At 32.9% G+C, this 72,089-nt stretch overlaps 1 pseudogene; it reads left to right on the top strand.

Annotated features, from left to right (window-relative positions):
- Nucleotides 1-18,369: 18,369 nt before the first annotated feature.
- LOC149542166 (3-ketoacyl-CoA thiolase 2, peroxisomal-like) lies at nucleotides 18,370-69,017 on the top strand (annotated as a pseudogene).
- Nucleotides 69,018-72,089: the final 3,072 nt, after the last annotated feature.

The following is a 72,089-nucleotide window of genomic DNA, read 5'->3' as shown; positions in this document are numbered from 1 at the left end:
TATACTCGCAACTATCTTCAACTGGGGGAGAAATTAAGGTGGGAGTGTGTTGTAGGTCTAGCATTTCCCCCACATGACACACTCCCACTACTATTATTTTCGTGTTCCCATTGTTGGGATGCAATGGCTCTATTCCAAATTAAAAAAAATCTAGTACTTACTTTTTGAAATTACAACACATCCTCTACACCTATTAGGTGACAATGTATAATGACTTATGTGTAGATGTCCTCACGCTCTTAGGGCATCTTCATCAATAATTATTCAACCTTCTAAACAAGTGACTATCCATTATACTTAGGCTAACAAGAATTGTCAAATAGTTTGCATCTATTGACTATCATTCCATATGTTTTATTTGGTTAGAGACCATACCAGTTTTATGGTACTCAGCTACAAACCCACGAGTAACTAGAGTGATATATCAATACATTTCAATGACATTGACCCATATATCCTTTGAAGTCAAATCTAGCTATGTATTTTCTATTGGCATATGTACTTGCAAATAGTGTTAGTGATTTTTCCAAAGCACATCACGTGTTAATGCTTCTCTTCAACATTGTCGATGTTTCACATTTTGGCACTGAACTTGTTTGGTGAGAAAATTATAAATCTAGGTTCACCTCCCATTGTCATGGTAGATAACTTTATGTTGGAAAAGTCTTTCCATTCTATGCTACCAATAGAGCTGCTATTTGTCCCACTATTTCCCATATAAACCATTTTATGGGGTTTTATTTCTGAAATGTTAAATTGCAATTGAGTGCATACTCTTGACAGTTTTGTAGAACTTAATGAGATGTGGTATAACAAATCTTATTCATATTTTCCATCCTTATTCCCTATTCCTATTTCTGATTCCTATTCCCTATTCTTATTTTAAAAACTATTCTCATTCTCATTTTGAGTTCTAATTCCAAATTCTTATACCAGCAACAAACCAGGCCCAAATGACTAAATAAGAAAAATAGAAATAATAAAAATAGAATAGCTCTATTCAATGAGTAAATATCCCACCAAGTCACACTAAGGCACTATAATCCCTACCATATAATACCAAAATAAAAGAATTCAATCGATCATAATAGATAACCGAGAAGATCAAATGTCATTAAAACTTCTAGCTCTTCCCAACACCTTTTGGAATACTACTCAACTGGTCAACATCCCTTGTCTATGCTTCAACATTTCACACTGTTGTAAACCCTCAATGGCTCCTTATATAGGTACGAACTCGTTGATTAAACCTACACAAGCATCTACCGGCTGCTACTCAGAGATAACTTTCATGACAAAAACTATCTCACGCATTGTTGTGGTCGCCCCTAAGAAACAAATTTCTCGGTAACTAGTTATGGTTGCTCCTAAGAAACAAATTTCTCAATTTCAAAATCTAAATCAAATGTTGTGGTCTTTCTTAAGAAACAAATTTGTCGATTTCTAAATCTAAATCGAATGTTGTGGTTGCTCCTTTGAAACAAATTTTTAGATTTCTAAATCTAAATCGAATGTTGTGGTCATTCCTAAGAAACAAATTTTTAGATTTCTAAATCTAAATCGAATGTCATGGTCATTCCTAATAAAAAATAATTTAGATTTCTAAATTTAAATCGAATGTTGTGGTTGCTCCTAAGAAACAAATTTCTCAATTTCTAAGTCTAAATCGAATGTTGTGGTCACTCCTAAGAAACAAATTTCCTAATTTTGAAATCTAAAACTATCAATAAATGGGACTTGATCATCATATGTTCACAACAATATTTCTCCAGAGATAATAAGAGAGAATAACAATAACATTGGGACTTGATCATCAAATTGTTTTGGGTGCTGCTCATATTAGTAATAACAGTCCTCGCCATGAAAGGTAACGTATTGAGAAAAGTGGCTAGTCACTAATATATTATTATTATTATAATATTACTTCAATTTTTACTAAAAGTGGCGAGTCTCAAATAAAAGTGGATGTGACTTCCTCATATACTTTTATGTTTCAATTTATTTATTTAATTTTTTTTTTTACAAAAGTAGCAAGTCACTAATATATTAATTAGTAGTGTTTGGATTGTTTGTGTCATGGCAAGCATGGTAGAAGCTAAGCCTCAGGACTGTGATGATAAAGCCTGCCTCAACGATGAGGACTGCCACGTGCGTGTTGATAATGACTCTTATTGCGAAAACATGGGAGTCTGGTAAAGATGAAAATAATGCCGACCAGGGATTATGCATATCAAGTGATTCCTGCGCGAAATACCCACTCTGCTCTATCTTCGAAGATGGTCGTCGGCTAGGGAATACTTATGTCGATTGCTGCGGTGTTGGAGTGGATTTTGCTGCTAATCTCTTTGCTCCACCTCCACTCAGACTTCCACTTCCACTTCCCAAAACCAATGATTTTTATTCTTTGGCCATAATTATCATATTTAGTTTGATTATCTTTTATTAGATTAGTTTGTGTACTGGTTGTCTTGTTACACTACATCATTTTATTGTAATGTATGTCACTTGTATTAAATTGTCTACTAATGTTTGGAATGCACGCACATGTTAATCTTTAGACAAAATGTACTAAAGACAAAACAAAGAAAAACCTTTTTTCCAAGTTAAGAAAAACATAGTGATTTTTTTCCAAACTTTTTGTTGTTTTCGACTACAAACTATGCAGATCATGAAGATCAAATGTTCAAATTTTCAGAAAAATCTATGATGTTTTTGATTTTTTGAAAATTGGTCAACTGTATAGTTTGTAGGGAGGATAGCCGCGTCCCATTATAAGCAAAATGGAGACGATCATTTTGTTGCATATAGTATATTATTTACTAAGAACAAGAATAGATAAAAGGGAGATGGTTACATCTGACTTTATTAAATTGATTATATATAATAGGAATATGGTTAATTTGCTGATCGAAGTGTATTATCTTCTTGAATTGAGCACATATCAAATGATGATGATTATCTTTTGCGTGTAGCATCATATTGTCCTAGAATAATTATGTATATTAAAGGGATCTAGATTGTTACCTTTTATTTCTAGAATATCTTTTCTTATACCGACTATAGATATATGACAGGTATTATATTTTCTTTGTACTATACCGATCTCTCTGAATGATAATACATAAAAGAGAGATAGTCACTTTAGGCTCTACAAACTCAACCAAAGTTATGCTATTAAAATTGATGAGATCATTATCCAAGTAGAGGGTGAAGTTTAAATTCTCATAGAACTAGAGAAGTGATAACGATAGAGGAATTAGAAAAATTAAGTCCTAGTGATGAGTACATCTATTGTATATATTAATGTGATGAGTTCTTCTCCATAATTTGTTTAAATGTTTATTTGCAAGTTTATTTTTGGAAAATCATCCCAACTTAATGCTTATTGAAATCGGTGCAATTGCCCTACTTATGATCCTAACTATTTTATGTATGTCCTTGTTTGAGGATAGTTCTCTTAAATGACTAACAAAAAATGTGAATTTTTCCCAATTATTTATATCTCGAATGGTGTTAAAAGATATTTATTATGAATGGTTGATAAAATGTAAAATTACCTTTAAGTTTCTAATAGAAAATACAACATTAGTTAATACATCTAGATGAATTGATAAAATAAATTATAATATGCTAGCCATCTTTTATGATGCTTGCTCTAGTAGAGTAAACATTGGTTCTGAAATTACAACGTTCAAGACATCAAAGTGGGAGTATGTTGTAATACCCCTTCTTATTCAATAAACATGCACCAAGGGGATCGAAAATTTTTCTTGTGTCTTTCTTCTAATTTGCCTTGGAATTTAAAAATATAAGAGGCATGAGGAACCAAAAAAGAGAAAGATGGCTATTGAAAAAACAAGTTAACAAGGATTAAGAGAATTTTAAACAAGGAGAATATACAAGTGTTTTTTTATTGAATAAAGTTATGTGCCCATATTTTATTAGTATTAGAATTTTTTCAAAATTACATGAACCTCATTCAAGTGTAGCCATTGGGGGAAAAAGAACAAGTTGAAGAAACAACTTGATGTAGCCTGGGACAAAAGTATTGTACAATTAATGCCTAATACCTCACAATCAATGCCTAACACTCTTCTTATTAAGTGAACTAGAGCTGCTAGTCACCAATGGATGCCATAATTAGGGTATTGCAAAACTAGTTCTTTAAAAATATTCTAGTTAAATGATGATGTTAAAAATGTCTACTTAAAATTTGAAATTAAACATAGAATATTGTAACACAATGAGAGACATTTTGTACCTGGCTCAATATTCAATTGTAGGCCGTCATTTACATTGTGTTACCAAATGGAGTTGAAGCCATTATGTTAATGATTCAATATTTTTGAATGAAAGGAGAATTGAAACAAGAAACATATCATCAATACTAAAGATACTGAAAAGTATAATGAACAACATAGGTTGATAAATTGTAAATGCCATGCTTAGCTCCATGAGATATCCTTACACACAAGCTTAGGGATCATAAATATGATGAAAATAAAAGATAACTAAAAGTAAGACTAAATCCCAAGTTTGTATTTACTTAAATCAGTGTAATGGCCCTACCTATGATCCTAACAATTTTATTAATGTTCTTGTTTGATTATAGTTCTCTTGAATTCCTAACAAAAAATATATATTTTTCCTAATTATTCATATCTTGAATGGTGTTAAAAGTTATCTATTGTGAATGAGTGATAAAATATAAAATTATCTTTTTAAGTTTCTAATAGAAAAATACTAGACCAATTAATGCATCTAGATGGATTGATAAAATAAATTATAATATGCTAAACATCTTTTATGATGTCTAATCTAGTAGAGCAAACATTGGTTCTAAAATTACAAGGTTCAAGACATTAGAGTGGGAATATGTTGTATTCCCCCTTTTTATTCAAAAGTTTTCTTGTTTGATTCTTCTAATTTCCCTTATGATTTAAAAGTATAAGAGGCATGAGGAACCAAAATAGATAAAGATGGCTATTGAAAAGGCAAGTTGACAAGGTTGAAGAAAAAACTCGATGCAGCCCAAGACAAAAGTCTTGTACAAGTACAATGCCCAAAATAGGGACTTGAAGATGCCATACCCTCTTTTATGGAACTTTACAAATATATTATTGTATATTTTTCTATTAAACTACATAGATCTCTCTTTAGAGAGTGATACAATGACGAATGAGGATACAAAATCCTGTGATATCTCATCTAAAGGAGATTCTAGAGAAGAAGAATTCAGTAATAAGAGACCAATTGAAGATGAGACCCTAGTCCTTCTAAAGAAGATATGCTTCTAAACGTACTAGAATAACTATTACAAACCTATTTTTGAACACGGAAGTAATGTTAGAACCTTTCAATGTAATAATCAACTATATCAAGATAGGAGCCTATGTATTTACAAAAAGGAAAGGAAAGTAAACATGAGATTATTATTTATAGTCAAGAAAGCAATCCTAACCCAGTATCCAATTTAGCTAATGGCTCAAAAATAGTTGCAACATGATAAGAAATCAAGGCAAGAAGATCCTTGAGAAGGAGGGACAATTTCAATAAATAAGATAGTTTATACCTATACCTCATCATAATAACTATATTAAGGCCATTAATAGTTATTTACTTTAAAAAATCATAGACAAAGAAGAGCCAAAATTAAAACATCTCGCCTAATACCCTTCTTATGAAGTGAACTAAACCTTCTAGCCACAAGTGAAGACCGCAATCAGGGTATTGGCAAATTATTTGGATTACCATAAGAAGGCCTATTAACCAAATTTTAAATATAAGATAATATTAATTAAAACTATTCTAGTTAAACAATAATGTTAAAAAAGTGTACTTAAAATTTGAAATTAAACATATAATATTGGAACATAATGAAAGGCATTCCTTGTCTCACTCAATATCCAAGTGCAGGCCTCCATTTACATAGTGTTTCTAGAAGGAGTTGAAGCCATTATTTTAATGAGTCAATTTTTTTTAATGAAAGGAGTATTTAAATAAGAAACATATCAAATACTTATAAAGATGCTAAAAAGTATGATCAACAATGTATGATAATAAATTGAAAATGCTTTTCTTAGCTCGATGAGATATCCTTACACACAAGCTCAGGGATCATAACTACAATGATAATAAAAGATAACTAAAAGTAAGAATAGACAAAAAAGATAGCTAGGTACAAATTTAAGAGCACCTTGTCTCTGATTATCCAACCCTTATGAAGGAAACAACCAAAAAATATAGATTGCTCCAATAGTCATAACTAATTTTTTTTTTACAAAAAAAGCACTAAGTTTGTGTTCTTTCAATATTCAAAAATATTTATTTTTAAACGATTGTTAGAATAGAGAAATAAAAAATATTCAACTAAAACATTGCCACCAAATATATTATTGTTCCTTGAAATGTTCATGAAGGTCTTCAATGATCACCCTTAGGGAACGTTCATGTAGACTCCACTCCTCTTCAAAGTAAATCTTCAACTAATCTTCATTAGTCGAGTCCAGATTAGAAAAGAAGAAAAGGAATATTAGGTTCCTATGGTAAACATCCTTGTCCTCCAAGAAGCCCTCTAGATCTTTACTAAAGATTATTGGTAGATTGGGACTAGAATATCTCTAATGTAGAAAAAATTGGAAATTGGCCGCCAAGGAAATTGTACGATCCCCACTAATATTAATAAGCACTTTATCTAGATTACCCAGTAGTCCTCCAAATAGCTCACAAAAGAGACTAGCAATGAATTCATTATCATCATAAAAATGGTGAGATACTACTATAAAAATAGCCGCTATATCTACATTAGAGTGGAACTTGTTGAGAAAATTCATGTATTGGGTTCCCAAGAATTGGAGGAAAATCCTCCAAATGAATTTATTCCTTACAAAGAAGAAACACATGGTCCTTTCTATCTTAATGAGTTGATCAAAAGTCCATCAGAAAAACATAAGAAGTAAGTTTAATAGGTGTATCCATGTTACCAAATCAAAGGAACAACCAAAAATTCCTTAATAAATAGAAGGAAATAGTTCTCAAGTCATTAGCCTTTCTCAGGAAAATAAATGCGATTAAGGATTTCACAAAGGATAGGTTGTTAGATGCATGATGGATGCTTTCCACCCTATTAAAACATTAAAATGGTGCTAATTTGAAACAACATCAAAGATCAAGCTTAAATGGAAAAGGGATACTTGGGAAAAGAAAAAGAATTTCCTCCTAAATAAAATCCATTATGTACCATCAAGAATTGAGAAAATAAATGAAAATTAGTACAAAAAAGGTGAGAAGAATAATTGACCCCACCCATACTCTTCTTCAAATAGAAAGATATTGAGTTAAAAAGATGTAACACAATTTAGATTATTAATAAAAATTATAAATAATAAGATAGCTAAGTTAAAATAAGAGAGATTTAGAAGGATAAAGAAGGGATATCTATGTTTTGACCCTCTTCTCTAGTCATTTTTTAGCCATATAATTGGTCATGAAAACATATTCTTTGAACTGCTATTCTATTGATGTTGCAAACGTTATAGAAGGAAAGAATTAGAAAACCCTTACTAATATCATTTAGGATAGGTTGGCCATCTAACAAAAATTCTTTGAGTTATACTCATTTTATTCGGACCATAAACTTCTTCATTTTATAGCTGATCTGCTAGGTCATTCCCTTCTCTACAAATATGGTTAGTAATATTTTGTTTGAATTGTTGAAGAAGTTCTAAGGATTTTTCATTAGTATTCTACAAACTTTTGCCCACAACTAAATATTGTTAATTACTTTATAACATGCATATGAAAGTATTCCAACGATGTTGAACAATAAATATAACCATGCACATAGAGAACTCATAACACCATTATTTGTTAACTAGAGAAACCTTGCCCAAGGGAAAACCTTGGTGGGGATGATACCAACTAGATGATCCACTAAACAAAAGAATCATGTTAAGGTATTGACCCTATTAGGAGTCTATGAAATACATATAGTATGTTGAGTCCTTGTTAGAAGCCACAACCTTGTTAGGAGTTGCTTCAACCCTATTAGGAGTTGGTAGGTAAAATACAATGTATGCAAGAAGATCCCATTGCCCTAACATTCAATTATACAATTAAGTTCTTCACAAGAGTAGATATATATATACAATACTTTCTCACTATTGTAATTCACACTTTCTCTGATCATACATTAGATCTTGCATCACATAATGCTCATATAATTTTTAAGTTTTCCACACATTAGTTTGTATTTCGTACTTTCCACACATATAACACACTTATCTGTGCAAGATAAGATCTTTACTTATACCTCACACAATGGTAAATAATCTACTCGATCAGCCTTCATGTCTTCACATGCTTGACATAATATAAAATAAATAATGGATTAATATCCACAAAGTAATCTCATCATTACTTAGTATTTTTTTTTCACCAAAATAATTCCTTAATCCATACAACTCAAATTATTGATATGCTTCATTCTTCTTTACTAAATACATGTATTGGTATTTCAATTGTAACTCATGTCATACAAACCATACACACCTATGAACTGACATACATCATCATGACATTGTCATAGAGATTTCCTCAACTGCATGTAAGCTAACTCTAAATGATTCATCCATACACATAACATTTGTCTCTTTACTATTGCAAATTGTCTAACATAGACAATTTTCTAACTCCAAATGCATAAATGAAATGATGACTATATGTTTCCATAAATGGAAACTATCAAGACATCTATTTGATCATATTTCCTACAATCTCCCCCTTTTCCATTGATGGCACCATTTGAGAGAATTGGCTAAGTCCCAAAATGATGTCCTACATAACAAAAAAAATTAAAAGTAACTACACAAAATTGCCTTCAAAACATTAAAATTTTATTCATGTTTTCATGGATCATTACATTACTTATCAATCCTTACATTGATACATAATTGTACTCCCCCTTACATATACATACATACAATTTTCCTTACATATTACTCCTTAGTACATACATACAATTTTCTTTACATATTACTCCCCCTTTGACATCGATGGCAAAGGTGTCAAAAACTATATCAAAAAAAATTCACGACCTACTGTTAATCAACTAGACATTCTGGATATGCAATCTACAAAATCTTGTTTTAGGTAGTCAAATTCCTTCTTCCAGTTCTCTTTCACTATATTAGATATACTAATGAGTGCAAAAAATGAATAAGATGCCACTTCAACTAAGCTCAATTTAGTATAGGAAAACTTGTCATAGGATGTCTTAGTTGCAAGACATTCCTCTAATTGCCTTTGCAAATTAAAAACTTTGGGTGATAAGTAATCTCTGAGGACAAAGAATCTCCTTAATGCTTTTTCCTTTCCATACACAATGTTGCTGATAGCATTATGGATATTCTCCATCTCAATTTCAAAATATTCAATTATAGCCCCTAGTTGTTCCAATCTTGTAGTGAGTATATGAGGCTCACTGATTTGGCCTTTGATCTTATTATCAAAATTTGATTGGTAAATGTTTTACATTGTGCATCCATACAACTTCCTACCTTTATCTCTACTTTTCCTCAATTCTTTGATGCACACATCTAAATGTTTTAGATCATTTCTGGCATTTGTGCATGCTATATCAAAAATTGATGCATCATGATTTTTTCACGCATGAATTGAACTAATTTATGACAAGGTTGTGAACTCTTCATCAAAATATTTTACCAAATCTTTTGCCTTTGTCTACAAGTTTGGATTGGCTACAACTATGGTAACTATCTTCTGCATTCTGTCCAAGACTTTTCTTTGAGTCTTCTCCAAATACTTCATAGATTTGATCTTTTCAAAGAAAAATCTCAATAAGTTTATCAATCCCTTTTGATCATTATCATCATTAGATGGTACTATTACTATTTCTAGTAATAGGTATACTGCTCAAATGAGTGTAACTACTTTCAGTTCAACACTCTTCTTCTCTTCATTAGCCTTTTTCTTATCCTCTTCCAATCTTTCATCTTCTTTCTTTGAATCTTCTTCTACTTTCTTCCTTTTCTCTTCCTCTTCCTTCTCTCTTTTATCTTTTTCTATATTCTTTCTTTCTTCTTCCTCTTTCTTCCTTTTCTTATCTTCTTCTTCATGTTTTCTTTTCTTTTCTCCTTCTTTTTGTTTCATTTTCTTTTCTTCTTTTTCTATCCTTTCTCTTTTCCTCTTCTATCCTCTTTTCCTCCTCTAACTTCTCTATCTCTTTCTTCTTCTCTTCTTCTTACTTTTCCTTCTCCCCATTTATGTTTTCTTCTTCTTCCCTCTTTACCTCTTCTATTCTATTTTCCTTAGCCTCTTTCTTCTTTTCCTCTTCTTCATCATCATCAGAGTTGGTATATGCTATGATATTTCCAACAATTGATTGACCCAATGCTGTAAAAGGATTCTCCTTTGCATCCATAATTATATGTGTACTATTAACTTGCATGGATTTAGTACCCATAACAATGTGTGGAGGTGAGAGTGTTTTCTTTGTCTCCTTTGCTTCTTCCTCATCACTAGAAGGTGTATTGGCTTGTACATACACTGGGCTCTTAGGTTTGGACTACGTACTCACCCCTGCTACTGTAGGCACTGAGGTCATGTGTTTACAATGGCCTGCTCTATCTCCTTTCTAACATCCCCATAGTTTCCTCCCATTATAAGACTTGCTCTTCTTTTGTTCCTTAGGAAGGGTTCAATACCCTTCAAAATTATATGCATGTCTTCCTTTAAGTTAACTTCATACATTTTATTGATCATTATCTCTCTCAGCTTATTTTCCTTTTATGTTACTCTTTTATTTCTATTCAACAACCTATTATATAGGTCCTTTGGTACCATGTTCTGAATGTTGTCAAGCCTTTTATACCTCAAAATCATATTATTTACAATGGAATTCTCTAGCTTCCTTCTATTCATATTATTGTACAAAATATAGTAATTATTTAACTAAAAAAAATTATCATCATTTATTATTTGCATGTTAAGGTTTTCTACCTTTAGTTTCCATGCATTCTTTCCTACTAGTTGTATGCCTAAAATGTGAGCACACTTCTATGAATCATTATATTCGAGATTACTCAAGAATGAGGTCTCAAATGGCGACTCATAGCTCTCTAGTCATGGCATGCAAGGGTTTTGCAATGGCCCTCAGTTTGACCTAGTTCGTGCCCATGCAAGTACACCATGAAATGAGAGATTCAAAGATCCAAAATGCATGCAAATGGAGATGAAAACTAATCTATATGATAACAATGCAAGAATAATGCAAAATATAATCTATGAAAGCAAGATCTAATCTTATGAAAGCAAATATGACTCTAAACTAACATGCAAATGCAATGATAAAAGCCCATGATGAAAGCCATGGGTGCAAGAGAGAATTAGATAAGAAGATAGGAGTTCTCCACAAAAAGCTTTAGCATTCAAAAACTCCTTCTTCAAAAATTTCTCTCCAAACCTACAGCATAACAATAACATCGTCCGTGTCTAAAATGAGGAGAGGGCTCTCCCTTATAAAGGAAATTATGGAGGTGAGAGGCTTCTCACAACCAATATGGGATAATAGAGTTTGATCCATGTGAGATGAAATTCCACCAATGAGAAAAGAGGAGTGGTTGAGAAGAAAGTGAAAAGATAAGTCCCACTTAGAAATATGTGCATTTAAGTGTAGAATTTATTTTATTTCTCTTTCATCAACAAGAGATATTTAAGTGGGATTTTTATTTAATTAAAAGGGAGCAAGTTCTTTTAATTAAATAGGAGATATTTAATTAAATTAAAAGAGGGTTTTTTCTCTTAATTAATTAAATGTCGATGAATTATTTAATTAAAAGAGAGGTTTCCTTTTAATTAAATAGGGACTTATTTTATTTAATTAAAAGAGGAGATTTTCTTTTAATTAAATAAGACTTAGGATAAAATGACCAACCTTAGAAATAAAACAATCGAATTTGATCAAAGAAATTGATTTGAATTGATTTAATAAAATATTGCAAACCATTGATTCAAGAAATTTGATAAATTGATAAATTGAATAATGAGGGCCCATAGTCTAGGTGACCATTTTAGGGTGTATAAATTTGCCCCTCTTTGACTAATGTGTGATTGATTTGGGAACACATGTAGTCAAAGAAAGAAATTGAATCAAAGATTGAAGTTAATAATTATTGTCCCCTCATAATCGAAATCAAAATGAGATAGGGGAGAGATAACAAATTGATAAATTTGATCAAATCAAACAAAAGATAAGGTTCTTGATGTAAGATGAAAGATATAAGAATCATTGAACCAAGGTAGATCATCAAGCATGAAATATTATGCCCCAAAGGTGATTTTAGAAGAAAAGAAGTGGGGGATAATGAAAATGGAAGATATGAGTTTGAAAGATATGGAAAGAAAATAGAAAGAAAAAAAATAAAAATGCCCCAAAATCAATCAACTGTTTAAGATAGAAATTTTGATTGAGATCATGAAAGAAGATAAGGAAATGAAGATCAAAACATGACCACAGTTGATTAAAAGTGCACAATAAAGATGAAGGGAGAACCCTCTCAAACTCATAATGTAGCCTAAAAATGCAAACTAACATGAAGTCTAATAATGCAAGCTACATGAAAATGCAATGGTGTACTTGCAAAAGAGAAACTATAACATAGGATTTTGTGTTCATCATTCATTAGAGAATGTAAAGAACTTATTTTCATCATTGGGCCATTATTAACGGACATCAAAAAAAAAAATCACACAATCATCACTAGTTACAAGTGCAACTATGAAGATACCTTTCTCATTTAATTAAATAATTACATTTAATTAATCAAGATAGGTGTATTTATTAAAAGTGATTTATTTTAAGGATTGGTTCCGAAGTTGATGATACGAAGAAAAATTGCTAAGCTTTTAAGGACTATCTCTAGAACAGAGCTTAATCCCAAGGAATCCAGGCAGAGCACCTAGATACCTAAGATTGAAAGCATTTAGAAGATTATCTCCAGAACGGAGCTTAACCTTCAAGGATCCAGATAGAACACCTAAATACCTGAGATTGAAAGCATTTAGAAGATTATCTCCAGAATGGAGCTTAACCTTCAAGGATCCAGATAGAACACCTAGATACCTGAGATTAAAAGCATTTAGAAGATTATCTCCAAAACGGAGCTTAACCTTCAAGGATCCAGATAGAACACCTAGATACCTGAGATTGAAAGCATTTAGAAGATTATCTCTAGAATGAAGCTTAACCTTCAAGGATCCAGATAGAACACCTAGATACCTGAGATTGAAAGCATTTAGAAGATTATCTCTAGAACGGAGCTTAACCTTCAAGGATCCAGATAGAACACCTAGATACCTGAGATTGAAAGCATTTAGAAGATTATCTCCAGAACGAAGCTTAACCTTCAAGGAACCAGATAGAACACCTAGATACCTGAGATTGCTAAAAGATAACAAAGTCTAATCATGAGTCATAAGATCATCCCCAGAACGAGGCTTGATCCTCAAGAGTTGGGGTTTAGACTGTCCCAATACCTGTCCATCAAACTCTAAGAGGAGCTATTATAAGGTTGATCAATTGATAAAAAAAATAAGATAGATAGCAAAGATGCCAGATTAAAGGGAACAAGATGCCCTGAGTGATGAGATGCTCCAAGTGACAAGGACATAAGATGGGAATGAGATGTCCCGAGCAGTATATCAATTTTGAGATTCAATAGGATGTAGAAGAGATCAAAATGATCTAAAGAAAAGATGAGGAGATCAAAATGATTAGAATAAATTGAAGAGATTAGAATGATATGAAGAAATGTGGAAGTTGATCCGAAGTGATTTTGAGGTCAAAAAGTCCAAGTTTGATTTGAAAAGATTCTAGGAATCACAAAGTATCAAAAGAATTTGGATTGCCCAAAATTCTAAAATGCATTTTTGAGCCACTTAAGTGTGTCAGATTTTGAATTCAATCCCAAAAAAAATGGGTTCTAAGCAGCCAAAGTAGCCAAAAGAGTGATTAATCACATGCTTTTACAAGTGAAGTACCTAAAGAGGACTGGGCGACAGTAGACAGACACAGCCAAAATGACCAGTGACTGACGCAATAGAGATCTTCCATAAATGAAGCTGGAGATGTGACCTAAGCAACAGTAGGCAGAAAAAGCTGAAACAACTGGTGACTGTTGCAAAAGAGATTCTATGAGGAGAATCTCGAAAAGAGTGACACTAAGGGGGGATTCCCCTCAGCTGGGACAAGACTCAATCCATGGATACATGAGCAGGAAAAGCAAGAAAGCAAAAGTGTGAAGTGACTATACAGAATAGCTAGAAGATGCGCTACAAGATGGAGCATTGGGAACAAGAGGCGCCTGTTTACCAGGTTTTCACCTTCTTGGTAAGATTTTCTTTTTTTGCTACCATGATGCCTGTTTCCAAGTTTTCACCAATGGCACTTTTCGATTTTTCAATTTTTTTGTATTTTTCTCTTTTTTCAATTTTTTTGTATTTTTCTCTTTTTTTTTTTTTGTATTTTTTGAGATCTTTCAATTTTTTTTGGTGTTACCAAGGCGCCTATTACTAGGTTTTCACTAGGGTAACAAATTTTTTAGGACTTTTTTTCCAAATTTTAGATTTTTTCAAGACATATAGATATGTAAAGAGAGCTTGCTGAGATTAAATCAACTATAAAACCGCTTCAAGTGGAGAGTGTTGATAGGTTCCTTAAGCACTTCTCCTTCAGTTGTGGAAAGCTGATAGGTGCCAGATCCATATACTGCAGTAATGATGTAAGGACCCAGCTAGTTTGGTTCAAACTTTCCCTTTTGTATTCATTGTTGTTGATTCTTGGGATTCTCTCTCAGGACGAGATCACCCAACTGGAAGTCACATGGCTTGACCCTCTGATTGTAGCTTCATGCCATCCTTTGTTGATATGCTCTTAGATGATCACATGACACTTGTCATCGTTCATCCAGTAACACAAGCTCTTGAAGCCGAGCTATCCTATAGTCATCATCAGTGATAAGGCCTTTCATAGAGATTCTCAAGGTAGGAATCTCAACCTCTATTGGAAGTACATCATCTGCTCCATATACCAAAGCAAAGGGAGTCGTGCCTATTGGAGTCCTAATGCTTGTCCTATATGCCCACAGGGTTGGATTGATCTGGAGATGCCAGTCTCTCCCTAACTTACTGACTGTGCGATGAAGAATTTTGAGGATCGCCTTATTGGATGCCTCAACTTGACCATTACCCTGGGGGTAATAAATGGAAGACCAATGTTGTGTAATCTTAAATTTCTTGCACAGTTCCTTAAGGTCTTTATTTTTGAATTGTCCTCCATTGTCAGTAATGATTGAGGATGGTACACCATATCTGCAGATGATGTAGTTTGTGATGAAAAGCCCTATAGTTTTTCCATCAGCAACTATGAGAGGTACTGCCTCTACCCATTTCGTGAAATAATCTGTAGCTATGATAATGAACTTATGTCCATTAGAAGAGGTTGGGTGAATCTACCCCACCAAGTCGAAGGCCCACTGTTGAAATGGCCATGTTGTAGTAGAGGGAATCGAATGGAGCACGAATGAGATTCCCATGTAGCTGACACTGCTTGCAGGACCTATCATACTTGATGGCTTCTTGCTCCATTTTAGGCTAGTAGTAACTAGCACAAAGGAGTTTACGAGCTAGTGTGAGGCCATTGGAATGAGATCTGCAAATGCCCTCATGAACGTCAATCAGTGGGCATTTAGACTCTTCGGGTTCTAAAGACCTAAGGAGTGTTTCGTCGAGACCTCTCCTATACAGATCATCAGCAATAATGACATAATGTAAAGCATTACAGATTAGGTAACGTTTCTCATTCTGGGTCAGACCTTCCAAAATGGTTTGATTATGGAGGTAGGAATAAATGTGATGGTAGCGGGATGATTCTTGTCCTATAATAGAATAGATCATCCTAGAATCAGGGGTGTCATAGGCTGGGTAATGTAACACTTCCACCAAGAACTCATATCGGAGATCATTTTCAAGCATTTTTAGTGGGGAGGCTAGAGTAGCCATGGCATCAGCCGCCTTATTATCTACTTGGGGAACTTGCTGGAAGGTGATGTGTGCAAAATACCTCTTCAAGTCATCAACCATGCACTTGTAAGGAATTAGTTTCTCATCCTTTGTTTGATACACATCATTTACTTGGTTGATAACAAGCCGAGAGTCACCAAAGATGTCTAACTGATCCACTCTCCATTCAGCTACAATTTTCATGCCATTGATTAAAGCCTCATATTTAGCAATGTTATTTGTACAAGGAAACAGAATCTTGTATGTTTTGGGCAATGAATATCTTTGTGATGTAAGAAAAAGTAAGCCAACACTTGATCCTTGTTGAGTGAAAGACCCATCAAAGAACATAACCCACGTATGGTGTGTGAGTGTCAGAATCGACTCATCTAGAAAATCAATGTTCATGGGTAGAAGACTCTGTATGGGTGCATCAGCTAGCTGATCTGCAATTGCCTGCCCCTTTATAGCCTTGCATTCAACATATTGGATGTCAAACTCATTGAGTATCATGACCCATTTAGCTAGTCTTCCTGTGAGAGCTGCCGTACTAAGCAAGTACTTTAGGGGATCTATTTTAGCCACAAGTCATGTAGTGTGGGCAAGCATGCAGTGTCTCAACTTCTGGGAAGCAAACACAACTGCTAAGCAAGCTTTCTCAATAATGCTATAGTTCTTCTCATAAGAGACTAGTGTCCGGCTCAAGTAATAAATAGCTCTTTCTTTGTTGTCATTGTCTTCTTGAGGCAACAGGATTCCTAGAGATGTGTGAGTGGCTGAAATGTATAAAAGTAGAGGCTTCCCATGAATAGGAGGCATCAGGATTGGAGGATTGACAAGATATTATTTGATTTTTTTAAAGTTTTGCTCACAATCCTGGCTCCAATTGAATTTCACACCCTTATGTAAGATCTTTGTGAAGGGTTGTGATCTATCTGCCAATTGTGAAATAAACCTATGAATAGATTGAAGCCTTCCCTATAGTCCTCTCATCTGACTGATGTTCTGAGGTGGTGGCATGTCCATTATTTCTTGTACTTTCTCCGAATCTACTTCAATTCCTTTTGCAGAGATGATGTATCCTAACAACTTTCCTGATGTGACACCAAATGCGCATTTCTTAGGATTGAGTCGAAGGCTGAATTTTTCCATACGATCTAGGATGGGTCCCAAATCTTTTAGATGAGTAGTGCGTTTAGCACTTTTGACCAAGGTATCATCAACATAGTCCTCCATGGTTCTATACATCATGTCATGGAAAATTGTGGTAATAGCTCGCTGATATGTGGCACCAGCATTCTTGAAGCCAAATGGCATCACATTCCAACAAAAGGTTCCCCATGCACATGTGAAAGCCATTTTCTCTTGGTCTTCTGGGGAAATTTTTATCTGATTGTATCCAAAAAAACCATCCATAAGTGAATACATCTCATAGTCAACCATCATGTCCACGACCATATCAATATTAGGGAGTGGAAAGTCATCTTTAGGACATGCCAAGTTAAGATCACGAAAGTCTATACAAACCCTGATAGATTTATCATGCTTGGAAACAGGAACAATATTGGATATCCATTCAACATAATCAATTGCACGAATAAAACCACCTTTTAGAAGTTTTTCCAATTCTGCTTTGACGAGCAATGCAACATGAGAATGCATTTTTCGAAGCTTCGTTTTAACTGGTTTAATGCTTGGTGCTATGGACAAATGATGCATGATAAGATTAGGATCTAATCTTGGCATGTCAGAATATGTCTAGGCAAAATTTATTTTCTTTTCCTTGAAAAAGGCAATGAATACTTCCTTCTCTTTAGGTGATAGTGACTGTGCTAGATGTATCAAATGAGGATGTTCGGTTGTGCCCAGATTAATTGGCTGTGTCGGCTCTATTAACACTAATGATCTCTCTTGAAAGTGACTAGGAAGGACATCAAATATCCCATCTGCAGGCACCTCAAAGAGGTTTTCACCCTTGGATACGTCTTTAATTTTTACTTTTTTGGGATCCGATACTGCCACAATGTGGTTTTCACCATCAGACCTCTTGCATTTTTTCTTTTTAATTGTGTGACTAAGATATTTGATATTGGCCTTAGTCATGTTGATGCTTTTCTCATTGGTGGAAGATGTTATAGATTCAATAGCGTTAAGGTAGCAGGCAAGAGCATATTCATTCTAGAATGTGGGGACTTCATTAGATGTATTGGGGTTCCAGTCTATAAGCTTAGGATGTGTGTGTGAGAGAGTAGTGTCTGGTTCAGTTGCGTTCATAGTATAGTCATTAAGCGCATGGACCAGCAATTCGAGATCTACGACGACTTCGTCCACAGGTGTGTTCAAATGCCTCGAAGTATGAATGTTAGTAATTGACGACTCTAGGACATTAGTTGGATTAGACTCCCGTAACCTAACCCTAGATGTTTCACCCACTTTGATTTGATTTTCATAGACATGCACTTGGTCAATGTCTTTATCAGTAGTAGCTTCTGAAAGAGAGTCAAATTCGTATTCATGAGAATTGGTGCTACATGGCGAGAGATTATAGAACTCCCCAATAGTGATAGGGACATACTCGCCTTCATCTTTTGGATTCTTACACAAATACTCAATATGACATGACTGATTAGATTCTCCCTTTTCTAAATGATATTTGAGTTGTTTAGTATCGTCCTCAGAAGAGTTACTAGTATCATCCACAGTGCTAATACATGGCATAAAGTCATCTAGCTTAGCAAAGAATTTAGTGAGATCATAAGGAATAGGATGAGGGTAGGAATCCTCATCATTAGATTCTTCCTCTTGAGTACCTAACTCAGATTGTGACTCATTTTTAGGTGAACTCTTAGGTACGGGTATGAATTTATTTGATCCCAAATGGAAAGGGACTTTCTTAAACCCTAGACCAATTGTATCACTGTTGTGTCGAGCGCTTGCTTTGATAGGATCGATCAGGCCATTGTTATTGCACCCAATAGGGCCAGTTCCCTTGTAACCAAAATGCTTCATAAGCCTAAGGCCAGGCCCATATTTCTAAGGAGTAATTTCTTGAACTTGTTCTGTTAGGTCCATGGGAGCCTCTTCTTTGTAAAGCCATGCGACAATGGCTCTGTTTTCACTTTCATCCTCTAAGGGAACTATAGCCTTGACAAAAGTACCATTATACTTGGTCTGAGGTGTCAACATGAAGGGCTTCTTTGCTTCTGAAGGTCTCCCATAATGTCGAGGAGACTCTGGGAGAGATGTCAATGATAGCACTGGTTCAATGTGGTACTCTCCCATGCCAGTTTCTTTCAGTTTGAATGATTGCTCAATTTTTTTCAGCTTATCGTCATGATAATCAGTGGACTCGTGGTTGGTAGGGACAAAAGTTTCAGCAGCTTTGAGCATATTGTAGGTATAGCTAGTGGTGGCAGGAATATTAACTTTAGAGCCGTGAAATGGGAACTTGATGCATTGATGGTATATGGATGGTATAGCACACATCTCATGTATCCATGGCCATCCTAACAGAATGTTGTAGGCCAAGGGAATGTCAAGCACCTGACAGGTGACATCCCTTTCGATAGGACTTACACGGATTGGTAAAACCACAAGACCTAGAGACTTTCATTCCACCTCATCATACGCTTTGATAGTGATCTTTCGTCGAGGATAAATAGAGTCTTCAGAATAATTCAATTGTCTAAGAAGAGCAACAGAGATAATATTTAGGCCAACACCATTATCAATGAGTACCCGACGAACACATGTCTGGTGGATCATAACCTCGATGTGTAGATTTTGATTGTGTGGGTGACTCAGCGAGTTTTCATCCTCCTCGGAGAAGGTCATAAGATAAGGTGAGGTCAGGTGACCTACCATGGATTGAAATCGCTCAAGATCAAGATCTTGAGGAACATTTGCCTCAGTGAGGGATTTGTCCAGAATCTGCCTATGAGCAGGTGAGATTTTAAGCAGCTCAAAGATGGAAATCTGAGCATTGGTACATTTCAATTGATCGAGAGCACTATAACTAGTTTTTTTCAAGTTCATTGTGGGTTTTGCACCTTTATCGGATGGACTAGAAAGGGCTTTGTCTTTGTGTTGTTCAAGATTTGAAGTAGGAGGCACAGGGCCTTTAAACACCAACTTAGCATGAGAGCGAGTAACATCGTTAGCATAGTGTTGTGAGGGCGCATTATCCATTGCATTGGAAGAAAGGCCCCTCAGGACAAATGGTGTCTTGGGTTTGTCATTATCTTGCTTGCCCTTAATGGTAATAACATTACAATATTCAGAATCCATAGGTTCAACCATATGAATGACATTGTCATCATTAGAATAGGTATAGTTGTAGGGTTCTGGCTTCGAAGTCTCTCCCTTTTCATAAGATGGGAAAGTTTCTTTGAATGCCTTATGGTTTGAGTTTTTATTATGTCCATCTACCACAAGATCACCAGCATCAATCATGTCTTGGACTTTATGGCGCAAGTTTATACAGTTGACAGTTTTGTGTCCCTTGTTTTGGTGATATTCACAGAAATAGGTCTCATTCCACCATGGTGGATGTGGATGTGGATCATAGGGATGAGGGTTGTCCATTGGTGAAATAAGCTTATGTTGTAGCAATGTTTTGTAAACCACATCCAAAGGTTCCCCCAAAGGCATATACTCTCGCTTGGGGCATGTTGTCCACAAGCTTCTCAGTTTGTTCCTAGACGTCTTATTGTCAGGGGGAGGTTTCTCAACATTTTTGGCTGCTTTAAGACCATATGTAAGATTAAATGTAGCCTTAACAGGTTTGGGCATGACATTGTCAACAACTCCATCATGTACAATTTCTCGGTTCTTGTTGATGTGTTTGGTTTTATCCCTGTTGGAAGTGAAACCTTGTTTTGTGTCTCTCTGAAGAGTGAGTTCACCTTTCTTGACCATAAATTCCTCAATACGGATAGCCTGTGTAATCATGTCTTCAAAGGTATGTGGACCTTGAAGTTGGACTCTGTATTTGAAATTAGGTAAGAGGTTATCAGTAAAAATGTCAAGCTTCTCTATTTTTGGAATTTTATGAGAATACTTAGTGTATAGTTGTCTTCACCATTGGAGGAATGTGAGAAAAATCTCACCAACCTTCTGTTTAAGGTTGCATAGATCTCGAATGTTGACAGGGTGTTGAATGTTATGAGAATATTGCTGAACAAAGAGATTGACAATTTCATCAAACGTCTTGACACTGGGAGGTAAATGTGAGAACCACTCCAAAGCCTGACCACCTAGACTCCTAGGGAATAAACGCATGAGGTATGTGTGATCATGCATAAACTCCATGGACAAAGCACCAAAATCTCGCAAGTGATCTTGGGGATCAGTAGTACCAAAGTACTTGTCATATTTGGGTAACTCTATGCCTTGTGGGAAAGGTGGCATGTTTACGCTTTTGTCAAATGGAAATGGACAAGGAGCATCCAATATATATGTCTTTATAGGTTTCTCTTTCTCATGCATCATCTGAGCCAATTGGTCTTGCATAATTTTTAGTTGTTTTTGGAGCTTAGAAGTCTTGATTTCTTCCTCAGGCATGATAATGGTTTCCACATTGAAATGAGAGGGCAGTTTAGCTCCCTCTTGGGCAAGTTTGAGAAAGTATTTTTCTTTCTCTTCATTGAGTAGGATTTCCATGACCTTTTGGAAGTTTTTGTCTTTTCGACATTTTTCTATGTGTTCAGGGAGTATTTCCACCTCTTCCTGTTCCTCATCGGTGTTAGGATCTTTCTCTTTCTCTTTGTCATGCGTTGGTGTTTCTTGATGTCTACTATGACTACCATGTTCAAGTTCATGATTAGTCATTATAGGAATGTGTTCTGTTTCAGTGTGTTGTGTTTCAAAAGGCTCTCTAAAAAAGGAATCCAACATCATGTTTGGTAATGTAGGACCTCTATTTGTCTTAGTATCCTCTTGGTACAAAGGATTCCTAGTTTGTTGCAGGTTTATGGAAAATGTTTGCTGAGCTCGAGGTGACCTGGCAGGTGAGGGGGATCGTGAAGATGCCTCACTAGCCGAACTAGGTACAGATTGTGTAGCAAAAGGTAAGTGACCTTTGCCATGATTACGACCCCTGGCCCGACCACGTCTAAGGTTATGAGGATAAAACACGTTGCCACTTCTGGTTGCAATAGTCATAGACAAGGACAAAAAGCTAGAACTTGGACAAGGACCACACTAAGACTGAGTCTCAAAAAGGATGAGATAATAACAAGAATGTTGTCCACCTAGGCACAAATGGTCTGATTTAAAGGCTAGAACAGCCAGAGATTATGACCAACGTGACACAAGGTATAAAAAACATTAAGAAATGAAGACCAAAGGTAACTTAAGAGACAAGAATAGTAAAAGTTCAAGACACAAGTCTTCAGCTAAGCAAAGTGCCGCTATTTCAGAACTGTTTATAGATAGAAAGTAGATTTTAATCATTTTTAGTAAGCAAGCAGATAAACAAGCACGTAGAACAACAAGCAGGTGATATCAAGCATGTTTGAAAACAATGAGTAAGGGCAAAAGCAACCTTGCGCATGAACAATCAAGTGACTTAGTTTGTGCTAATCCCTAAGAGAGCTAATTGTGTATGTTTTCAAAGAGTTTTGCAATCATTGCACACATTCCTAGAAAATGAAAAAGTTTGGCCTCTCTAAGGTTATTAGTAATGGTTTGACTCTGCAACTTTTATGACTCACAGGAGTGACCTCCAATCCCAACACACCGAAGTTTTGACACATTTTGAGAACTTAATCTTCAAGAGCTACTGGGGAGATCTGACAAGCCACAATGAACCACACCCATGGAGATTTCTTCCACAAGGACATTTATATAGCGGTTGTCACTACCATGGCAAAAATGGCTATTACCACTTGAGGTTCCATCAACGCAGTTTTCCTTGTAGAGGGATTGTCTGCTACGGTTAACCCTCTCTAAAGGTGACCAACTCACAATAGTGTACCACAAGGGGACTTAGCTTCTAGATCCAAGGTTTTGACACCTTTTCACTTTGACAAATTAATCTGACACGCTAAACTAAGAGTATCTCTTAAAGATCTATGATATCAACTACCAGTGATCTATCAACCTCTCCAGAGAAAGGATGCCTTAATCAACAAGTTGAAGATTCATCTATCTATCTGATGCTCAAAGTATCCTTCCCACCTACAAGGAATCTGTCTTAGAGAGGAGTTTCACTAGGAACCCACTCTCTCAAGATCCACGAATAGTTTTCATGAGGCCTAATTACTATGTGTATACAGATGTTAATTCCCGAAAGCAAATCTATCCAAAAGCAATCAAAGAGCACAAGGTGGTACACTTAACGCTTTAACTAATGCAAGGTGAGTCCAAAGATGTTGAACATTTAACCCCTCACACAAGCCAAAATGAGTCCACAACTCAGAAACTAGTGAGTTCTAGAAAGCACAAAAGGGTTGCCTAGTGGACCATTTAACGCTTCTGTCCTGTAGACCCCTCCCTTTTTAACATGGTGCTGAGCTTGCAACCACAAGGTGGAACGAGGGGCTAGTGGATTAGCGAGTCCAATAACCCAAGATAGCTAATTAGATCTATCACAAGTAACTAAGCTTGCTAAATGAAAACTAATGGAGATCATAACCTAGTATCAAATTATGCATGTGTTGTAAAATAAAAACATGGAAGGAAACACACACAAGCTTGACATGAGAGATGTTCATTTTAGGTCCAAATGAAGTGTTATCATTCAAAGAAAATTACCTGGTAATCCTCGCAATGCATTTTTTTGTTGTTGTACCTTTCATTTACACTTGATCACTCGCTCGCAACGAACAAAGCAACAAACTCATGAATGCAATATATGTCAACTCATCCAAAACCAAGGTTAGATCTTAAAATTTGATTTTCAAGAGTGATAATAATCAGTAAGTAACCCAAATTAAAGCCCACATCATGCATTGATTCATTGTAAAAAAATGAAATGCAAACTATTCATTAAATGCCTTTTTTTTTTTCAATTGATTTTTGACTTAGTCATAAAGATAGGATCTACATGATATGAATTCAGATCCAAAACTCAAAATATAGAAAAGTAACCCCTATAAAAAATTAGAGAGCTTTCCAAAAATGCAAAATTTTTGAAAAGATCTTTTAATTTGTGCCCTAGGGAGTTGTTTTGTTAAAATAGACCAGTTTTTGCAAATCAAATTATTGACCCATAATATGCCTCTAAAATTGAAACACAAAGAACCAACTCTATTTAAAATTCCAAGAGCTTTCTGAAACTGTAAATTTTTTCAAAAAATGTGCTGATTTACGCTTGAAATGATTATTTATGAAAAATGAAGAAAATATCATAAAAGCTTGAAAATGTTTCAGAAAAGTCTGAAAATTCGACCAAAGCTTTTTGGATATATCGTTGCCCTGTAGAAAAAATTTCAGATTAAAATACGTATCTATTTGAAAGACATGAGAAAATCTTTCAAATCTAGGGTTTCTTTGAGTCTACAAACAGATCTGCACAAAAACTAGCAAGAAAAGGTGGGTTGCCCCACAGTGGGCACCAAAAATGTATGCCTAAAATGTGAGCACACTTCTATGAATCATTATATTCAAGATTACTCAAGAATGAGGTCTCAAATGGTGACTCATAGCTCTCTAGTCATGGCGTGCAAGGGTTTTGCAATGGAGGCCCTCAGTTTGACCTAGTTCATGCCCATGCAAGTACACCATGAAATGAGAGATTCAAAGATCCAAAATGCATAAAAATGGAGATGAAAACTAATCTATATGATAACAATGCAAGAACAATGCAAAATCTAATCTATGAAAGCAAGATCTAATCTTATGAAAGCAAATATGACTCTAACCTAACATGCAAATGCAATGATAAAAGCCCATGATGAAAGCCATGGGTGCAAGAGAGAATGAGACAAGAAGATAGGAGTTCTCCACAAAAAGCTTTAGCATTCAAAAACTCCTTCTTCAAAAATTGCTCTCCAAACCTACAGCATAACAATAACATCATCCGTGTCTAAAATGAGGAGAGGGCTCTCCCTTATAAAGGAAATTATGGAGGTGAGAGGCTTCTCACAATCAATATGGGATAATAGAGTTTGATCCATGTGAGACGAAATTCCACCAATGAGAAAAGAGGAGTGGTTGAGAGGAAAGTAAAAAGATAAGTCCCACTTAGAAATATGTGCATTTAAGTGTAGAATTTATTTTATTTCTCTTTCATCAACAAGAGATATTTAAGTGGGATTTTTATTTAATTAAAAGGGAGCAAGTTCTTTTAATTAAATAGGAGATATTTAATTAAATTAAAAGAGGGGTTTTTCTTTTAATTAATTAAATGTGGATGAATTATTTAATTAAAAGAGAGGTTTCCTTTTAATTAAATAGGAACTTATTTTATTTAATTAAAAGAGGAGATTTTCTTTTAATTAAATAAGACTTAGGATAAAATGACTAACCTTAGAAATGAAACAATCGAATTTGATCAAGGAAATTGATTTGAATTGATTTAATAAAATATTGCAAACCATTGATTGAAAAAATTTGATAAATTGATAAATTGAATAATGGGGGCCCATAGTCTAGGCGACCATTTTAGGGTGTATACACTAGTGTCCTTCTTTCTTGTGTGACTTGTTCCATAGGTCTATCTTCAACTTCATTCTCATAATACTCATATTCATTGTCTTGTAGTGTCTTCCTTCTCTTTCTTGGTCCACTAGTGGTTTTCTTGTCCCTTTTCTTTATGGATGGTGTAGGTTTTGGCTTAACCTATACCAATCTTTTTTATTTTCTCTGTACAATAGGTGTTTCCATCTCTGACTACCTTCTTGGCTGCTCACTTCTTCTCCTCACTAGTTGCACTTGCACAATTGTGACATATGGTACTTATGCACTCTGTTTTGTAATTGTTACTCCTTCAGAAGGTGTTGTAACAACAATAGGAGTTGTTTCTATTACTTCTAATTTTCCACTTGCCTTCTTCTCCAACACTACACCTTTAAATTCATTGATTTCTTCTCGAGTCATTTTTGATTCCTTAAGGATGGAATCAATCTTCTTCTCCACATTCTTCTTTATTTCCTTGATGTGAAGTTTAGAGTGAACTTCTTTGATCTTATCTTTGTAAGTTCCCCATCTAGATCATTATGTGTCCTTCTTAGATTGTAGTATGATTTGTGCACAACCTTCAATTAGTTTATCGCTCATGTCATATCCCATAGGCTTTATGAACTAAACCCTTGGTTCCACAGCTTCCATGCATGTGTTATCTATTTCCACATGAAGCATATATCATCCTTGTATTTCTCTACCATGTAGGAAGGTATTATGTACCTTTGTTTCATCTCCATCTAGAAACTCTTCATCATTCTATTAGTGCCACTGTCTTTGACATTCTCCAACCTAGATCTATAGCATTGAGTCACCAATTTCACTATGCACTCATTGCTATCCCAATTTGTCATGCCTAGGAACTTCCTTGTTGCATAAAAGAAGAAATGAGTCAATAAGGACTCAAATTTGAAGATTGCATTCTTGGTCTTCTTCAATTTAGCAATATTATCTAACAATTACAATCTAATAATCTCACAAAAATTTACTTTTCTTCAGTGAACTGCTATTACATATGCTGGATGTAAAAATTTGTTTAGTATTGAATTGACCCTTGAAGCATGGTTAAACTTGTACCTTCACTCTTCCATCCTAAATCATGTCTACCTTCATGTTCCTTCCATCAAATTTTGTCAACAAGTTGGTCTCAACCATTTTTCTTACATTCTTTTCATAGATTCGAGCACAAGGCTTAAGTGTTTTTTAGAGGAGTGAACTTTTCTTGAAGGGTTTCCAAGTGAATCAAAATCATAGATGTCAATGGATAGCTTACCAGTAAGACAACATAAGGATCACACAAAGATCTGAACCTAGAAAAGTGAGTTGTAATCATAGATCAAAACATATTTTTTTCTTTCTTATCATTGTAAACAATTTGTATTGAAATCCTTTTAACACCTTTTGACCTAATAGTCATTGGAAGACTTGATGGTCTCTGTAAATCCTTTAACAAAGTTACATTCTAATGGAATGATCAAATTCCTTTGACAAGACCACATCTAATAGGGTGATTAAATCCTTTAACAAGGTCACATTTAATAGTGTGTTTTGTAACCTTTAACAAGTTTGACTTCTAACAAGGATCACTGAGAAAGAGTGATATGGACTGACATGTTGCTAGTGGTTTTTCCCAAATTGGATTACCACATAAAATCCTATTGTTAAAATTGTGTGGAATGCCTCATATAATTTTAAATTTTATAATGTTTTAATTATGAAATGCAAGTTCTACTTAAGAAAGTTTTATAGTAGAGACTATGCAATAGCAAGATAAGAAAAACAATGAGTTTTTATTATTTAATTGTTCAAGTGATACATATTGACCTTGAGTAACTGATTCAACTCCTCTCTCTTAGTTATTCTAAACATTTCCAACAATTGGTATCAAAGCTTAGTTCTTATGGAGAAAATTTTGAAGGTACTCAAAGCTAAAGATCATGACTCATAAGAGAGATATACCCAAGCTGAACAAGAAAAACTTTCTTACATGGAAGACCTTGATGAGGTTGCACATATCTAGTATCAGTAATGTTGCTGTAAATTTTTTGGATAATGAATATGTAAAGGTAACAACTACCCCTCTGACTACTGAACAACTAAAACTAAAGATAGAACACAACCAAGAAATGTTGGAGATTGCCTCAGGCTAAGGTATGTTGAGTTTGACAATAGTGGAATGAAGATGTGGGAAACATTGGAGATCATATATGGAGGTGATGACAATGTTAGAATTAAACCACAGATAGAAAATAACAATTACATGCAAATATAACCAATAACAAAAAATAATAGACCACACAAAAAAGAACACAAGGCACTAAGATTTAACATGGTTCACCCAATCCCTGGGCTACATCCATCAAACAACAAGTCTAATATTATTAAAATCTAGTGATTATAACCTAATTACATTTCATAATACCTTACAACTCAATACTACTGCAAGAACCAACTTTGCATCACAAATTTTTGAAAATACCTAACCCTGAGCCCTTTTATACAAGTAATTTTATGCCTCTTTAGGGTTACAACATGTCAGCCATATGTAGTATGTATAGTACTTTCCTGATCAGTCACCACAAACTAACAGACAATTTCCTAAGAGCCAAATTAAAAATACTGAGAGGTAAATTTGATGACATAAGAATGATGGAAGGTGAGAATATAGTGTAATACTGCACAAAAGTCAAAGATATTGTTAATTCCATTTGAGGTGAAAATGGAGAAATCAAAGATGAAATAATAATAACTAAGGTATTAAGGACTCTACTCCCTATCCATGCCATTACAATCTTTGTAATCCAAGAACAAAGATGCACACTAGGTAAGAATTTGACCTTAGTCAGTGTAATTTGTAGACTTACTACTTTTGAGATGTCCAACTTTGATAACTACACACTTGGTACTATTGAATCTTCTTTCAAGTGACAACTAGTTCTTAGCAAAAAGAAAGGTACACATGTAAAGAGTGACAATGATAGTTCTCATGATGAGATTGATGTAGTTGAAGCCCTCATTGCAAAAAGGTTTGGAAGAGGAAGAGGTAATACAAAGGAAAATTACCTATCATTTGTTTTTCATGCAACAAAGGTGGTCATATTGTTGCTAGATGTCATGACAGGGAAGATAAGGATGAAAGGAAGGAAAGAAAGTATAAAGGAAGAATAGATTACAAATACTATATGAGAAGAAAGGATGATAAAGGTAACAAATCCTATGATATTGCTGAAGAAAAAATGAACAATGAATTTGAGAGTAATGACGATGAAGTTGTTTATTTTAATATGAAAGAAGATTATGATGAAGATGAGAAAACTACATTAATATATTATGTGAACAAAAGATATAAATGGATAATTGATAGTGGATGTTCCAATCATATGAGTGGTGATAAAGATAAATTTGAAGATATTGTTCCATACAATGGTGAATGTGTTAAATTTGGTAATGATATCCCATGTGTTATAATAGGCAAAGGTACTATTCAACTTACTAACAAGATAACATGTGACAATATTAAATAGGTTGAAGGACTTAACTATAATTTGTAGAGTATTTCACAGTTGAAGAAATCAGGTTACAAAGTTGAATTTTAAAATAAGAAGGCCAAGATACATGGTGGTGATGGTAAGCTAATTGGAACTAGTGAATAGAGAAGAGGTAACTTATTCTATATAGATCTATCAAATGAGAGATGTTTTTTTGCACAATAAGGAGATATTTGGTTATGGAACAAAAGATTATGTCATGTAAATTTTGAAAATTTGGTGAATATTAGTAAGATGAAGAAAGTAAAAGGGTTACTTAAACTAAAGAATCCTAACAATTCTATGTGTAAACAATGTCAATTGGGAAAGATGACCAAGTCTATTTTTAAGAGAAAAACATACACCACTAGTGATAGTTTGGAATTGGTTCATAGTGACCTATGTGGACCCATTGATGTTCAAAGTTATTGTGGAACAAGGACCCCACCTCAGAATGGAATAGCTAAAAGGGGAAACAGATCAATAATGGACTACGCAAGAACATTAATGATGGAGAAAAGTGTATCAAAGAAATAGTCAAGAGAAGTGGTTAGTACTACTATCTATATCCTAAATAGAGTATAAGTAAAGAAAGATACAAATGTTATACCTTTTAAAATGTGGTATGGCTATGTTCCTAATGTGATATATTTCAAAATATTTGGTAATAGATTCTATATACTAAAATATAATAGGAATGGAAAATTTGATGCAAAAACTAATGAAGGCATATTCCTAGGTTATTCAACCAAAACCAAAGCTTATAAGTGTTTAAATTATAACACTTAAAAAGTTATGGAAAGTGAAAATTTTAAAGATGATGAGTTTGTAGAAAGAAGTGGCACTTCATGTAATGAAGAACCTAGTGACTATAGTACATTCATCTATGTGGTTGATGATGCTTCCAACAATCAAAATGACCAAACAAATCAAGCTTCAAGTTCCCAATAGATAGGAAATGATGGAGCATAAATAAAAATTTCCAAGTAGTAGAGAATGGGTGCCAAGCAACATATAGAAGATTGCAAATCACAAATAGGCAATGTCGACCATTAGATAAATATCAAGCATGCATAACATGAACTAGAATTAGAACAAGATAGAGGAAATGAGCCTAATATTATTTTTCTAGATGAACTTAAAGAAGAACCAAGAAGGAAACTATTTGTGCTAGCAAAATATGTGAGAAAACATCACAAACCTGATCCAATCATTGTAGATGCTAAGTAGATTTTTATGACAAGAAAAAGACTCAAATCTAATGCATGATTACTTTGTGATTTTGATCCAAAGATAGTACAATATTCTTTAGATAGTAAAGATGGGATCCATGAAATGAACAAATAAATTAACCAGATTGAGAAGAACAATACTTGGACTTTAATGCTAAGAACTAAAGACAAAAATGTTATTGGAACAAAGTGGGTTTTAGGAAAAAACTCAATGAGATTGGTGAAGTAAAAAGAAATAGGGCAAGACTATTATTCAAAGAATATGCACAAGAAGAACGAGTTGATTAGAGAGAAATTTTTCTCCTATTGCAACACTTGAAGGACCTAGGACTCTGGTTGCATATTTAACCTAGAAGAATTTCAAGGTATACCAAATGGATGCCAAATATGCATTTTTTAATGGTATACTTGAGGAAGAAGTGTACATTGAACAAGCTAAAGGATTTGTAGAAACATACAAGAAGAACATGGTATGTAAATTGAACAAAGTCCTTTATGGATTGAAGCAAGCCACAAGAGCATGCAATGAAAGATTACATGACTATTTGATGAAAATTGGTTTAGAAAGGAAAAATGATAATAGTAACCTATATTTGAAGAATGGTAAGAACAATGATGTATTGTTATCTAAGATATTTGTTGATGATATTATGTTTGGAAGAAGAGAAGCATTATCCAAATCATTTTGTGATAAGATAGAAGTAATTTGAAATGACTATGTTTGATGAAATCAAAATCTTTGTTGGATTAAAATTATGCCAAATGAAGTTTGGTATTTTCATTACACTATCCAAATACATCAAGGAGATAGTAAAGACTTTTTGCATTGAAGATTCAAAGCTAGTGAGTACACCTGTGTCTACAAGACATAAGATATCTATGAATGATGATTTTATTGATATGAACTAGACCTTATACAAATAACTGATTGGAAAATTGAAATATCTCCCTCACAACAGACCAGATATTACTTTGGTAGTTGGGATAGTTATGATATTTTTAGAAAATCCTAAAGAGAATCTCATGATGTGTGTAAAAAGGATAATAAGATGTTTGAAAGGTACATAAGACTATGAATTCTATTACAAGAGAAGTGATATATTTGAACTTAAGGTTTTCATTGACTTTGATTGGGTAGGAAATATTGATGACAAAAAAAAAATAGTGGAGGTGCATTCTTTCTAGGAAAGAGATTGGTGTCATGGACAAGCAAGAAGGAAAATTTTATTTCCCAATCAATAGTTGAAGCTAACTATGTTGCAGTTGTAGTGAACTATTCAAATATAATGTGGATCATAAAATTACTAAAAGGTATGAAAGAAAAAATTACAGATCCAATGGTTATCGATTGTGATAAGACAAGTGCTATCAACATTTCAAAGAATCTAGTGATGCATACCAAGACAAAGCACATTACTTTCAAGTATCACTACTTGAAATAGTTAGTTCAATACAAAGAAGTGAATCTAGAATATGTGAATACCAAAGAACAAATCACTAACATATTCAGAAAACTCTTACCCAAAGATGCTCATGAATATCTTAGTTGTAAAGTAGGGGTGATTCCCATAACAAAATCTACTTAAGAACATAGGGTAGATTGCATCCCATGTACTAATTATAATATTCCCCACACTGATGCAATATGGGTCTACTTTGAGACATGCCTAAGCTAGATAATTCAATACAACATAAACATATCAGTCATAGAAATATGTTAGGAATCAACAAGACATGCAAAATCTATATAATTCTATTGTATGAAGAGTTAGAAGCTTAAACAACTAAATTTTTGTTGGATTGTTGTCGAGGAGGGAGAGATTACTTAAGAGAGATATAATACAAAGAGAAACACAAATTATTGTCAAAAATGGAGATAGTGAAAGAATATTTGAGAGGGAGAAATTCAGGAAAGAGAATTAGAGTGAAATCTTTGTATTGTATGGTAACTCAACTATTACTAGTATTGAGATTTTCCCATCAATGCCAAAGAGATATTGTTGGAAACTTAGAATTGGAACAATTGTTGTTTTAAATCATTGATGTCAAATCTATTGATGAGACATATTGCTCCCAAATCTAAATGTCATATCTATTTGATTGGTGAAGAGGATTTGAGAAGTTGATCATAACAATAGAACCTAGAGGAAGGGTTGAAGTTATGAAAAGAGAGTTACAATGGACATTTGATTAGATAGACTTGGATAAAGAAAGATAATTGTTTATGTCAAGAAAGCTAAGGTAAGCCAAGAAAAAGAGTAAAAGGCTAAGGAATGTCAAGTAATGCTAGTGTCAGCCAAGCTATAGTTAGTGTCGAGAAAATATAGTGTTGAGCAAACATTAACATCGACCAAGAAGGTTAGTTGATGTCAAGCCAAAATTTTTTATAATGGTCGAGTAATTTAGTGATGGCCGAGTTTCAAAATTTAGAGATTGTTAAGTGACAATAAGAGAAAAAAAATGAAGGAAATCATGAGTCAAGCCAAAAAAGTTCATTCCTTGGGAGATATAAACCACTTTGAAGATAAGATTGAGGATTTGGATCAATAAATTCAAGGAGAAGATTAGGTAAAGACCTAACAAATGGATTCTAGAGGATGATCAAGAAGATGGACAAATTGTTAGAATTATTTAGAATAACTACGAGGGGGAGTGAATCAGTTATTCAAGGTCCAATAATGTCCAATCCAAATTTTCTAATAAAATGAGAGTGAACCAGAATTACTATCCTTTTTACTTTCTTATCATGCATGCAATTAAACATTAAACAATCATGAAAAGTAAACATACATCACACCATATAACACAAAGGATTTTGGTGACCCAAAAACCCTCCAGGAATAAGAAGGTAAAACTGGGGTGGGGATGACACCAAAAAAAAATTGCGTAATTAATTTCAACCACTTCGATGGTTTTCCCTGTTAAAGGCTTTACACACTGTTAAATGTGACCCTATTAAAAGATTTCTACACTCTGTTAGGAGTGTGCCCTATTAGAGGACTTAAGAACATTCAACTTAGAATGCCACCCTATTAAGGGATTTATATAGAGCTGTTGGGCTCACCCAAGTCCATGGAATTTATAGTCACCTTCTCAAAAGAATCTTTTATCCCTCTCTAAGGATCTCCTATCCTTCTCTTGATGATCTCTTATCCTTCTCCTGAGGATCTCTTATCCTTCTCCTGGGGATCTTCTATCCTTTTCCTGAGGCTTATCCACCTAGATGTTAAGCTAACCTAGCAATTTAGGATTTCAATGTCTAATACAATGGTAAAGAGAATTAGAAAGTTTTTGATCTGATAAAGATTGCAACTTTAACCTTGTAGATTTTAGATCACTCTTAAGTTCTTTTCTTTGCTTGGCTTTTCTCCCTTACAGTGATGATAGCTTGTTCACCCTTCAAGACATGTCTCCTTGAGTTCTTCCACTCATTATGCCAATGTACTCTATGGTCACTTGATCAACTCAGAGTCTTGATGCTCTGTGCTTACTCCTCACTGTGTACTCTTCTTGACAATTCATACTAGCCTTCTCTTGGCTTCTTCACACAACCACTCTTATGACCAACTCCCTCTCACACGCACACTTGATCTCTGACCTGTAACTCCTTCTAAAGAAGTTCTATTCTTCATTTGCCACTCAAATTTTCTTGCTCATCAATTTGATTTGATCTTGAGAAAAAAATATTATATTCCTTCCAAATTGTTTCTTCCAGAAACTTCATGATAAATCCATCAGCATTCACCTTGAATTGGTTTGCATGGTTTACATAAAATTCTATGACATCTACTCATCATCCTTATCATCCAACCAATTCACAAAATTCAATGTAAAAAACTTATCATTATTGATCTGGCGAATCTTTTGACTTAACAAATAATGCAGCAACTTGGCATCATTAGTTCATTGATGCCAAGCAGCTAAAGAAAATTTTTCAGCATCCATTACCTTTTTCTGATGCTCGACACCTGAAGTCTTTTCTTGAGTTACTTGGCACTTGAACAATTACTCGACACTTGAATAATTACTATGTTACTCGGCATCTGAAGGATTACTTTGCACACACTGAAGTTGAACTTGCTTGATTTCAACTAAGAATTTTCTTGGCTCTAATTAGCTTGCTCGGCTCTCTGAAATGAACTTAGTTAGGCTTTACAAATGACTTAGTTAAACCTTGCATCTTTGATGTGTCTTAGTGTGTCCATCCTCTTAGAGTATGTCACCAATACACTATTTCATCAATGGCTTAGCTGATCCTTATACTTCATTACAACATCATAACTTCAACCTTTCTCTATGTGCTCTAGTTACATCTTATTGATTGCCTCCTCCTTGTCAATCAACCAATTGATAGTATTTGGATCACTTAAGTAATTATCATTCCTACAAGTAGCAAGTTTGACATCAATGAAAAAATAATGATTGAAAACATTCTTTACCAGTTCCATCATTCTTCATTCATGATCTTTTCAATCATTTCCAACACAAATACAATGAATCGAGTTGAACCTGATCATAAACCCTAAGATCTACGATGGAGATGAAAAATGGTAAAGCAAGAATTTCCTATTTAAAGAGCTACCACTAGTATATTTTGGCAAATATGTGACTATGTGATTAAAAATTTTAGTCACAAAACTAACATGTTTAGTCATGTGACTAAAACTGATCACATTCCACTATTTCTTCATATTTTATATGCATATGTGACTAAATAAGTGACTAATTTGATCACTAGGTAAAATCAAAAGTTCAACTAGATAGAAGTGAATAAATACACTACCACAAATAATTATTCATTTAAACAAAAGTGACTAAATAAGTGATCGACTAATTAGTCATTTGTACTTTCTCTCTTCAATTTTTCTAAAGTTTATTTATTAATGTATTGTGTTTATTTTATTTTCTCAAATTCATTCATGACCCTCAGGCCTTCTCTTTCTCATACTAATTATGGTTTCAAATTGCATCTTCTTAGATACATGATGCTTTGTTAAATGGCGTAGGATATTTTATTCACCATTTTGAATTATTTGATCAATATTGCAAACTGATGTAGTTTTACTCTAAGAGGTACATCAATAAATGATAGCTTGATAAATCTTTTCTTAATTTAATTCTATTCCATTTATATTATGTATTTAAATTCTCAATTATTTATTTCAATATTGATAATTAGAAGAACTATTAAGTTTATACTAATAGTTAAAACTATATTTAATAAATATAAATGTTAATTTTTACTAAGATATATATAATAAAATCATTTACTAAATTTCATACTAATTACCCTTCACTACCTATTTAACATCAAATTGCATACTTAACTACAATTGCTAGTTTACATGATCAACATTTTACCTCTATAAAAAAGCTTACTTAGGCTCCAAATTAAATCTTTACATATCCTGTCATGCCCAAAATCTAGGACAAAACACAAACACAATTTTTTTTTTTTTTTGGAACTATGATTGAATAAGATAACATGGTCATAAAAGATTTTAAAATTTTAACTATAATGGAACTAATAGTTCAAGTATTTTTAAATTCAGATACCCATAGGTAATTTGAACTTAGATGCAAGTTCACCATAGATAAAAAGTTTACAACATAGTTTGAACATTTCGCAAGAAGAGTTATATTGCGTGAACTAAAAGTTTCTTAATAAATCAATTAATTAAGTTAAATGACTAGTCCATCAATTTTCTATAACAATTCCTTAAAATATTACCTCCTAAGGATGACAATAGATTAACACAACAACTTATTCGATACATCAAATGGCTTACTAACTAAAATGGCATCTATCTCTTAATTACATAACCTTGTTTAACATCAATTTAATTATGATCAACATATCACTAATCTTATAACAATATGATTAACTAGTCCCTCCATTAACTTGATAAATTGAATGACATTACAATTTAATCATTTACTTTAGCCTTAACGTCATTAATTAACCTCTTTCAACTTCATCTTAAGATAATTACATCTCGATCCATAAACTATCTTGAACAAAACTTATCAATTACTAGAATACTAACATTAAGAGAATTTAGAACTCTAAAAGACCAATTAAATTTAACTATTCAACTCATGCTAACTACGTTTTAAATTTTTAATCCAGAATCTAAACTGATGTTAGATATACAAGTACAATAGAGGTGAACTTTATTATCAATTGTACTATCTACATTTTAATTTATAATTCTCTCCAACATATTTATAACAATATAATTTATTAATCTATCAATTACAATTAAAATTGGAGACTAGATTTATTTCAATTAAATCTATAAGTAAAACTAAACTTTATTTAAAACTATAATAAATTTAAGTCCACATTAATAATGCCAATATTAAAGTCAATCTAACTAATCTCTATTAAAACACAATAATACTAAAACACAATATACTTGAAACTTGAATATACTAATTAAATTTGCTACTGAGTTAAAACTAATTTCTAGCTAATACTAATTTCAAATCTGACAATTTCTATCTAAAATTTATACTTCTTCAGTTAAATTCTAACACAAAACTATACAATCCACCACTTTTAATAATAAATACTAAAACCTACAATATTCCAATGCATTTTGGGTCCTAACTCCTTTACTATCATACACTTAAACAATACTAAAATCTAACAATTATTCTAACTAGAAATATACTAATTTCAAATTAAAATGTTTAAATTACAACTAGTTAATAATCTAACAACTAAGTACTATCCTGTACTAACACCATTTAAGCATTAGATTTAAAGCTTTAACTAAAAAAAGTTAAGTATAAACACTAACTAAGAAAACACATATGACAATACAAAAAAAATTAAAAAGAAGTAATTAACTACACTACTCAATCTGCCTCATATTAACTTATCAAGATAGAGACTAACTAAGCTCTGAACTACCCAAATATTAAACCAACTCTACTCTAACTACCTACCATACCTAGCTAGCATCCTTACCCCTAACCTCAACTACCCCTATACTACCCTCAAATCCACCTTGGCATGCGTGAGCCACTCATGCTATACTATGCTGCCCAAGAATGGAGTATACCAAGCAAGTGGGAGTGATGAAGCGCATGATGGGGAGAGAGTGTTTATTTTTCTCTTAAATGTGTTTGGAGTGTGAATGAAGTTTAAAATTTGGTACCTCCTTCCCCATAGGTGCCCACCCACAACCTATCACCTTAATTCCCAAACACTGACAAGAAAGTCTTGGGAGCACTATCCAAGAGAAGGATGTTGACTTGATCTCCTTTGTCTATGTGTGCCACACAAGGAATGATAGCAGTGGATGATTACAAAGGTATGCAAGGTGGCTTTAATGCCAATGTTGAAATTTTACCTTCCCCAAAAGCCATTAAACCAACCATGCTGCACCCAAAACTTAAGAGGCGGAGGGTGATGTCGGCAACATTTTTTGGCATCCCTCCTCCATTCAATGCCTAGGGAAGGGGGATAAAAGAAAGTGGAAAACAAGGAAACCGTTGGGTATTAAATGGGTATGGGAGTTGATGACCAAGTCTAGTGGGTAGTCCTAATGGCTAGAGTGGAGTAGTTATTGAAAAAAGTTAATTTGGTAGGGATTGGACATAAGTTTAGCTAGGATATTTGACACATGTAATCTATTTAATTTTGCAAATTAAGTTATTGTATTTTGTTTCAAAGAAACAATGATTTTTTTTAAAAGAGCATCTAGAGGAATATTTTCTATAACTTGGGGAAATTAAATTTTTTGCCATACATTTTCCAAAGAGGTTTTTAAACCTAGAGACACAAATTTTTTTGTTGTCTATTTTCTAAGTGTTGATATATATATTTTCTTTTTGTGATATCCCATGAGTGGTATCTATCTATTGAAAACATTGATCCCCTTTTTCAAACATACTATTACAAAGAAGTGTATAAGATTATATTTTCTTTTCTCTCATATAATTTATGTCTTATAATTCATCATATTACAAAGGTATATGTTCCTTATTTTTTGATTTCAAGGAGATGCATAATCTCTTAATCAAATTTGATTTTGTCAATTATGAAATTCAACAAGGAGAGAGATTACTTCATTGTCCACAATGTAGGATTTTTATTTCCTCTTTATACATAAACATTGAATTGGAAACTTCAACATATCAAATTACTTCTCATTACATGATTGAAAACTTGCGAATTCATAATTTGAAAACATAATCTATTAACCTACTTCCTCACATAAATATGCATAATTTGAAATCACATAAAAGAAATGCAAGGAGTTTTTCATAATATTTTTCTTTCTCTATTATTCATCTTGGTTCAAGGCTCCATCGGGAAAGAACCAATAAGAAAACCCAATGTCTTTGCCAATACATCAAAATTCAAATACATTTTACATAATATTACAATTCAAATGAATCTTCTTCTAAATCCTTCACAAGTGATTTCTTTCAGTACCTTTAATACCTTAAGGAAAGTAAGGAGAAGACAATAGCTGACTCAGGGGGAAACATCAAGAACAAATCAAGCATACACCCCAACCCAATTTTACACAATAGGTCCAAACATAGAACCTGACTAGGGGGGAGGTGGATTTTCCCAATGGGAGATGTCAATCACCATGCCATAACATAGCCCTTTCAAGGCTAAAACTTCAAGAAATTTTGTTGTTCTACAAGGCCCTTTCGAGGCTATTTCCTCAAGAATTTTCATTCTTTCCATATTCAAGAATTCACAATATCAAATAAGGTATGTGATGACAAGTAGGGGTCCATACATTCTACCCTCTTTCCCTCCTCTCACCATGAGAAGAGACTCTACGCCATTGAGGTCCAACTAAGGTCCTTCCCCTGTACATGGCCACTTCTTCCCTATCCAAGGGTGAGTAATGCCAAAACAATCCCCATGAAATCTCCTCAAAAACAAAACCTCAAGACAAGCATAAGAATACATCAAGAGAAAGATAAAATTCCTCCAAATCAATCCCAACACACAAGCAAGCAATACAAAGAAAAAATCAATGCCTTATGCATGATTCAAGAATGAACAACATGAAGAAAAAATCCAAAAGAGTGAAGAACTCCTACCTTTACAAAATTTTATGGTAAAATGGAAAGTTGAGAAGAGCTTTTCCTTTTTCTTCCTTCAATCTTCAAACTTTCTCTAAAACTAGAGATTGGGTAACAACCTCAAAACTACTCCCAATTGCCTCTAAGTATGATTCTTAACTCAACTAGACTTCAAGTAACCTCAAGATGGAGTTTTGAGTCACCAACTCAAGTAGGAGACAATCAATTTTCGCAATCAACCGAAAATTGGGTTTTTGAGTGACCTTAAAAGTCAACCAAGGAGGCTAAGGGGGTGGAAAGTACTCCCCACTCATACCTTTACCCCTAGGGCACTTAAATTTAATGTTTTTAAGCCTTAAAGACTTAATAGGAAACAAACAAAGGCTAGGGGGATAGTAAGACCAATTAACAACCTTCAAAGAAAGACAATGCAAGGATAGCACAAATTAACAAGGGGTTTAGTTTCATCTTTCCATTAGGTTTCTCGACTAAATATCCTGCACACTGATTGCACACATTAGTAGGTTTAGGAAATCACGTGCATTATGTAATTTACGTATCAGAAAAATCATATAAATTAAAACATCCATTTTTCTAATAATCAATTGTTTCTCTAATTCTACTCATATTTTCAACTTTTAAAATTTCCTAATCAAAGTGTTAGTTTTGCATTTATTTACTTCATCATCGTACATGTTCATAAAGCATTAAATGATGAAAAAAAATATCTAAAAGTAAAGCATCACATGTCATAATAGCATAATACTATTTAGTGTATCAAATAATGTTTTGACATATCGAGTCATAAGTATCAAAATAATAATGTATCATCGATGCTAGGATGGGTTGGGGTGAGGCCTCACATATCCTATAAATATGAATAAGAGGTTGGACCTCTTTTTCTTCCTCACTTTTGGAACCTCATTTTGACAAATTGTTTTTTTAATATTTACCTTCAAAAGACTTTGAAGATTTTATTATCAATGAAAGGCACAAACCTTGTCTTAAATTTTTAAAATAAAATTCCCAAAATTACAAATATATTTGTACACATTAAAATAAAAAATCATAGACCTCTTCATCTTCATCTAGTGTTTCGCGGGTAGAAAAAAATCACACTATTTTCTCATCTTTTCTTTATAATGGTGAAATACAAAGATGAATCTCAGGAGGAATGATGAAATGCCTCATGAATGAGTATGAAATTGGAAGAAAAATGTGTCATTCTTATATAATTCAGTGACAGCGCACATCATATAATAAACCTCACTTATGATACAATGGCTTCTAAATTTTTTTTATTGCATTGAGAAAATAATATTGGGAACTCACACTTTTCACAATGGAACCAACTATTTGATGTCAGTACAGGTGCAACTTCCACTTGAGGATGTCAAAAATGATGTCAGACATTTTGATGAGGAATGCAATGAGTTTGGAGGATTTGGAAATGCTAATGATAACGCATGGTTTCCTTTTCATTCTCTTTTTTGTACTAAATTGGGAACATAATTTCCATCCTTAGGCTGCAAACTCTTGTCATAATTCATTAGCTCATTTGGCTTTAGATCTTTAGGGATTCTCATTTGTATGATTGAATCTTGAATTTCTCCTTTTGAAGGGGGATGGTGGTTAATTTCATACTATTGTTGGTTAGTGTTATGTTGTTCATTGACATATTTTTGCAAGTTTAAAATATTTTCTGCTTGTTGCGACTCAGAATTACATTCCCAATTTGAGTACCATTGTAAGCTTTTGAGTCATTTTGAGCCCCTTAAAGCACATTTGATGCATGTGTACCCAGTTATCCTTTTGAGGCCTACGAAGTATTCAATGTTTCTAACACTTTGCATTTAGTGTATTCATGTGTCCCATGAAAATAAATTTCCGTCCTAAGTAATTTTGTGAAGTTTCATTTTGAGCAACGTTCCGATCTACATTTTTTCCTTAACTGTCAAACAATGAAAGTAAACCTAGTTTGCAATTGAATATCTTACACCTAGTAATGTTTCATGAATCACTTCTTTTGTAATGTATAGTACACATATCAAAGAGACTATTTTTCATATTTCAAGTCATTTTGACATGCTTTGACTAGGTTTTGAATCCCTCAAATTCAGTTATTTTTTGTTGTCATGCTAATGTAAATTGTTCAGAATTCTGGGAGGCCCTGTTTAACCAATTGTAAGTTTGAAGCAACTGAACCTAATGAGAAGATTCCTTTTGCATTTCATCCTAAATATCAAAGACTTATTATGTTTTAGATTTGAGCCTATGAAAAATCTATTTGATTAGTTTCCAAATGTGATTCCAAATGAGATTTGTAAAGTTTTACTAGTATCATAGATTGTATATTGACTAGTAATCCTGTTTGGGATGTCATAACTCTAAATCGATGAATTTCTTAACCAAATGGATTATACCACTACTTTCTTCTCTAAAAATTCTTTTAAGTGTGTCAATTTGCATGTCTTCATGAATCCATCTGCACACTTTCCTAGGTCCATTCCATTTGTGAAAATCACTTTTTTGCTAGTATTTATAGTCTGAAAATCTGAACACCCAACTTTGATCATTTTCCAAATTCACCTAGTTATTCTTCATGACCCCAAATCCAAGATTTATATCATCTTTATGATAGTGAACTAATGCCCCATTTTTCATGCCCCCAAGTGCATGTTTGACCTATTTTCGAAGCCAAAACTGAATATAATTTATGGATTTTTGACATGTTTTCTTGCAAGAAGTTCTGAGAAGGAAAATTTGATGGTCAATATCTTTTGACCTAGGTATCATTATGATGTGAAATCTAATAGGGTACATGAATATGGAACAAAGAATCAACATGTTAGTTTTTTTAGCCTAGTTATATGTTTCAATCAGTTTTCAACGCTAGTCAGAGGACCTCTCAGCATGAAATTGGCATTTTGTAGGAAAGATCAAAATTAGGTTTTAAATAATGGTTCAATGATTTATTTTGAATCCAATTAGTTCCAAGTGATCAATTGATCAATTTGAAGGGTTGGGTATTTTAGTTTGAATTTTTTTTAGTGGACTTGCTTTGGGGACTAACTGATCTCATCAGAGTAATAAGACATTATAAGGATTATATATTTTTAGAGTTGTGATCAAAATGATTATGATTGAATGCATATTGAATATGCATATATGGTCTTTCAAGATCAAATGGGTGGGTGTACTTTACATACAATGAATCCCATGGACATACAAGTCTCACACATGTTGAGACTGTTCCTTCTCTTTCTCTTTTAATTGAATAGAAGATCAATGTCTTTATCACCAATAGTATTAGAAGGTCTCTTCATAAATGGAGTGAAGCCTAAATTTGCAAAATGCATTTGTGTATTAATTTTATCTTAGCTATAATCAATGTTTTGTACTAGTTCACCTAGGTTTCCATAGACCTAGATAATTTTTTACAAGTAACCAAATGCTCTATTGCACCTAGCCTTGAGGGATTTTATGCAAATTTTCTCTAAACACTTGGAAATCACAAATGAAGTATGTTAAATGTCCGCAAACTAGATTTGCATGAAGGAAATTTACCTTTTCAAGTGCAATAAAGTATGTTTTTCATCAAAATTGGTATCAAATGGAGATCATGTTAGTCATTGACACAATTGTAGACAAGGGAAGTCTGCTTGAATATGAATTCTCTACCCATATTTCCCACAAAGACACAAGAAAATATCATTGGTTTGAAGTAGAATGCCACTATTTTTTAGAGGATGAGATGATCTTTTTTCTTAAGAGGATGAAGGCACATGCTGTGAGATGAGCAATAAATGCTTCTTCTAGAGAAATTGTTCAATCTTATTTGTCAAATTTAGGGAGATCTTGATTCAAAATAGAGGTCACATTAGAGAGGCTATTGTAGACCATCCTTATGATGGCTCAAAGTAATAAATGATACCTAGACCTAGGAGGTAAAAATATTGATTTCATTCACTAGACTCATCTACAAAAACACAAGGAGACTTGTATTTCCATCTTGTGAAAGCATGATAAAAGTAATGTTGACACTGATAAATTTGTAAAATTCATGAGAGATTGTGTTGTCAACTTGGCAGGAGTGAATTAAAGGAGAACAAATCACATTTTCAATTTATATTGGTTGGCAACATCATGAATTATAATGTCTAGCAAGGTATTACAAAAGCGCTTGAAATGAGTTGTTACCACATGAAATGGATAGATCTATTTCTTTAATGGAACCTAAGATATTTACCAAACCATCCTGTTGATTAAAAAAAGGACTTCGAGCAAGGAATTTTGAAACTATGTATGCTTAAGAGAGTAGTGAGTAAAATAAAGTGTTAACTATTAAGGGTAAAGGCCAGAGAATTAGCTGGAATAGAGGAATATGGTGAAGTTTGGTTTGCAAATAGAGTAGGTGCTTTATCCCACATTGAGTGGGTAGAGGGAGATTTATTTGTCTAAATAAATTTGTGCAATATTTATTAGTTTCTTAAAGACAAAGAACTTTTTAAGAGGCAAGTTGTGCACATAGGGCCTAGGATGGGGGAGGTGTAATGAAACTTTTAATTGACATGCTAATGTGGAGAGTTTGTTAGAAATAGGAATTGTTAAGGAGAAGAGGGGGTGAATCAATAATTTACAAAATTTAGTCACCAACTGAATATTATTTATTACTTTGAACCATACATAAGAAAATAAACAAGTAATGTTGAATATCAATAGTAACCATGCATAAAGATAACTCATGACACCATATTTTGTTAACTAGGGAAACCCTGGCCAAGGGAAAACTCTAGTGAGGATGATACCCACTAGATAATATATTGATATATAAGTTCCTTGTTAGAGGATAGGCCCTGTTAGGATTCAATGAGAAAATTCAATATAGAGAGTCCCTATTAGGAGATTCCAACCCTTTTAGGAATTGTAGTACAATAGATTCAAGATGAGCCCACAACCCTAACATGTAGTTCCAATTACAAGAAGAGCTCATTGCCTAAATAAGTAATTAGTCCTCTAGTATATAAGTGTTTTATCTTCTTTCTTGACTAATCTTTGATCTTTAGCTCAATCTTAGATCACAAAATATCTTCTCAAAATTTCACATATATTGCTTCACAAAAGTTTTCATATCACAACACAATTTCTCAACACAACTAAATTCACAAGATTTACTTTGCACAAATATCATGCCTTTTTCACAAATTTATACTATGTTGGCTAAGACCATAATATACTTTTCCAACTTATAGTAAGAATCTAGGATATTGACCCTAATTTGTCAAGTAATTATTTTATAAACAAAGCAATTCCTTTTTGCTATTATGCTTCACTAGTAAAACATGAATATCTATTTTACATATAGTTTGTACTAATTTTTGAGGTTATACATGTCATCATAAACATGTATACTATCTCCATTTAACTTTGTTAATCATAATATGATGTCAGTAACAAGTTTCTGAGTACCAAAAGCTAAGTCTCTCTATTTCTAAGGTTTTCTACAAGGATGTACATCATGTGTTACCATAAATGACAAAAATTACATATCTTCATTAGCCAATTATCAAAAATCTCCCCCTTTGGCATTGATAGCAACAAAATAGGGAAAATTTGCTAAGTATTAAAAACTTGTCAAAACATTATAGTATCAATACATCTATAATGTTTGCAACTTATCCATCTTACATATGCTCCCCTTTTCAATATGATTTCATACCTTACAATTTCATCTTCTCCCCTTTACCTTATTTGCAATTTTTGTATGCATCTTCTCCCCCTTCGACATCAATGAAAAAGGTTGGAATGCCAAAAACTATCAAAAATTGTCCATCTACTATCAAAAATTTTAATCACCTACCTTAAGCTAATAATATCTTCATGTGATTGTCAAAACTTACCTTGAGACTATTTAATCTTTTTATCCATGTATCCTTGGATATTTCAATAGAGGTGAGAATTGTACATAGGGCATACAATGCAATCTCAACTACATTCAAATCAAAGTATAGGAAATTTGAATAAATGTACTTGACTTTAACACACTCCTCCAACTGTCTCTCAATAGTAGATATCTTTAGAGCAATAGACTCTCTGAATTTTGATAATCTCTTCAAAATTTATTCTTTTTGAAATTCTAATTTCCTTGTATCACTAGGAACACTGGCCACTTGTCCTTCAAAGTCATCAACTTTGTTGGAGGTTGTTGTATTTGGCTTTATAGAGATTCCAGCTCACTCAACTTTCCTTCAATCTTACTATCAAAATCCTTGGTCAACTTATGAGATAAGGTACACTTAATGTATAATACCTTTCCATCTTGTTGACATTTTTGAAGTTCCTTGATACAAGTATCAAGACTTAGAAACTAATTCTTGATATTCTAATAAATGGTGCTAAATAAATTAGCCTCATGTGAAATATAGGCCTTTCACTCTGCAACATTCAACAAATTTATAAATTCTTCATCAAAATATTTTAACACTACTTGTGCCCTCTATTCAAGATTTGCCTCTATATGCTTGACTGTCAGAGTACTATGTAATCTTTCAATTACCTCCATTAAGGTTCTTTGTTGGCTCATTACTTTCCCATTCTTCTCAATAAGTTTTGTCAAAGATGAGATCATGTCAGTTTGATCATCATCATCACTTGTTAGGCTAGCAAGAAGAAGCGGAGTAGATGAACTAGATGGTTTAGATTCATCTTCCCTTTGCTTCTTCTCTGCTACCTCTTTAACTCTTCTCTATTCTTTCTCTTTCTCTTCCTTTTCTTTTCTTTTCTTCTCTTTCTTTTCTTCCTCCTTTTTTCTCTACTTCTTTTCTTCCTCTATTTTCCTTTTCTTTTCTTTCTCAACTCTTCTTTTCATTTCTTCTTCAATCAATTTTTTATTGGCTTCTTTGATTTTTCTCTTTTTTGCCTCTAATAGCCTCTTTTCATCCTCAGTTTATTTTAACTAATCCTGAATAACCTTTCCATGAGATTCAAGCTATTCGCAACTCTCAAAAGGGTTAGTAATAAATGTTAATAGTAACATTGGTTTAATCAATTTTCATAGTGTCACCACTTACTAACACTTCTAAAGTTTGAGGTGCTACTGAAGGTCCTTCCTTTGATTTTGGCATCATCTGGTTGATGGTTGCGGTTGTTTCACTCCTTATTTTTTCCTTCTTACCCACCATAAATAGAAATGGTCTCACCTTGTTTCTCAAGTAAGGTGCCAAATTGTTCAATAATTTCTTTACTTCTTCTTCATTAGCTATCTTTCATATGGTTCTTATCATAGACTTCCAAAGTTCTATATCCTCTTCTTGAGATGATGATTTCTTCTCTATAAGTCTGTCATAGACCTTCTGATTTACTATTCCTTCAATATCTTTAAGTTTTAGATTGTGAGAAATTATATATCTCACAATAGATATATCAATATGATCTTTCTCAATATCAGTATATAGATCATAAAATTTATCCATCTGAACAAAGTTCCCTTCATTTCTAATGGTTGAATTTATCTTCTTAATCTTTGGCTTCCAAGGTTGCCTTTCTTTTCTTGCTAACTATTTGGAAATAGTTTCTTTCTTTGCCTATTTTTCCTCTTGTTGTTGTTGTTTTTGTTGTTCACTAGATTCCATAGTTGTCAACAATGTCTTCTATCTTTTACCTAGTCTAGTAGCCTATTTCTTGACTCTTTTAGTTTTGGTAGTCACAGCTTCCACTAATATTTTTGATTTTGTCTTTGGCTCACTTGGTTGTTCATCTAATACTATAGCATATGGAATGCTCTATTCTAAAGATGTTTCTGCAATAGATACTGATAATGGTTGCACATACATTATTCCTTGTTTCATGGTCTATCTAACTACCTATGACTCAATTTATATCATACCAGCCTTCATTAGAGCTTTCATCATTATTGTCACAATCTTCTTGTGACATGCTTTCTCTAAGGATTCTTGATGGGCTAATAAGGTAATTTCTTCATAAGTCCCAAATCTATACTCAACTTGGTCCTTCTCAGAGTTAAATAATAGATCAATATGTGTGATTGATACATCATCACTTAACTCATAACCTAATGGATAAAGGAGTGTTTCTTAAGGTTCTACTACTTGAATATGAGTTAAAATTATATCAACCATAACACATATATCATCTTTGAATCTTTCTATGATTGCAAGTGTAATTCAAAATCTTTATCCCATCTCATTTTGAAATGTTTTTATTATCAAATTTTTGCTATCCAAGATTTTATCTACTAGATCTCTTCTGCATACATCTATAATCTTCTCCATGGTACATCTCGCACTACTCATAATCTCTATAACTAATAAGTATGGAAATCTCTTAAGTACATGAAAGAATTTATATGATTCATCAGTGGCTAAAATATAAATAAACCATTCTTGGTGCTCTTGATTTTCTCTAGGTTTTCAAGAAGTTGCATTCTCAAAATTTCACTTAAGTTGACTTGTACCTTGTCAATACAAATATTATAGGCTACATAGATGAATCGTTCTAAAAGTTCATCAATCTTAGAATTTGCACATACATAATAGGCAATGATTCTTCTTAGGAGTCTTACATCATCTTTTTTAATAGTGTTGATCACCATGGCCTTCCCATTATAAACTTTGTTTATGTAGCTCTCAACTTTCTTCTTAACAAGTTTCCCACCTATAGGTACACTGCCTTATTTTCATAGACTAGTTACCTCATCAATAAGGTTGGCTGAAATGTCAACTATATTGGCTTCCATCAACAATTTTCCATCATGAATTCTACTTAGTATGATCTAAGTCCATTCTTTTGTGTCCAATTATTGGTAGAAGTGATATTTGAAAAGGTCTAGTTCTTTTAAATGTTCAAATCTAGGCTTTACAATCATATCATGGTTAAAGACAATTTCCATATCTTTGTTCATATACTCACTCTCAATAGTTTCAAAATTTCTATTAAGATAACTTCCTATATCTTCCAAATATACTACATTGTTTGGAGTAATTGATAATGTTGAATTAGGGTTTCCTTATTTTCTTTCTTAGTTTCAAAGTTCCTTTCATGATTCTTTCTATCATTTCCAACATTTCTTCCATCGTTCCTTCTATTTCTAAAGTGTCTTCCATTGTTCGTTCTATCTCCAAATTTTTTATCCATTCTATAATACTTTGTTGTATGATTGAAGTTGTTGCATAACTAACATACTAGAGTTCTACTTCTAGGATCACATTGATCAATAGGTGCATGGCAATTCTAGGCTATGTGTCCAAAGTTGTTACACTTATAACACACAATTTTTCTTCTTTCTTCATAAGGTCTTCCTTCTCTCAATGTCCTTTCATTAGAACATTTTCTATCTATAGGGTTAGTATTTCCAAACATTCTACTTTTCCTTCTTTCATTATCATATTTATGTTTCCAACAATCAATTGCTTTATGACCCATACCATGACAATTATGACAATAAAATTCCTTTACATGATGAAATGAATTATTTGTGCAATTTCTTTTTATGTTACCTATTTTGTTACATGATAAACACTTACATCTAAATCCATACCTTGTTTCTTTGGGAGATTCCACTTGCTTTGGTTCATCTAATGTCTCAACTTCCTCATCTTGTCCAACTTGTTTAGGTTTATTAGAAGATTGACTAGATTCAATCTTATCATCAGATTTATCATAATGTTTCAGATCTAATCTATTTTTAGGCTTCTTTCCAAACATGTTAAATAAATAACCAAGACCAGTATTATCATAGGTAGGTCTCTAAATTGACATTGAATCATCAAGATTTTCTCTACTAGAATAAGTCTTTTCAAGTTGTTTCTTGCACTGAGATAGTTCACCTTTCATAGTAGTTTTTTGAATATGAAGTTCTTCGTGATCTTCTTTCAATGTTTCAAATTAAGATGTCTTCTTCTCTAGACTCAATTTAAGATATGTGTTTTCGGTCTTCAAATCTGATTAAAATTTCCTAGGATCACTCTTAGAAGTCAACTTTAGATTAGTAATCTTCAATTCATGCTTAAAGATCTTGGGTTCTATCTTCAACTTTGAATAATCATCATAACTAGTTTCAAATTTAGGAGATTCAGGCTTGGATTTGAGATGTTCAATCTTGTCCTTCAATTGTCTAATTTATATTTTGGAGTCTTCATATCTATCCTTTAGCTTATCTCTTTCTTTAGTAAGGAGATCAATTTATACAAGTTCCTCTTCAAGGTTCTTCATCAACTGTTCCATATCCATAGGGATCTTACTCAAGCTGTTAAGCCTCTTCTGAGTAATTGTGCTCTGATACTAATTGTTAGAAATAGGAATTACTAAGAGGGGAGGGGAAAGGGTGGTGAATCAATAATTAAAAAAATTTATTTAACAACTAAATATTATTTATTACTTAGAACCATAAATAACAAAGTAAACAAGTAATGTTGAACAATAACAGTAACCATGCACAAAGATAACTCAAAACGCCATATTTTATTAACTAGGGAAACCTTGGCCAAGGGAAAACCCCTGTGGGGATGATACCCACTAGATAATACACTAATATACATGGTCCTTGTTAGAGGATGGACCCTCTTAGGATTCAATGACAAAATTCAATATAGAGAGTCCTTTTTAGGAGATTCCAACCCTGTTAGGAGTTTTAGTACTGTAGATGCAAGATGAGCCCACTCCCCAAACATGCAGTTCCACTTATAAGAAGAGCTCATTTCCTAAACAAGTAATTAGTCCTTTGGTATATAGGTGTTGTATCTTGTTTCTTGATTGATCTTTGATCTTTAGCTTAATCTTGGATCACAAAATAGCTTCTCAAAAATTCATATATATTGCTTTGCAAAAGTTCTCATATTACAATACAATTGCATGCTCAACACAACAACACAACACTTGCTTGCTCAACACAATTTTGAATTCACAAGATGTCCTTTGCATAAATACCATACCTTTTCAAAAATTCATACTACATCATCTAAGACCATAATATACTTTTACAACTTATAGTAAATATCTAGGATATCAGCCCTAATTGGTCAAGTAATTATTTTGTAAACAAAATAATTCCTTTACCTTTAATTCCACTATTCTGTTTCATTGGTAAAACATGAATATCTCTTTCTTGTAGAGTTCATACTAAATTTTTAGGTTATACATGTCATCATAAACATGTATACTATCTCCATCTAACTCCACTAATCATAATATGATGTCATTAACAAGTTACATACAAAACAATACACTATTGTAAACCTATTTCATACTTAGACAATTTTCTGAGTACCAAAAGTTAAGTATCATTATTTCTAATGTTTTCTACAAGCATGTACATCATGTTTTTCCATAAATGACAACAATTAAATATCTTTATTAGCTAATTATAAATAGAGTTAATGTGGCGATGCTAATGTGGATAGCCAGACAAATTAGAACATGCCACATGGTGATGTGAAAATGATTCACAAAGTGACATGTGGTAGATTATTCTGAGCTTGGCATGGAAAATGAAGTAGTGATGTGGAAAAAAGGGACACATGGCATAATGTCACAATGTTTCTTGCAACATGGTAGTGGCTGACAAGGATGGTGACATAACAATAGGCTACTACATGACGGAGGCCAGTGACATAGATTTGGTGATGTGGCATTGCTAATAGGGTGATGACATGGATTGGTAGGACACACATAATGACATTTCTATATCATGATGATGTGGCAAGATTCTGAGGTTTCATGTAACATAGTGATAGGTCACCACATGGTAGGTGGACTGAGATGCCAATTTCCACATGGACACATAGGATTTTTCCACATGGCACAAAATCAATGGTTGTCACCATGTTGCCAAGAAAAGTTGTGTAAATATTAACCAAAGCAACATAGTGACATGTTGACATGTGGCATCCACTTGGCAGTGTGATGAATTGGACCAATAAGAAAGTGGCATGTGGCAGTGACATGGCAGGGTGCCCAATAGACAAGTGACATGGTGGTGATCGTACATCATAAGAATAAATGAGAAGTTGCCACATGGTAGTGTGTCAGGTGACAATTGGAAAAATTAGTGGATCAATTAGAGGGTACCATATGGCACCTAGGTGGCAATAACAAAGTAGAAGTTGGCCAATCATATTGTGAGACGTGTCACTAGGAAAGTGAAATAGGTTTGACCCAAATGGAAAAATAGATAGAAAAACCAATGCTCAAGAAAAAAATTTGTTATTATTATTTTTGTTTCTAAATGTGACAGGGCCATTTTAAATAAAAAAATATTTTATAATGAAGTTTAAACCTTAGGTAAAGGTTAAAATTTTACAAAAATATGGGCCCATTATATATTTATGAACCTGATCTTCAAATGAATGCCCTAGACCTCTCTGATAAGTCACCATAGGACTATCATATACCATTGGAAAGGTCTCAAAATGAAATTTTTGGATTTACAATTTTTTTTTGCATAAAATTCATTATGTTGAAGTTATTTAGGGTTTTTTCAAAAGTGCATGTTTTTCAACCACATTTAATTATAGTAGTTCAGATCAATTTTTTAGAAAAATGATGAATTGGGTGTGCACCAAAGGCAGTAAGGATGTAATTAGTGATGGTTTTTTCACTCTCACATTAGTTTAGTAGATGATTTATTAGCATTTTAGATACATATCTGATTATTTTACCAGGACAAGAGTTTCTCATCAGTTAGAAAAGATATTTTGTGTTTGTTTGAGAATAATGATGAGATTTCTTTGAGATTTTAGTTGTGGAGAGAAGAGAGAAGCTTTGTATTAGTAGGGGATGGAGATTAAAGTGGACATGTGTCACTTCTAGATCTGTTTGGGCTTCTTCTTCCTTTCCTATATCTTTCTCTTTCTCTCTCATTAGAAGGGTTGGTTCCCAATTTCTCTTTGCATGCTAAGCTGGGTTTCCACCATTTCTTTAACATTTTTCTCTGTTATGAATAGTAGATATAATTTCTTATAAGAAAATATATTATACAATCATTTTTTGTATGTATTTTGAGTCTTGTATACATTTGATGTATTGATTTTAAGGAGATTAATATAAATATTTATTAAAAGTTTCAATCTAAACTTTATCTCCATCTTCATGGGTTTGTAATTTTCTATTGATATATGTATAAGTTACATATTGTCCAGTTGCAGTATGGCTTTGAAGTTGTATGCCATTGAATTCTTTGTTGTTGGTTTAAAGGCTTGAGTAAATTACTTAATATGCATTGACAAAATTGCAGGGACCATGAGAGGATCTTATAAGTATAAATTTCATTTTGAAGAATAATGTTTATTTACAAGGTGAATGGATAGATCAAATATTTTAATATATGAGCATATCTTGGGTATCCATGTGTATGTTTTGACTTAACTTGTGCCTAGTTGATAACAAACTTACCATCTATGAGATTGTATGTCTTTGTTGTTCATACCTTGGGTTGTGTTGATATTAAACACAATTCATCAAAATCCTTTCCCAAATCATGTTGAAGAGCTAAAAAGTGTTAACCTAACTTTTCTTATCTAGTTCATATGTCATGATTCTAGCTATTTCATGTCTATGTTGTCTACATAAGTATTAGAAGATTAAGGGTAATATCTGCTTTGCTAGATTCAAGTGTATATTTTAACACTAGTACCATATAAATGAATATGAGGTACACCCACCTAGGTTTTACAAAGCCTAAAGTAGAAGAAGGGTCTAGCCTTATAGTTGGCCCTAGTATCTGAATGGGTATGTTGTAGATGGGAAGTATATTCACATAGGTGTATTCTATTCTCATTTGGATTTTTGAAACATGACATTTTAAAACACCAACACTATTGAGATTGCATGTCACAACCATTATCGGATGCATTTATAGTTCAAAATGAGTGAATTAAAAATTTATGCTCAACATGTATATCAAGCTCTACAAGTGATGATCTAAAAATTACTAAAGATTGTGACTCCATAGTCTACAAGTCATTTGGCACAAAAGATGAGGGGACAATTTCAGATATATTGAAAGAGGTTCCCATTTTTTTTGGCATAGTCCTAATTAGTTCGAGTCTTATAATTTCCAGGTTTATCTATCTTGCACCCTAATGAAAACTACATTTGTTGCAAAATTTGTGTAGGAAATGATGTTTATTTGTATTCTTCAAAGAGTTCAAAACTAGTTGTTGCAACAAATCCATGCTACTAGAGTCTATGAGGTTTACTTTACAAGGCTCTTGTATTGATGATATTGCATCAAATATCGATAGCCTAGGTGATGACACAAAATAATGATGCTTGTAAGTTCTAGATATACTATCACATCATGTGATAATGGAGTCCCCTCTGAGTGATCTTCTAGAAGGATTGTCAAGTGGCATACGTCAAAGACCAAAGTGGAGATCATCACACTTTCTAAATCAATTTTTCTTGCAAATTTTGATACTACTCCCTTACCTCATCTCTTTCTTTGCAAGTTGTGTAGTATTTGAATTAGTTTCCTTGTTACCTCTTCAAGTTGTTTGATTTCATCCTCTGCATTTTGATTGGGTAGATTCCAACTCATGGGTTGTGTAAATGAGAAGATGCTTCAATTCGTCAAGATTCTACACTATCAAAAGGTTAACTATTTGTAAAACAAAATGAAATCTTAAGGAATATTTAATGTCACATTTATAGGTTTTCCATTTAGGTTAATATGTTAATTAGAAATCTTAGGAATAATCATATATCTTCTGACTTGTACTTTCTCCTAGTGCCTCATATTCACCTAGAATAGGTGAATTATTCAACGTATTAGTGATATTCCTATGTCTAGATCCCTATTACTATTTAGTGCAACATTTTCAAGAAAACAAAAATAAATCTAATTATTTATTGCACATTTTTATACACTTCACATTTCAATCAAGAGAGAAACATTCAATAAGAAGACCCCATGCTAGGTCCTTTGAAATAAACTTTGATATGAATCATAAGCTAAATAAACTAAGCAAGGAACCCTTGCGACATCTTCAACATAACAAATACTTCAATACTACATACTATGTAATGTAACCAATTTAATTATGTGCCTTGGCTTGTAAAATAATTAATAACATACTCTTAACAAGAGAAACATAAATAGGAAATATTTCAAACATGATATCCTTGTTTGATATTTTAGTCACCTATCATTATCCTAGATAATGGATTCATTTTTCTTTTGCAATATCGAGAACACAATTATTTCCATAAGAGAAAGGTTAGAGAAAGCCCATATTTAATTGATTTCACAAATAGACATGAATCTTGGAGAAAATAATCTGATCCATAATTATGGTTGATCGAATTCCAAGATGAACAAAAATGAAATCAAAAGTCCATTAGAGACATTAGTGGGGTTTGAAACACTAGCATTTCACTCCAAAACAACCTAAAAAGCTACTTCTAAAAGAAATTTTATAGCTTCTATCTATTTTACATAGGACATAGACTTTACGATAAGGCTCAAGAGGCTTAAAAGGAAAACAAATAGACTTTAAGGGTTGGCTTGAGTTGTTTAAAAGGAAATGATTTCTGCAATCATAATTTACACAATAGACCTTTCACTTGACAATTAGGATTCAAATTTCCATAAAAAACAACAATGTTGTCAAAATAACTAACATGAAATGAATTATTGAGGATCTATATCCATCAATAGGAATTTTTAAGCTCTTTGTGTTTTCCCCTTACATTTAACATTTTATATGATGGTTTGACATAGTTTTTTATTTTGTATTCTTCACACATACTATGAAAGTGAAATGGAAATCAACACAATTTTTTGTATTGGACAACTCAATATTTTTGAGATCTCATACAAGTCTTTAGTAAAAAGGTAAAATTAATGACTAGCTTTGTTCTCTTTTAACAACCTACAGTATGTGTTGTCAGAGATAGTGTTTCCTATGAATGAACTAGTCTATTTGGTGGTGATGTTGTAATTTTTGTTAAGTTTGTGCATTTTGTGCTTATTTAATGGCTTTTGTAAGCTTTGATTACTCACATTTCTTCAGTATTCAATATAGGTTTTTTGTTGATTCATGTTATTTTTCATAATGCTCTGCTCTACTTGTAATTAACTTATTTTTTGAATTCTTATTGATTTTCTAATCAAAACTTAATTATGTGGCATTGATGATTATTTCTGCAATGCATATTACACACCTATATGCAAGGCTAAGTGCAAAATTTTTTAAAATACCTTTCCTAAAGACTAGCTTGCCCCTATTTTAAAGGTCTAGAATAAGATCTATCTTAGTATTTGGCTTGATGCCCTTGTTTGAAACCACATGACATAGAAAAATAGGGATAGTTCAAAAATAATAGTTTTAAATTTTTAACTTTTTAATTATTATTGTGTCTAAATCATGAAGTTGTGTTGTCAGAGATAGTGTTTCCTATGAATGAACTGGTCTATTTTGTGGTGATGTTGTAATTGTTGTGTAAGTTTGTGCATTTTGTGCTTATTGAATGGCTTTTGTAAGCTTTGATTACTCACATTTCTTTAGTCTCTAGTATAGATTTTTTGTTGATTCATGTTATTTTTTGTAATGCTCTGATCTACTTGTAATCATCTTCTTTGTTGAATTCTTATTGATTTTCTAATCAAAACTTAATCATGTGGCATTGATGGTTATTTCTGCAATGCATATCACACACCTATATGCAAGGCTAAGTGCAAAAGTTTTAAAAATACCTTTCCTAAAGACTTTCTTGCCCCTATTTTAAAGGTCTAGAATAAGATCTATCTTAATATTTGGCTTGATGCCCTTGTTTGAAACCACATGAAATAGGAAAATAGGGACAATTCAAAAATAATAGTTTTAAATTTTTAAATTTTTAATTATTATTGTTTCTAAATCATGAAGACAAGGGAATTTGTATTTGAATTTTGTTGATCTCCACACAGGCAGTGATTGAAAAAACTAGAGTAAGTCCAAATGAAATTGGCAATATTATTGTAGGAACTATCCTTTCTCCTAGTTCTCAAAGAGCTATTGAAATTTTTCATGCCCTTAGAGACTATACCTATTAGGACTGTAAACATACTATGCTCTTTAGGAATTTAAGTAGTTGCCAATGTCATGGCTGCAATTAAAGTTAGATTTTATGATATTGGTATATACTTTTTTTTTCCTTTCATTGTATTATAATGGTGGCATTAAATTTAAATATGATCTTGATTTTCGAATATGTCTTCCTTAGGTATTGGTATAGGTTTAGAAACTATGACTGTCAATCCTATGGCTTGGGAAGACTATGTTAATCTAAGGGTAACAATTGAAATAACTAAAATTGAAATTTAAAGAGAAGTCTATTGTTTTTTCATGTATTACATTTTCATGTCTTTGTTTAGCCTCTTTGTGGTTGTTGATTTAGTGCCCTACAATAGGTTGAAAGCCAAAAGCAGGCACAAGATTGTCATCTTCCCATGGGTGTCACCTCAAAAAATGTGGTTGGTCATTATGGAGTTTCATGTTAGGAGTAGGACAAGGTATCAATATGCAATATATTTTGAGGGCTTAATATTTAGTTTATGTCAAAGTGCTTGTATTAAATAAAAATCTATTGAGATATAGAAACATGGAGGATATAATAGGAGTGATAACAACATTATTTTTATTCAAGTTGAATCTCATAAGAAGAAATCTATTGGATACAACTGATTAATTATTTGTTGTCTTTGATGTTACACAAATGTCATATCATTATCAGTCAATATATGCCAAGCTCACTTGCGTAGTGAATATAGTTCTCAATCTCTACCGAGTATTCCTATGTTTTCCTAGTTTAGAAGGTAGTGTCTACGAAGTTCACTTGGGCATCAAAGGAAAAGTTGCAGCAAGTGAGTGTTAACCGAGCTCACTTAGTTAATGAAGGAAATTTTGATGGAACCAATGCTAGCTGAGCTCACTTGGTTGCTAAAGGATTTTTTTTGAGTTTATCTTGTTAACTAAGCTTCTGTTAGTTAACAAAGGAAATCATTTCTGAGTTAGTTTCTACTGATTTAGGTCAGCTAACAAAGGATTTTTTTATTTTGGCATATTAAGCTTAATTTATTTATCTATTGATTCCAATTGACTAAGGTGATGAATATTGATTATTCTAAGTTATATTTGAGCCAACTTGATAGAGTGAAAGATATAAGTATAAGGTCAAGTTGTACTTTCAAAGTGTGTAAGTAATGATGATGTGATTAAAGAGTTGGTGATGATGTTACTCTCTCACCATTGTAGCAATGATCTAAATCTCTTAATAGAGATGTCTTAACATCTATTTGCAAATCCTCTAACAAGGTGGCAATTCCATTGAATTGTTCTTAAGATATCTAAAACGGCCACTCCTAACAATGTGATTACATCCATTAATAGGGTCACACCTAACAGTGTGTTTTGTAACCTCTAACAAGCTTGGCTCCTAATAGGGCTCACTTCAAAAGAGTGAAAAATAGTAACTGGTTACAATTGATGGTTTTTCCCAAGTTGAGTTTCCATGTTAAATCCTGATGTCTATTGTGTTCATACTATTTTCTTTAATGTGTTCGCAACATAGTTAAAGTAATTTTAATCATAGATAACATCTAAAGGTTTATATGTTAAGCATTTACTAAGATATTTTAGTTATTACCGAGTTACAACATTTCGTATGTTTTACCAAGCTTTAGCTATATTTAGTCTTTCAGTTTGCATTTTGTACTAACATCTAAGGGATTTGGGATTTATTTTAGAAGTAGTTGATTCACCCCTCCCCTCCTAGTTACTCTTATATTTCTAACAATTGGTATTAGATTTTTCTTTGCTTCTAGAGAAGGTTTCAAGGACCTAAGCTAAAGATCAGGATGTCCTACAAAAGAGAGATTCCCAAGTTGAAGAGAGACAATTTTGCTGCATGACAAGGACTTATGAGATTACATATAGCTATTATTAGTGATTCAAGTTGCAAGTATCTTGATAATAAATACAAGACTCCCACTATAACTTTATAAGTTGAAGATATAGCTAACAAGAAGAATCATTATATGACAATGATAGATATTGCATCTGCTCTTAGTTATGTTGAATTTGATGAGGTAAAAGATTGCAAAACTACTTATGAAATGTGAAACAAATAGAAAGATATATATGCAAGAGATGCCAATGTAAGAAGAGCCAAAGTAGAAAGCCTTAGAGGACAATTTGGTCAAATAAGAATGAGATAAGATGAAAACATTGCAAAATATGTGGAAAGAATCAAGGCTAGTGTAAGTGCAATCAACCATCTAGAGGAGACATTAAGGAAGAAACTATTGTAAGTAAAGCGCTTAGAACTCATCTTCCTATTTATGCAATTAGACTGTCTTCTATTCAAGACAATAGATGTGATCCAAATAAAAAATTAGGCATGGATACTCTAGTTGGAAGATTGATATGTTTTGAATTAGATAACTATGATAACTATGTTCCTAGTTCAAACAATATTGAATCTATATTTAAAGTTAAACTCACACTCAAAGAAAAGGGTAAAAATCCAAAGTCTCATCAATTAGGAAGTAAATAAGATGGAACATCAGAAGAAAGCTCAGAAAATGATCTTGAAGTTGTTGAAGCCCTACTTGCAAGTAAGCATACCAAAGGTAGAGGAAAATACAAAGGTAAAGTTCCTCTGATCTAATTTTCTTGTGAAGAAGTTGGTCACATGGCTACTAGGTATTAAAACAAGGAAATCAAGGATGAGAAGAAAAAAAGCAAGCTTAAAGGTAAGAAGGACTCCAAGAACTACAAGAACTATAGGGACAAAGGTAAGAAATCTTGTTTTATAGCTAAAGATTTTGATAATAGTGAAGATAAAATGGTATATATTGTTGTGAAAGATGAATTTGATGATCTAGGAGATAGGGTGACACTTATCTCTCATGTTAAAAAAAAATGGTATATGGATTATTGACAGTGGTTGCTCACATCATATGACTAGTGAAAAAAAAAATTGATCATATAGAATATTATGATGGAGCTAGTGTAAGATTTGGAAACAATAAACCTTGTAACACAAAAGGTAAAGGATGCATTTTATTGACTAAAGAACTTGTATGTGACAATGCTTATTAGGTTTAAGGACTAAAGAATAATCTACTCAATATGGAACAATTAAATAACATTGGGTTCAAGGTAGAATTCTTGAATGGATGGGCTAAATTACTAGATGGAAAAGGAAATCTAGTTGGATCTGGCAAGCAAAAAAAAGGTAATCCATGTTATCTTGAGCTTAGTGACTATTCATGTTTTATTTCTCAAGTAGAAGAAAGTTGGTTATGGCACAAAAGACTATGTCATGTGAACTTTCAAAATTTGGTTAAAATAAGAAAACATAGAAGAGTAAGAGGTATTCCTAATTTGAAGAAACCTAACATGGGTCTATACAAGAATTTCCAAATTAGTAAGATTGGAAAGATGAGCTTCAAGAGGAAAGACTATTAGTTAGAAGAAGTCTTGTAAATTGTTTGTAGAGACTTATGTGGAATTATTGGAATAGAGATTTATAGTGGAGAAAAGCTTTTCATTATTTTTGTTGATGACTACTCTAGAATGATGATAGTGATGTACCTAAAAGAAAAACTAGAAGCCTTTATAAAATTCAAGTGGTATCTGGCAAGAGTATAAAAAGAAACTGGAAAGAAGTTGAAATTCTTAAGATTAGATAGAGGTGGTGAATTCATCTCCAATGAATTCGATAATTTTTGCATTGAACAAGGAATTAAAAGACAAGTATCAGCCCCTGGTACACCACAACAGAATGGTATAGCTCAAAAAATAAATAGATCTATCATGGACTGTGCAAGAACAATGATGATTGAAATGAATGTTGCCCTCAAATACTAGACAGAAGCTATCAACACTATAGTTCATACCTTGAACATAGTTCAATTGAAAAAAGATTTAAAAAAAACACCTTATCAGCTATGGTATGGCTACAAACCTAATGTAAGTTACCTAAAAGTATTTGGCAACAAATGTTATATATTGAAAGAATCTAGAAAAGTAAAATTTGATGTAAAAGGTGATGAAGGCATATTTATAGGATACTCCTACAGAAGTAAAGCATACAGATGTTTGAATTTGTCTACTCACAAAATTATAGAAAGTGCACATGTTAGATTGATGAATTTGTAGAAAAGAGTGAATAAGAAAGCAACAAGGAACCTAAAGATTACAAAATATTTATTTACTATGAACTTGATACCCTACCAAATCTATCTAATAGAAAAGAAGCTTCATCTCCTGAGTCCCTAGAAACTCCAATAGTTATTGAGTTGCAGACAATGCAACCAGAGCTACAAGGACCTAAGTCACAATCAAAGGTTACCAAACTAGTTCAAACTGAGCCTGATGGACTCGAGTCATAGACAAAAGGACCTAATCTTGAAACTAAAATTCAAGAAGATGGTTGAACTCATTTAGACACCAAAGAGCCTATGTTAGAAAGTTATGTCAGAAGACATCATGCACCCACTAAGAACATTGGAGAAAAATTTGATGGAATAATGACAAGAATCAAATTAAGAGGTACATGTTTAATTGCTGAATTTGAACCCAAAAGTGTTACAAATGCTCTAGAAAATTAAAGTTGGATTGAAGCAATGAATGAAGAAATAGAGAAAATAGAAAAGAACAAAACTTGGACTCTTGTTCCTAGACCCAAGGATAAAAATTATTTGGTACAAAGTGGGTATTTAGAAATAAGTTGAATGAAGATAGTAAAGTATCAAGAAAAAAAGCAAGTTTAGTGTGCAAAGGTTATTCTCAAGAAGAAGGTATTGACTATGGTGAGACTTTTGCTCCTATGGCAAGACTAAAAGGTGTTAGAACTTTACTAGCATATGCAACACATAGAGGATTTAAAGTATATCAAATGGATATTAAATTTTCATTCTTGAATGTAATTCCTAATGAGGAAGTCTACATTGAGCAACCAAAAGGTTTTGTAGATCCTAGCAAAAGAGACATGGTTTGCAAACTACACAAAGAATTATATGGTCTAAAACAAGCTCCCAAAGCTTGGTATGAAATACTACATAATTACATGATATAGATTGGTTTTCAAAGGAGAAATGGCAACAATAGTTTGTATATCAAAGAAGGATTAGATAAGAAGATTATGTTTGTAGAAATATTTGTTGATGATACTCTATTTATAGGAAATGATGACTTATGCAAAGAATTCTTAGAAGAAATGAGTAAAGAATTTGAAATGTCTATGTTTGGTGTGATAAATTTCTTTGTTGGGTTGCAGATACATCATAATAAAGATGGTATCTACAACACTTAATCCAAGTATATCAAGCATATACTAAAGAAATTTGGAATGGAAGATTCAAAGCTTCTTGGAACCCCTATGTGTACTAGACATAAGCTTTCCAAAAATAATGATTCCAAGATAGTGGATCAGACCACAAATAGATCAATGATTGAAAAAATACAATATGTAGTGCATACAAAGCCTGATATTGCATTATTAGTTAGCATGGTGGAAATATTCTTAGTAAATCCTAGAGAAAATCACATGATGGCAATCAAGAGAATCATAAGATATCTGAAAGGTACTAAAGAATATGGATTATGGTACAAACTTGGAGGCAATTTGGACTTGAAGGTGTTTATTGATGTTGATTAGGTAGGAAGTATTGATGATAGAAAGAACACTACTAGTGGAGCATTCTTTGTTGGTAAGAAACTATTGTCTTGGACAAGCAAGAAGTAAAATTGTACATCTCAATCCACAACAGAGGCAAAATATATATTAGCAGTAGTCAACTATTCTAACATTGATTGGTTCAAACAACTATTGGAAGGAATGAAGGTAGATATCACAGATCTAGTAGTCATATATTGTGATAACACCACTCAAATCAACATATCAAAGAATCAAGTAATCCATTCCAAAACAAAGCATATTGCTATAAAATATCATTTGTTAAGAGAATTAGTGCAAAATAAAGAATTCAAATTGGAATATGTGAATACAAAAGAAGACATTGCATACTTATTCACCAAGCCATTACCTAAGGATGCATTTATGTATCTAAGAGGTAAGCTAGGGGTCATTCCCCTATCTAAAATTCACTAAATGAAGTTTAGTGAATGCATCAACTAGAGCCTATTGAAGATCAATAAGTTGGTGCAAAATTTGCAAGGCCATATTATAGATGATTCAATACTTAAGGTACATTGGTATTTATAGAATCATTGTCTTTGTCATGTGTTTTCAAAGAGGGAAAAGTTTACTATCATATCTCTGAGAAATTTTTGAACCAGAATAAAGTAAAGAACTAAAGAGGCAGAAGTTTTCCAAAGAAGAATTTTTTTGAAAGAGGGAGAAAGTTCTTAATGAACTTGGTAGTAGCTATTCCAGATAGAATCTGGTGAAAGGAAGAGCTCATACTAACATAGGGAGTTCTCAAGTCTAAAATCCAAAATTTCATTGTAATATGACATATTTGTTGTCATCAATGCCAAATAGGGAGATTGTTGGATACAATTGATTGATTGTGTGTTATCTTTGATGTTACACAAATGTCATATCATTATTAGTCAATATACTTTGAGATTATTTGGGTAGTGAAAATAGTTCTCAATGTCTATTGAGTGTTCATGAGTTTGCCTAGTTTAGAAGGTAGTGTCTACCAAGTTCACTCGAGTCTCAATGGAAAAGTTGTAGAAAGTGAGTGTCAACTGAGCCCACTTGGTTAATGAAGGAAAGTTGGATGGAACCAGTGCTAACCAAGCTCACTTAGTTGCTAAAATATTTTTGTGAGTTTGTAGTGTTAACTAAGCTTCTGTTTGTTCACAAAGGAAATGACTTCTAAGTTAGTTTCTACTGAGCTAGGTTGACTAACAAAGGATTTTCCTTTTTTTGCATATTAAGCTTAATTGATTTATCTATTGATTCCAGCTGACAAAGGTGATGAATATTGATTATTCTAAGTTATATTTGATTTGACTTGATAGAGTGAAAGATATAAGTATAAGGTCAAGTTGTGATTTCAAAGTGTGTAAGTAATGATGATGTGATTGAAGAGCTAGTGATGAGAAGAGGAAGCGAATTTGAAGGATAAGTAGAATATCCTTGTGGAGCAACAAAGCTATATTCAATCAAGAAGGATCAAGTACAAGCCATAATAGAGATGTGTAATCAGCAATTCAGTTGAATTCAAATTAGGTCATCTCATTGTTACTCTCTAACCATTGTAGTAGTGATCTAAATCTCCTAATAGAGTTGGCTTAAGAACTATTTGCAAATCCTCTAACAAGATGGCAATTCTATTGAATTTTTCTCAACACCTCTAACAAGGCCACTTCTAAGAGGTAATTAAATCATTTAATAGGGTCACACCTAACCGTGTGTTTTGTAAACTTTAACAGGGTTGGCTTCTAACAAGGCTCACTTTAGAAGAGTGAAAAACAATAACTAATTGCAATTGGTAGTTTTTCCCAAGTTGGGTTTCCATGTTAAATCTTGGTATCTATTGTGTTGATTCTATTTTTTATAATGTGTTTACAACTTAGTTGAAGTAATATTAATCACAAATAACATCTAAAGGTTTATATGTTAAGCATGTATTGAGCTAATTCAATTATTACCAAGTTACAACATTCTATATGTTTTTACCGAGCTTCAACGGTATTTAGTCTTTCAATTTGCAGTTTGTACTCACATTTAAGGGATCTGGTATTTATTTTAGAATTAACTAATTCATCCCTCCCCTCTTAGTTACTCATCTTATATTTTCAATAGGTAGCAACAAAAATAGCTATAGGAAATCTCAGAGATGAAATCATCTCGATTGATACTAAGGTAGAAAACAATTAATGTTTTCTATAAGCTATGCAATCTTGTGGTTGAAAAGGTTTCCATATAAACATGTTGACATGATCCATGATGTGCCTCTTATTTTTAAGCTTAAGCTTTTTTATCCTAAAATTGGAGATGAAAAGCTTGTGAAAATTTCTATTGATGATGATTTTTGTCCAAATGCATCATTAATCGATCTGGCAAAGCTTAGACCGTTACTCAAGAAGGATGGTAGTACCATTTCTGGTATGTTGTTTTCTTCTATATAGTTTGTTAAGATCATATTTTTGAACCATTATTCATATTGAAAAGTTAGATGCTGTAATAGATTATAGGCTTTTTATCTTTGCTAAGATTTTAGATTGTCTCTGGGTAGTATGAAATTATTGACTTCTTATCAATTTCATTATAATAAATCTCTTGATGTAACCCATTCAAGAAACTCAAGCCATGTCAGTGATGGAGTTGGTGTTATGCTGCTCATGAAGAGATCATTAGCCATGTAAAAGGTTTTTTCTATTCTAGGCATTTTCACGTTTGAAATGGTAATTTGATTTAGATTTAGTATCTTTATGGTTGAAATTATTTCTATTTCACTTTTTCCTACACTAAATGTCAATTTCATTTTACTTCACCTAAATCAATTGCCAATTTGATTTTTCTTTGATTTTATCAATCACAATTATTCACTTTGTCCTTAATTAATTTCTTTGGAACATATGTTTTCTAGGAATTTTGTCACTATTGGAATGAACTCAACTATTATGGGAGTTGGTCTAGCTTTCACAATTCCAGCAGTAGCAAAGCCGACTAGTTTAGAAGTTGGTGATATTGATTTCTTTGAAATAAATGAGGTAAAACATGGTAGTTGGAACTTAAATGCTTGATCATTCAATTAATTGAAGCACACCCTTTGCTAACTATTATTTTCTTTGCCATGTATGCATAATTTTTTGGCTAGGCTTTTGCCTTTCAATACACATAATGTTGCCAAAAATTGGAACTGGACCCTAAAAAGGTGAATGTTAATGGAGGAGCTCTTGTTATTCATCATCCCTTAAGAGCCACAAGTAATAGAATGATAGTTCTCAAACTTTTGTTAAATCATGATAGATTTTATTCACTTGGGATATGTTTGAGATGCATTTAAATTGTGAGGATTAAAGTTTTTCAAATTGATTCTAAAATTTTATCTTAGTTGTGTTATCCTTGTGTGAAATGACATTATTAGTTAGAAGATGAGTGTTGTGGAAATAATAATAGTAGTTCATATATTCTACAATCAAAATGCAATCTTCACAAATATATTTGTTTTGGCTAATTAAAATAAATTTCTATATTTGCAATCTCTTAGAAAACTTTACTATTGATCATGGCCTTAGGTCTACCACTATTCTTGGTGTTCGGGAGTGTGTCTTCACTGGAAGGTATAATTTGAGACTACTTGATCATGTTTGGATTTTATCTATTGATAAAGCTTATTTCAATTGATAATGTGTTTAGTGTTTCATCTTTATCTTCATTTATGTCTAATCAATAATCAAGCTTTAGATACTAAACATCACAGACATAGTTCTAAAAGTTTTTTCATATTTGTTTCTAATTTTAACCTAGCTTTAGTTCTCTAAACTTGATTTCTAGACCACCTCATTTTTTGCAAGGTTCCCATGCATTATGAACATCCAGATGTCTTTGACAAGATTTTCCATATTACAAGAGGAGGCATAAGTAGGGCATATCATATTATTAATATAAGTTAAGATATATATGCAGGTATTTTTACAATTCCTTGAAATTATATCCACTATCTAGGGATGCTCCTTTTGCATAAGTAAAATTAAATGCATAGATCATATTATAATTTTTGTTTTGAATTATTTTGTGTAAATAAATTTTGGTAATGGTTTCTCACATTTTGTTCAAGTTTTAGATTTTAATCAAGTTGTATATTGATTGTGGAGGATATAAAAATCAGCCAAGGAGACATCACTAAGAAACCCACTCTTTATCTACTTGGCATCCTTGCTTGGCATTGCTAGTGTTTATACATGAACCACATTGAGGCAACTTCTAGATACAGTCATAGATGATACCTTCGTGACACAACAATTTGGGGTAGGTAATTCTGGCTGTGAATATGTAGTTAAAAGGGGCACCCATCAAGATTAGACCCTCCTTTTTTTCATTAAAATCAGAACTAAAATGTTTACAATTAAGGATTGAATATTTTCTAGTAGAATATGAATAATCAAAATGTTTTTCATATTGTTCAAAGGTTGTTAATGATATGGGCATAAATTCCATATTCTATTAATGATCACTGGACTATCTATGGATGCATGCTAACTTTTTGATGTAATTTCTAAATGTATATGCTCTACGAAAACTTGAATGAATGTCAGATAATTTTTTTCTATAATGTTTAGTCAATGTTTATGCTATTTACCTTAGGAATATATATCATTATTGTAATTATTTCATTGTGTGATGTTCCATGAGATATAAAAGAAAAACCCCATACAAAAAATTGGTCATTTGTTATCCGTTTTTGTCCAAAGAGCTTGAAAATGTCAAATCATAACTTACACAACAATTTTTTAACAAAATACAAATTTCAATTAATTGAGAATTTGAAGATGTAATTTGTAGGGGCTTTTACAAATCTCTACATCCTTAGTTGTTTTTTGATTCCACAAGGTAGCAATGCTCCCTGAGCACTATTAACATGAGAGTAGTGGAGGCCTTAGTCTCTATAGAAACACAACTCAATCCTATGCAATTTCTCACTTTTCATTTTTGTCTCTTGAATAGGGAAGATATCAAGTCTAATAATTTACTATTTTACATCTTTGGGTCTTATATATCTTTTAATAAATTACACTTTTAGCACCATATGCATAGTATATCAAGAGATTTGTGACTTGCCTGAGTTTCTTTAAAAATGTGTGATTTTTATAGATTTTTTCACAAGATTTATTTTTTGACCTACTCATGTTTTTTTCTTGTATTTTGCAAGTAGTCATAGGGATTTTTAATGTTGAATCAAGTGTCTGAATGTTTTCCAAACAAAAAAATTTGGAGTTTTTACTCTCATAAATGAAGGAACGTGTAAAATTATGTATAATTGTGGGTAGAAGGACATCATTTCATAGTTGCAATTAGAAGAAATCCAATAGGTAGTGTAAGGAGGGACTCCAAAGCACAAATATTGAATATTTGAATAGTTCTACTAAGACCTAAAATAAACTTGCAAAGCATTACAATTTATTGATCATTGATTTACAAAGAAAAAAATAAACCCATGTCATTTCTCATTTATTTTGTTATGTTTTCTTTGCCTAAGATTTTGACACTATTTATCCAAGTCCAAAGTCTAAGTCATGTGTTTGGTTTGCTAAGTCATGTTTAGAAACTTACCTTATCATTTTCTCGTAGCTATAATATGAGAAATGGTGGAATTTGGCCATAGATATCATATATGTCATCTTGGTGAAATAATGATTGGGATTGTGTCATCATTACCTTACGAAGTTTTCTTTCTTGAAAATATAAGGTCTCAAATAATTTTATTGGTATTAGTTTATGAGTGATATACCGAGTTCATTTTTAGTTGTGTTTCTTCCAGCTTCAATAATTTTTACAGAAGTTACTAACAAAGGTGGGGTCACAACCACAAACAACGGGAGTGGAATATTTGGTCAAGGAAGACTTGGTAAAAAATAGAAGATTTGAGGGATAGCTCAATGAAAAAGAAATAACATGCTCTAAGAGATATCAACAAAAATAAAAATGACTAATTTCCAAGAGTGCTTCTTTATATATTGACCTCTCTTAGAAGCTTAAGGAAGGAACTTGGGCAGGTGCACTATTGGAGCAGGAAGAGAAACTTTTAGAATGGGAAATTCATACCATAAGAATTATTGAGGGTTGTGAAATGGCATCAAAGATTGCAGTGGAACATTTAGATCATATTTCTCAAATGATTGAGTTCAATTTTTTTTTTAAAGGAACCTCTTGTGCAGACATGCATGACCAAACTTTCTTCAAAGATGTAAGTTTGTTTGAATTGTATAAATATGGGCCTCTTGGAACTTGTCTGTTTGCAGTGTAGGTGCTACATTTATCATTTCTTCTGTTGTGTTTGTGAAAGTTATAATAGTCAAAGGGTAGTGATAATTTCAGTTTTCTCAAATATTTAACTCTTTGCAATGATAATGTAACTCATTTGCTGGTAACCAGTCATAGAAGGATTCTAGTTTCCTAGATTAACATTTGGCTTAACCACTTCTGGTATAGAGATAAAATCTCCATTCCTTTTTACCTCTATTCATCAATGAATGATAATATCCAAGAATTTCAAGATAAAAAAATGAGGAACCTTGCTTTCCATGAAGGGCTGCTCTTACTGTTATATGAATATTTCAAGTCTAAAACAATAAGCAAGCAAATTAAGGGAAAGAAAGAGGGCAAAAGGGTTAAAAGGGATTTGAGTAATACTAATGAAATTTATTTCCCCTCTGAGTTTGAGGATGAGGAGTTGTACACAGATTTGAAAGATTATGAATCCCCTCAGTGCAGTTTGGACATGTTTCCCTATTTTAGCAAGGAGGTTGCCAGTCCCCTTGAGGAGAGATACCTCTTCAGACAAAGGGTATAATGAATAGAAGAATGGAATGGAGACTGGGGGTGACAGTGCTAATGGAGAGGAGATGACCAAGGCTGAAAAAAGAAAAGATAGTAGGAAGAACAAGTGGAAGATTATTATCAAAGTGCCTTCCAGCAGAGACAAAGAAGCCATGGAGACTACCAAGAATAAGAGGAAGAAGGAAGATGTCAATAAGAAGAAGTAGAGTGAGGGAAGTGCGATTATGGAGGAGAACCCAATGGACAAGCCCGTGTAGCAGCTCGACTTGGAACTCGACCAGGGTTTTGATGATGTGGGCACTTCCACCTATAGGTGCTCCATCACTGGCAAGGACAAGAAAGTGGTCTGGAGAAATTTTGACCACACCACTTCCAATTTGGGGATCAAGAGAGAGAAAATTTGTACCCAAGTCTGTGAAAATGAGGAGGGTAGGATCTAGAGAGAAGAACTTATAGACCCTTCCTTGATCATCCTCAGCGACATTTCTAGGGACAAATCAGAGATGGATGTGTTGAATAATGCTAAGAATAGCCATGTGGACAGCTACAAGACAACTAAATGGATCTACCATGAGATCCTCGATCTCAAAAATAGACTCATCAAGTTGGAAAGGGAGACCTATAGCCTTAGGAATAGGGTTAATGAGGATGAACTCAGCACAAACAAGAAGTTGGAGGCTTTCAACAGTACTTCCCTAGATATGGTGAAGACCTTGCAAGGCATATCTAAGAAAAACATCAACATCCTCAAAGATCATGATAAAATAAAGAGGCTCATCCATTGTGGCAAGGTTCAAAGTGGCAAGGAGAAGAAATAGGGTATAAATTAAAAAGATAAGCCCTTGGAGGAAGGTGTTCGGAAGAGAACTAGGGCCAGCACGAGAAGGAAAGACACCACAACCCTTGAGTAGGACACTATGGAAAAGAACAAGGAGACATGCAAGATGTTCGAGCTCATGATCAATGTTGCAAAGATTCTCAGTGACATTAGCTGATCTACCCTGGCCTTTGGTAGCCTACCATGGTTTTTGGTGCTCTTCCCTGGCTTTTTCTTGCTTTATGTTTTAGGGATCTGCTATTTTTCTTTCTGGCTCTGGGTGGCCTTTTTCATTTAAACTGTTGACTATCTTATCTATGTTTGAGTTTTTAGGGCCCTTTTAAAGCCTATTTTCCTTAATCAAAAACATTAGGCTGAAGTATGTTGGGCTTTTGTTGACACTTCTATTTCATCTTCTTGACTCTAACTACTCCATTCTAGATTTTCTATCTTAGGTCTTTTCACAATCATCTAATTAAGAAAATTAAATGTGTGTGCTAAGATTTTGACACACTTCTATGAATCATTATATCCAAAATTTATCAACAATGAGATCTCAAATGGCAATCCATAGCTCTCTATTCATGGAATGCAAGGGTTTGTAATGAAGGCCCTCGGTTTGACCTAGTTTGTGCCCATGCAAGTGCACCATAAAATGAGAGATTCAAAGAGGAAAAGCAAGAGTGCTAGTCTCCATGATCATCAAATATGCATGAAAATGAAGATGCATGCTAATTTAAATGATAACAATACAAAGCAATGCAAGAAAGGAAATAAGAATGAAATACTAATCTATGGAAACAAATATGACTCTAAGCTAATATGAAAATTCAAGGATGAAACCTGATGATGGAAGCAATGGATACATGAGAGAAGAAGACAAGAAGAGAGAAGTTACAATGAAGCTCCAATATCCAAACCCTAAGGCTCAAAACCCTAATGCTCAAACTCCTCCAAAATCGCTCTCCAAAACTACATCATAACAATACTATAGTAACTAACATATATTCTTCTACTTTTTCTTATGAAATGAGAAGGAGAGGGCTCCTTATAAAGTCAATTGTAGAGGTGGGACGCTTCTCACAACCAATATGGGACAATAGAGTTTTATCCATGTGAGAAAAAATTCCATCAATGAGAAAAGATGAGTGTTTGAAAAGAAAGTGGAAAGAGGAAATTAAAAAATCTCATTTAGAAATATGTGCATTCAAGTGTAGAGAAAATGGATTTATTTATTTTATTTTATTTTATTTATTTCCTTTTTTTTCATCACAGAGAGATATTTAAGTGGGAATTTTATATAATTAAAAGGGAGCAAGTTCTTTTAATTAAATAGGAGCTATTTTATTTAATTCAAAGAGAAGTTTTCTTTTAATTAAATTAGACTTAGGATTCAATGATCAAACCTTAGGAAATATTGAAATGATTAAATTAATTGCAACTCGATCAAGGAAAATGATTTGAATTGATTTAATAAAATATTACAATGCATTGATTTAGGAAATTGATAAATTGAAGAATGTGGGACCATAGTCAAGGTGACCATTTTAGGGTGCATATATTTTCCTCTCTTTGAATAATGTGTGATCATTTCATGAACACATGTAGTCAAAGAATGTAGTTGAAGTGTAAGGTTGGTTTGGGATCACAAAATAACATAGATGTGTGATCAACTTAGGAACACGTCAGGACAAAGAATAAATTTTTTTATAATGATTTTGTAGGTGCATATATTTTCCCCAAGGGGAAAATTTTTGATAAATCTGAATCAAGGATTGAAGATTGATAAGTATTTCCCCCTCATGATCAAAATTGAAATGAAATAGAGGAGAAACAAAAAATTGATAAATTTGATCATATCGAACTAAAGATAAGGCTCTTAATGTAAGATGAAAGATATAAGGATCACAGAACCAAGGTAGATCTTAAAGCATGAAAGATTATGAAGAAAAGTTGAATTAGAAGAAAAGAAGTGGGGTGAAAGAAAATGGAATATGGAATTTTAGAAGAGCTGGAAAGAAATGGAAAGAAGAAAGAGAATTTTCCACAAGAAAGAGAATGCCTCAAAATTAACCAACTATTTCAGATAGAAAATTTTGATTGAGATAACGAAAGAAGATAAGGAAATGAAAATCAAACATGACTATAGTTGATTAAAAGTCCACAAGAAAGATGAAGGAAAACCCTCTCAAACTCATAACGCAACCTAAAAATGCAAATTAACATGAATTTTAATAATGCAAGCTACATGAAAATGCAAAGTTTTAC

Source organism: Cupressus sempervirens, chromosome 8 (genome assembly GCF_028749045.1).
Source record: "Cupressus sempervirens isolate cs-2001-9-10 chromosome 8, ASM2874904v1, whole genome shotgun sequence".
Taxonomy (NCBI): Eukaryota; Viridiplantae; Streptophyta; class Pinopsida; order Cupressales; family Cupressaceae; genus Cupressus; species Cupressus sempervirens.
The sequence above is the reverse complement of the archived record's forward strand: the minus strand, read 5'-3'. Positions and strand labels throughout refer to the sequence as shown.